At 37.3% G+C, this 60,480-nt stretch overlaps 1 protein-coding gene across 1 annotated transcript; it reads left to right on the top strand.

Moving 5' to 3' along the window:
* The first annotated feature begins 30,758 nt into the window (after positions 1–30,758).
* LOC110480082 (testis-specific serine/threonine-protein kinase 2) lies at positions 30,759–58,388 on the top strand. Its single transcript, XM_085570656.1, has one exon. The coding sequence runs from the start codon at positions 51,924–51,926 to the stop codon at positions 52,896–52,898; it is 975 nt and encodes a 324-aa protein (XP_085426782.1). The 5' UTR covers positions 30,759–51,923; the 3' UTR covers positions 52,899–58,388.
* The last annotated feature ends 2,092 nt before the right edge of the window (positions 58,389–60,480 follow it).

Raw genomic sequence — 60,480 nt, 5'->3', positions numbered from 1 at the left:
ATCAGGGGAAATGATGATGTTTCCAAGAAATCATGTTTATTCATGAGGATCTTTTTGATTCTTGTATTTGGTTTTATGTTACCAACACTGAAAATCTTTATCTCCTGACAGAATGTTCATGCTACGAGTGCTATTCTCACTTCTACTATTAATGTTTAATTAATTATTTCTGCATTCCTGCATATCTAAAAAGGAGGGATGAATGTCAATAAACAGTACCTTCCATTCAATCATTAGAAACTGATGAACTATAAATGAAAATTTGTGTAAAAGCATAGAAAAAAAAGAGTGAGGGTAAATGATTTTCAGATTAACTGCTGTCACTCATGTGGCTTCTAACAGGAAGATGTCAACAAGGTTATAGCACATTGTATCCACTTTTGTTTTTCTTAAACCAAAAAGGTAGGTTAGAGGCCTAAAGATACTTTAAATGTTGAAACAAAGGTATTTGTCTTTTCCTTTGTCTAGCACAAAAACATCTCTCATGGCAGTTCTTTGCTAGGGATTTCTACACCATACTGGAGCACTGTTATCTATTCACTTCAGGCTCTTCTGTGAGGAGAAGGCTGTAAAGCAGGCCATAATCATATGAACACACACATGAAATCCTAAGCACAACACAGTGGTATCTACCCCATGTGAAAAATATTTCCCAAAAGTTACCCACAACTATAAAATGTCTAAATATTAAAGGTTCTCTGTAGAGTTCTCATAATTGCATTTCCTGTTCCCAAAATTCTCTTGATTATAATCAATTAATATAGCAAATACAGAAAGTCAATTAACATTGAAGTGCCTTGGACAGAATCCCACAGTGCTTTGCAAGCTGGCAATAAACAGATTCTGTGTGATAAAAATTGTCTAGCAAAAATATCTTCATACAAACCTAATCTGGGGACAGCTTTATTTAGCTCACTACTTAGCTCATTCTTCCTTTCTACCACAAATGGCATCTATAGTGCAAGTACAAATTAACACTTTTTTGTACTGGTCTGTTAGAAATCCTACCTAAGGTCACCTTTCCAGTTCTCCACACAATGCATAAAGTGTTGGGTTGGGGTGTCTTTATTTGGTTGGGTTTGGGATCCTTTGTTGGTTTTGTTCTGTTTGCAATATAAAGGAAGAGCTTCTCCCAAGAGATGCCAGCTGGCAGAAGAGGTGGCACCATTCAGTCCCTAGCTGAGATCACACAGTTCAAATTATGAACTGTTGTAATTCATCACAAGTTCATTTATGTTACAGATTTTTGTCAGGCACATATCAAACCTTGTACGTGAACCAAAGGAATAGCAAAAGCTTTTAAGAAGAGGCAAAAAATGTATGTGAGCAAATGCAAGCAGATTATCTCTGATTACAAGAATAAAGCATTAATCTTATTATAGATAAGTTAAAAAAAATTCTCCTGTCATATCTCAATAAGCTTCATTTACATCCTATCTAATTAAGAGAGATCAGCATGAAAGCAATGGACTGAGTTCCTTGTTTTTGCAATTTCCCTATCCATCAAAGCTTAGCACGATTGTCCTTTCTCCTGTTTTGATAGGATGGGCACTCCATTAGTCTTTTACCCCCTTTAAAGTGAAAGCAAGTAGGGGTAACATTCAGGTAATTTCCTCTAATTAAATCATGTCACGAGAGTTAAATGGTGTGAATGCTCACTAGGAAGTCTTATTCTGATACACCAGCTACCAGCAAATTATGAGTTGCCAAACATAATCAAGAGAATGAATTACAAGAGCTATCAGCAGTGCCAAGCTGGATAAGGAAGTGTATGATTATTGCTCAGCCACAGCTGAGAGATTCACAGTAAAGTGCAGAAGGCTCTAATTAATAAAAACTGTGGAAATATCAAATTTTTACCCCAACATGATTATGAATTTCAAGTAAAAACAAATATTTCAACCATTCATCCTGACTGCATTTTCCAGTTTCTTAAGTACTCATACGCCATTCACTACTGCAGTATGTGGAGTACTGAAGATATAAATACAGGTTGTATAACAGGTCTATTATGAATGCCTTTCTACTAGAAGAGCAATACTTCTAGTTTTTGATAACAAGTACTTTCATCAAGCACATTGGAAAATACCTCAAGAAAAAGGGCTACTTAAGATATCTGTAGGATGTTAAGGCCTTTCACCCTCCAGTCAGACACTTTCTATTGGGAGCATTTTCACTTCACTTTTATCTCATGGAAACAGCATCAGAAGATAATTAGCTACAAGTTTGTTCAATTTAAATGCCCAGTGCAGAACAACCAAAAGAGAATTAAATCCAAGCTTCAGGAAAGAATTCTCTTTACCCAGAAAAAAATTGTAGGCACCGGCCACAAAATAGCACTAACTTGGGTGCAAATATTCAATTTCCATAGGTATTGGCATTCACAAAGGTCAATTTATTGATGAAATAATTATCTCTATCATCCAGCTAGGAATACCAGTAGGAATCTGTTGATCCCTCTTCCTGAAGTGATTATCTGTGGGACACATGCTAGTTATTATACCAGTGAGAATTACTGAATGCCCTGGTGGTTAGAGTCCTTACCAGAGAGACATCAGTTCCAGGCTCTAGTCACATATTTGTAGAAATGCTTAAATATTTTGAAAATAACTGAGGTCTTCCCTCTCTCCAGAGGAATCTCTAACCAATAAACTAAAGGCAGACTCTCCCACTCAATATCAGCAATTTCTTAATTACCCCAAGAAAGGCAAAGGCTTTATTAGGGAGGATTTGAAGACTCCAAATGAAGAATATTTCCAGCTAAGTGATTAGGGCATCTTCCTCTAAACTCATCTCTATATTTACCCATGGTTCCATCACCAAAGGGTCTTTAATCCAAATAAAACTGAATGGGAGCTCTTCTGTCACACTGTTGAGTGTGATATGGTCAGTGGCTCTGTACCAAGGGATCTGTGAGTTACCTGATGCGCAGACTGCACCTATGCCAAAAAAAAAAACAAAACCTGTACTCAGCTAGCAAGTCCACCTGGAATCTAGGAGATTAGCTGGCATTCAGCTGATAAACACCATCAAAAGGTTGGTACATCTATGAATACCCAGTACTTGCTTCATGCTGGCTTGGATTAATAGATGGCTGCTAAGTAAAGACTTCTGGAGGTTTACCTTTTGAATTTAAAATGCTGGAGTATTCACTCCCTCTTCCTGGGTCAGACCCCAAGCAAGAAGAGCACCAAAGGACAGAAAAGGTGACAAGATTTGAGGAACGGAAGCAGGTAGATGACAGAAAAACTAGAGAGACCTGGTTTTACATGGGTGCTCCTAATTCATCAGCTCACTAGTCATCATTGCCTGGGTGTGAGACAAACCCAGCCAGACCAGGAGTAGCAAGGTATGAGCCAAGACAAGAAGCACTGCTAACAACAGGGCTCAGGCAGGGACCTGCTCTGAAACACAACCCCAAATGCAAGGGAGGGATGCTCCAGGCTTCCCCCATGTCAGGGTCAGCTTGGGACACCAGCAGTGTGAAAGTCCTTTTCCCAGCCCGTGCAGCCAAAGCAGGAGCCTGGAGTGTGTCTGATTGCATTTTCAAGGTTGTTTATTTCTTCTTATCTCTAACATTCTTTCTCTGACCTGCCGAGGTCTGTCCAGAAAGGAAATCATGGTAATCTGCCTCGAGCCTCGGGTGGCTCCCACATTGTAAACTCAAAACTACATGTCTATGTATACAACTTCTTCGCCAGTTCCCATCATCTATGTTAGACTGTGAATCTCTACCGTAAACCAATAGAAAAGTGCCACCATCACACCAAAACATGGAGTGCAAGAAGAAGGAGAAGGCTAGGACATGCCCATATTCCTCTATTTGACTCCCTGAATTATATTCTAAAAACCCCAGATTTCTTCTTCTCCACTCTATGTTAATTCAAATATCACACTACTCAAACCCTTGTGGCTTGTAATTCCTCATACAAAACTGACAGCCTTTTTCATGGGCTAAAATTGAAGCCACTGATGTTTTTAACTTCTTGCCAAGGTCTCTGAACCCCCTGCCAGGGTCTGGAGACAGCCAGGGCAGCCAGAGGGGTGTCCTGGACACTGACACCCCCAGCCCTTTGAAAAGAGGCTAAGCTGTGCCCACCATGACAAGATTAAGCTATTTCTATCCCTCTGCAGATACCACTACACCCCTCAGTTTAATTCATAGTTATTTGACCATTATGGACTGGGAAATATTCCAGTGAGCCAGAAGATTCCTTATTATCAGCTGTGATACCTTTAACACCCACCTATTCGTATGACACACTTGTAGAATTCTGTAATTTATATTTCTCCATACATCATTTTTCAGTAGTGTTTTAATACACAGACTCTCCAATTAACAGGAGAAACAAAATTACTGCCACAGTTCAGTGACACTGATGTTCTCTGGGTTCCTTTCCTAAGGAAATCTTGGAAATAAGTCATGTGAAAAGTAGCAGCATTAGGAAGAAAAATAGTTTGTATACATATTACTCATATAATGATACCCATTATACATATAATATTAAATAATATTTTATATTCTTCTTTATTCTTCCATAAAGAACTAGAAGAAAAATTATGAAAAGTGAAGTGTTGTGGAGAAAGAGAATATTATCCAGAACAGAAAATGTAAGAAAATCTTAAAAAAAAAAATCTGAGATGTTTTTGGGTTTTTGTGTTAGGTTCCATCCCTTACCAAAAACTCAAAAACTTCAAACCATTTACATTTTACATGTTTGCAAAACACCTTCTGAGCTACCAGCATAGGCATATTCATAGTTAGTAAACTGACAGAAAATTCTAAGTATGATTCAAAGTGGTATGAAATAAAACAGGCTAAAAGAATTGAAAGTCAAAATTTCCAACCTTTGCTGGAAATGAAGGAAGTTCAAAGAACTATCTGAGATTTATCTGCAATTACAGCTACATTTATCTCAAGTCAGTCATGGTGAATCCCATGAGTGCTGTCCCTGTCTTACATTCACCTGGGAGAAAGAATCACAGTTAAATGACAGTTCAAATATATATACTTAATGAAATTTTGATGACTGTTTTCATTCCCCAGTCATTAGGTTACATTTTTTAGTAAGAAAGCTTAGTTACAAAAGTATGCTGAATGAAGAAATGGAATAACTACTGCAAAAGCACTTGAATCTGGATTTAAATCAGATTGCATTAGCATCTTTACAATTCCAAGAGAGTAAATAATGTTCATTATTGCAATCACACCCTTGAATTTCACTTCTGTGATAAGTATAAATAATCAGCAGTGGCATTTCACCATTAAAAATTTTTTGTCATAATAAAAAGTACACAAAAGATCAATGCTTTAATTTACAGGTAAGAAACTAATTCAAATCAGTTTGTTTCACCTGAGAAGTTCAACTGCAGATGAACATTCTCTGAAAATTATTAATTCAAAACACGGTCTTGTTTTTTAAACTGAGTCACTGCTTTCCATGTTCAAACCAAAAACCAAAGGCCTGAAACAATTTCCTCACCGCCCTCTAATTCTTTATTTATTTTTATAGCACAGAGATGAAATCTCATCTTCAGTAAAGAAGAGCAAAGCCTGTGAATTTCCTGTGTATAAACCCCATGGTCACAGACTCACCTCACCAGGGACTGCTGATATCCTATTACTGTGGTCTTTTGAACAGAGAAAAAGATAATAATTTCAGGAAACCATCTGTTTGCCTATGATAAACCTTGTTTTCTCCATAAAGCTGGAATTGGAAATTTAACTCTGGTAAATTATTTTATAAATACTGCAGTAATAAGGGACGTGAGGGTTGCAGTTCCTTTAGGCTACATTATATATCACCACTGCTTCATTTTAGCTGTTTTGCAGCTAAGCAAAAGGAAGTGGGAAATTAAGTATATTTCCTAGTGTGAATATCACCCAGAACTTCCAGAAGTAGAATTGTTAACACACCTGTGTATCACTGAGCACCATAAACAGAATACAAACCAGTTACTTTTCTAAAATTGTGGGTGCAGGTTTTTCTGCACTTCAAAGGACTATGTTTTAAAGGAGATTATGCACTCAGAGGAGAAATTCACTCAAAACCTTCATAACCCCCTCACCACCATAACAGCAATTGTGACATTATTCTAAACCCAGTCTAACAACTGACTTGCTATGGAGATTCTGTTTCCAAACTGAAGGGGCAGTTCCATACATTCATTTTCTGCAGAGAAACCTGAAACATTTCACTTACTAAGAAAATAAATCTCCTGGAGAAGAGGTAATCACACAATACCATGTAATAACTGAACACCAAGGGCACCTTAGGTAGGAAAGGCAGAATGGAATTACCTAAATTGAAAAATTAGTGTGAGACTGAGATTTCCTGCTATAGTTGAAGGTAAATGTATTGAATTATCTCACAGTATCTAAGTTATCCCTGGTTTACTGTTCAATCTGAAGTAAATTATTATTCCTCATAACCCTTTTGTTATTTGCCATCCCCAGAGAGATGATGGGAGAAGAAACCTTAGTTTTCTTTACATATTTTACAGCTTTTGTCCATGCCATAGTCTCTCTTCTATTTCATTCTTATCACCAAGGAATAAATTTTCCAGAGGATGCAGAATCAGGGTGAATACAATCAGCAAATAAAAGTAGTAATCTGTCATTGCATAAAGGTATTTGAAAAAAATGCAAGTATTTTAAGTAAAATGTACAAAAAAAAGTAAAATATTGGGAAACTGATAATTAACACCTTCCTTAGAAAGAAATTTGTTCTTGGAATACCACTTAAACACATATGAATGGCAACAGTTGTGCTTGTTGCACTGGTGATTTGTCCATGAATCTCCATTTTTAGCTGTACCTGCTTTGGGGATACAAAAGAGAAGAAGACATTGCCTTAACAGCCCCTTGAACTGGACATCTGCTGAACTTGGACTTCCAGGGGTCCAAGCAGCTGTGGTTTGGGGCCAAGTGTGATGGGTCAAAACTGTTCCCAGCTATGCTGAAGATACCAAAGTGTCACACAAAACTGTTTGGAGCTCCCTGTCTGCACACCACCACCTTCCTGGCCACAATCCTCCAGACTGCAGCTATCCAAAGCAACACCAATAAATGCCAGCTGACCAGACTAGGCTCCCAGCAGCAGGTAAGTCAGAGCTCAGGAGGGATCCTGAACATCCTGAAAAAATGTGAGAGGAGTTCCTGTCCCTTGCCAGCTTTTCAGCCCAGGAAAAGGATGTCTCGCTCCACGAGGGCTGGCAAAGCCCCAGAGTTAGCACCTGTCAGCAAAACACAAAGATGCAACTCATAATCCCCAACTGCCTGCATCTGTGTCATGGCTAAGAGCATCCTGAAGAAAAATGCACAACTGAAATGTATGCTTCTGTGTCCTTGGGTGAACTTGATGACCTTAGGCTTTTTCCAACCTAAACAATTCTGTGATTCTTGTCTAAAAGTGAAGTGAGAAACTTCTGTGTCCTGAGTCTGTGCAGTACAGGCCAAGTGTTCAGGCAAATTACTTCAAACCATAAATAAGTATTTTTGAGAGGATTCCTCCAGGAAAATAAAAGTTCTTTTCCCCATTTTTAAACTCCTCTATTATTTTAAACCTCTGATCTTGAGTTACCAGGGGTTTGGTTTGGAGGTTTTTCATTGGGTTGGTTTGTCTTGTTTTAAAAAGCATCCAAAACCATACAACAGAGCTTCCTATTTTCTAAATTCCTCTCTCTGGAAATCCACAAACTTTCACATACATTCCTAAAACAGCAGTTCAACTAATCACCAAAAGGGCAACACAACTGAAACCAACAGATTGTGCTGGGAAACTTCAGAAAATTGTAACAGAAAAGCTGCTGCAAAGTTCAACCTGTAAATTGGCCTGCTCTGAGGCAAGGGGCTGCTCTGTGCTGCTCCATACTGTGCTGAATGAGACTCCTTCGGTGAGAAGCTGGGATCTGCAGGAAGATTTCGGAGAGATCAGGACAGAACAGCAAACGCTCAAATGCCTTCCCACTCCTTGAGCTTCTGGGAACAAGAAGCTCTACAAGGTAATTGCTGAAGTAGTTTCAGTACACTTGGGAAAACACAAAATCTTTACAAAACATATCTTGTCAAAAATCCTGCATTCTGGCCAAGTAAGAAGTACCAGAAGAAACCAACATTGCCAGAACACGGACTGATACCCGTAGGGCTTTGTAGATCCTGTCAGATTTTGGAACCAGCAAGGTTCCACTCCCCACTGCACGATCACGGTGCTTTACACATCTCCTACCTAATCTAATTTCACGGAAGCAGGCAGCATCCCCTGCCTCAAAAAGAGGCATCCCATGAGGACTGAACATTGATACTGAAAGCTTAAATTAATGCACAAACAAAAAAGGCTTTGGGAAGAGAGCAATGTGGAACTATGCACTGAGTTTTTCTGACAAGCCCCAAATAATTGCCACTACGTCACCCCACTCCCCAGGCTACACAAGTGCCAATTTATTAGCATTTTTCACCAATCTTGGGAAAAATAAGACAGCATCAGGTAAGTTTTTCTAAAGGAATCAAAGTCTCTATTCCTACCAAAAGGACTCATGCTAAAGAGTCATCCATGCTATCTTTAGGTTATCCAAGCTCCTTTTACACGGCATAAATATTCAAAAAATCGCGCAGTGGTTACCACAGCAACAAAGTGAGCTGTGCTGCATGAGCCAGCTCCATGGCTGCCGGCAGGATCTGCACCACAATGGGTCTCATTACTTGCTATTTTTCATCCCATTCACCTAATTGAGCCATACCAGCTCACACAGCCCTGTGTCTTCCAAACTTGTTCAGGTCCTCCCTCTCAGCCAGCCTTGCACACCCCCACCGACAGCCCACCCCAGCTCGGGGCACAGGCTCTGCATGATGCCCACCTTACCACAGAGAACTGCTGCTCCCCCATTCTAATTATCTGAAAGCCTTAGCTCTTTGAGAAGAGGTAGGACATGGCAGGACCTTTAGCACATCTTTAATCAGATCAGCACCTTTAATTTATCAACAAACATGTCAGCAGTACCAATACCAAGCAAATATCAAAGCAGATGACAGAGGCTCTGGAGCAAGCCCAGCATTCTGCTCAAGAACAGGGCATCTCTTACTCTGGCACCATGGTTACAACCCCAAATGGGTCTGGCAGCACCAAAAGCAGGAGTTTCTCCGATTATCAGAAGGAATGAAACGTGAGATGGACCATCAGGGTGAGCTCCTGGAGCTGCAGGGGACAGACTGGAGAGCTTACTGCAAATAAATCAGGGCAAATGGCCCAGCCTCAAAGAACAGAGTGTCACCAGAAGCCTTTCACATACAGACTTGCTTTGGCAAATTGCCCTTTGAATACCTTCCACCCCTACATACTCCCAAGAGTCATGCTGCTGCCTCACTCGAAGCTGGCTCCCTGCATAAATAAAACTGCCAGATTTCAGCAGATTATTTTGTCTAAGCTAGATCTTCACAACTGAACTCAATGGCAATTGCAGAGTTTTGGAATAGGCCAATAGCACATCTTTTATCACATGGCTTTAGCTCCCTTATTACAGATCTATTTTTTTTTGTGGTTTAAGATATTAAGAATAACAAGCCTGAAACCCCAGTATCTGGGCAGCCTGTTAACAGGTTTCAAGCCTTACTGTGAGTAGATGCTACTTGTTCAGCAGACTCTCAAAACACTTCATTATGTAAAGGGATCTAGTTAAAAATGCTGCTTACATTTACACAGCTGGGAGAAGTGGTAGCAAAATCAAAGTCCCACAAAGTTCACTTCCAGCATTAGATATACAATTTCAGCTTCCTGTAAGATAAGGACATTTTCTGTACAGTGGATTCAGAATTGTAAAAACAAGCCTGGCCTCTACTCTGTGCAAGCAATGCAGTGGAGACCTGACATTCAGGGTTCACAGCAAGGGACAATTTGCTGATGTAGTAAAAGAGACAAAAGATATTGCAAACACCAGAAGGAAAGATATGGTCTGTGTGTCATTCAATCAGAAAATAATTTTCAGAAGTATCTGGAATATATGAATCATAAAATGTTTGATCTGCAGCTCTTCTTTAAGAATACAAATTAAGCTATGAGCAAGACCAAAACTCTACACCAGAGATTCATGAAGAGTTTATGAGGAAGTTCCCTAAATGGTCAAAAGCATATTTTTCTGTAATTGTGCTCTGAAAGGAGACCAACTTTTGAGTTCCTACCAGAATGCACTTCCTCCCACACACAGGTCCTGTTTCTAAGAAACCTGCAGTGAAACCACCCGTAGGAATACAAGAGTCAGTTAAATATTACATCCAGACTCACTGTGCCCTGAGGAGCAGTACCTGTGTGTCTGATTTGGTCCAGCAGAGCACAGGCTAGCAAGGACACTGCAGTTAGGAAGCTGCAGCTCAAGGAGACCACAAGATTAACAGGCTCTCCACTGTAAAAGGGAACAGAGACTCCACTCTATTACCAGGACCTCCACTCCAAAATTTAGGCTCTCACTGTGTGCTCCAGCCTCAACCCTGTAAAAGTGTTTTATCATCTACCTCACACTGAAACAATCAGTTTTCTCTCTTGTCTGCAGGATATACTTTTTGGTTGGTTTTCCAGTAAAGTGAGATAATACATCCTGTCTCCTATGATCTAAAGCCACTGTTATTCTGTAATGTCTCATTCTTTTGCTTAATAATTCAGAAACTGCAGTTTAAGATCCCTAAATTAGAAGAGATCTTCAATGAGCAACCTGTGGTCCACATACAACCTACAAAGCACCATCAAGAGCCTCACTGATTGTCTCAGTTCCTCTTCCTTCACCTGGCCCAAGCCCAATACCTTTCTCCTGTCCAGCCCACTATGCACAGAGCAGGGATGCTGAACACACAAGATTTGTGCTGACAGACCATCTTATCCCATCAGAATCACAGTGTCCTTGTCAGGCTGCACAAGGGTGGAAGCCAAATGCAGGGCTAAGTCTCCTCCTGCAATCACAGGAGCAACAAATGGCAGAAAGGGGCCTCCAGAGACAACCTACTTCATTCTCGTGATTATCTGTCAAACAGAGCTTTGTCCTGGGTCATGGACAGCCAGCACCTCCTTCCCTGCTGGGAGGACATGAGGGCTCAGGAACAGCAGAACACCTGAAGTGACAATGCTAGGAAGGCACAGCTTAAGGTAAACTCCTTCCCACTGGAAGGAGACAATTCATTTTCTTGAGTTCCCACCATTATTTTTGTGACACATCTGGAGAATATCTCTTTGTTTTCTCTCCATGTTCTATGTACCTGGACACAGACAAGGAGATACTTACCTTGTACATCATAAAGCATCAAGGCATTGCTGCTGTTTCTCCCCCGCTACAGGCTTTTGCCTATTTTGCTTGCTCAGAAAAGGCACCTGCTTTCAATTAAGACACATGGGCCTAAATATACCTCACTGGAAAAAGTGCCTATAAAGGTATGTACATATTTATAGCTACAAGAAGGATGCACTCAGAAAACTGTTTGCTCTGCACTATGGGGATTTTTGAAGGAATTTCAAATGAGTTAGACATGGGACCTCTGAGTTTTTAGATGATGTGGCTTCTTTTTGTTATCTTCTGCATAGGCAGGAAGGGTGAGTTCAGCTCACATCTTTACTGCGTGGTTCAGAAGATCACAAGACCCTTAGTTACAAGACCCTTAAGAATTTATTGACCAATAAAATACTGCCAATAAGTATATTTATGTTTTTGACCCAATCCTTAAATATTTACTCTTATGGACTCATGCTACACTGTAAGCTTTCTTAGTCAATCATGTACAGACCTACAGTACTGCATTCTAAACTCCTTTTTTACCTTTGTAACTATTTTTATTTTTTCTATGTCTTAAACTTTAAAACTTTCCTCAACTTAGTGAGTCCCTGCTTTAAACTATAAATCCTCATTCTCACTTCTATCACCTAAGTTTGGAAGCCTTTTCCAAGGTCTCAAATCAAACCTTTGTTTAATTCTAAGCTTTGGCTTACAGGCCCAAAGTTCTGAGAATTCCCTGCATTTCGTATTCCAACACTGCTCATAGTGCAAGGAATGTGCAAGGAATCTCAGTTGTCTGCACACTTTCCATAGGCAAGGAAATGAGCTGCTGGCAGATGTTTGGCTGCAGACCTGCTTCAAGAAGAACCAGATACAACAAAGGAAATGTGGATAAACCCCAAGGCTGTTTGCAAGCTGAAATACAGCACAACACAGAGCTGCAGAAAAGGGGGACAAATTCAAGAAAAAAATTAAAAATTCAAAAGCAGTTGGACAGAGGAAGCACACGAGCTTACTGGCTTTCCTTGGCCAGATGTTATTGGCATGTCACTAGCAGAGGTAATCACCTAAAAAAAGACAAGATGTAAATTTTAGGCTGATTCTGGCTCTGTGTTATTTTGGTCGGTGTTTTTTGGGGGGGTTTGTTTTGTTTTTGTTTTTTGTTTTGTTTTTTTGTTTCATGGTTTTGTGGGTATTTTTGATGATTTTATTTTTGTGGGTTTTTTTCCTAATATAAGGTTATAAATACATTACCAAATAGAAATAACTGCAACAAACCTAGCCAAAATTGCATTGGCATTATTAAAATGAGCATTCTGCAAATGGAACAGTCATGCAGAGATTTTTTTTTTTTTTACATAACACAGAGGCATCATTTGCATAAAATGGTAACATGCTCTTTTTAAAATTGATATGTACATGAAATTCATATAACTGAAATTAAATATTCTGAACAGCTCTAAACCTGTGCTGTATCAGTGCTGATCTGTCCAGATTTCTTAAAAAGTCTTTGACAAAAAAAAATGAGGTTAAATTATTTTCAACTGAGAAATCATGATTGTTGCAGTAATTTCATCTATTCTAGCTAGGAAAACTGGAGAGCTTGGAAAAGTCAGACACTTTCCAATTCATAATTTTCTCCCTATATTTTAGTTCAAGAACATGGACTTCATTGACTGGTGATTAAGAAAAGAAAAATTAAGCAACCTGAGATCTTAAAGTACTGATACTCATTAGCAGAAAGCAATGATATAACTCTGGCAACCTTGCCATATTTACTTCTTAGATACTTTTAACACCTTTTATTCCATGGAAAACTACAGCTATTCCAATTTTTCTAGAGGAACAGATCAGACACAATATTAAGGGAGGGGAAAATTCTCAAGATTAATTTTAAAACCTCCTAGAAACTTCATCTTAAGGCATTCTCCAACAGAGATGCCATTGAAGATGGTAATGATACCACTGTTGTAAAACTCAATAAATCCATAATAAGCTCACTACCTGAAGAGTGTGGGTGGTTTTATCCCTCTTCCTTCCTTTAGTGAAGGACAATGTCATAACAAAATTAAAAAAAAAAAACCTAAAAACCAAACAAAAACAACCAACCAAACAAAAAACTACAAAGAACAGGAAAGAATTATCAAAGTTATGGAAGAGCTCCCTCACAGAAAGAAACTAAATAGGTCAGACCCAGGTCAGGAAAATGGTACAGCCATGATTATTTCAGTTTCTAGATTATTATCTAGTATAATGAAAAAAATATACTGACATATCCTGGGCAGTGAGATGCAGCTACTGGCAGAAGTCCCCTGAAACTTTCAAAATATATTGAACTTTAGATATATTTGGCAACAGAAAATGAGACAAGCCTTGGGTCAAATCTAAATTTGACATTTGTAGATTTATAAATATCTCATTTCTATAATAATGTGGATTTAAGAAGTAAAAACCTCTGTGTTGGTAAGAACTATGCAACAACAATAAATTAAATAAAAGGAGCTATATTATACTATATTTAATATATTGTTTAATGTATTCAGATACTTTTCCTGGCAGAAAAGCAGACTATCCATCAAAGTACAGTAGCTGGCAACTGTATTCACCAATATCTAATTTCTCTAAGGAAAAAAAATGTTGCATCTAGCAAAAGTCTGTCTTTCTATGTTTCCTTTCAAACTATTCAAAGTTTTTAATAGAATAGGAGTAGCAATGCAAGGAAATAACAGTGATGAACAAAACAGATGTTATGAGTCAGATGCTCAGTTTGAATAAATCAACACATTGGATAAAGCCAATAAATAATTTGTACCATTTAATAATCACATCTCCATATCAAAGATGGTTCTCCATGAAGCTCCTGGAGGACAGAATTGGTACAGAGAGCTGAGCAAAGGGGAACCCAAGCAAGTGTCAATGCAGGACTTGCAGGGTCTAAATATACCTCACTGGAAAAAGTGCCCATAAATGTACATATTTATAGCTACAAGAAGGATGCACTCAGAAAACTGCTCTACACTATGGGGATTTTTAAAGAATTTTAAATGAGTTAGACACGGGACCTCTGAGTTTTTAGATGATGTGGCTTCTTTCCTTATCTTCTGCATCAGGAGCAGCCTGGGCTCCCCAGCCCTCCCTCGCTGCTGCTCCAGCTCTGCTGGGATAGGCGGCGCTCCCAGCACCCCAGGGCTTCATGAAAACACTTGAGTGTCAGGGTGGTTTGCCCTTTATGAGACACTTTTCAAGACTTTTCAGTATAAAATTAACTTATTTTGAAGGTTTGAGTGCTTTCAGGCCTCCTGCTTTGCCAGCAACCAAAGGAACAGAAAAGAAAGGACGAAATAAATTTGTTTGTTCTTGGACGCAGAAGAACTTCCTGTGGTTCCTCTGTTTAGTCATTTTTGATAACCTTCATGATTCATCTCTGAGTAATACTCACATTGGTAAATTCCCACTGTGCAGTGCTGCTGTATTGTTTCTGGAAATGAAAACCAAAAAATGCAATGCTATAATGTGAGATGTAATGCCATTGGTTCTCACTTAAAGAGTTCACAGGTGTTCCAGATTACCAACATCATAAAAGCTTCCGTATTATTCAATAAAGAAACTATAGGAAAAGTACTCAGCACATAGTTTTCATCAACCATCCCATTTTGGTTTGACTGTGTATTTATTTTAACTGTCAAATTACGATACTTGTCAAAACATATCGCCTTCTTTCTATCACCATATGCCAAGTTAAATCTTCACATTCTCACTTGAATATCATGACTGCTTCAGCATTTTGCACTGAATATTTCTCAAGTGTAGAACAATCTTTGAAGAAATACATTCCTTTACTAATAAAGTAACAAGAAACTAAGTATCTCTCATTATCATTAATTTCCACATCAACTGTTCTGTGATATTATGACTATGGCAGGAAATGGTCTCTTTGCCTATAATTAAACACCATAAATTTGTCTGTACCTGTCATAAGTATAAAGGACAAGATTTAAAGAGTGTAAGGGGGCAAAGTACCATCTAATTAAATGGGCCGTTTAAGTCCTACTTTCAAAATTGAGCAGAACATGGAAGCCTCTGTCTCATTTCTTCTAATGAATATTTTAAAAATGTGATATAAGTGAGAATTGTTTGTCTTTTTTTCATTGGCTATAAATGCAAAGTGGGCGTCCAACCACACTGTTCAACACTAAAAACCAATCTGTCCCATTAGTAGGTTTGCCACAGCTCTTGGAGGACTTTCTTTTCATATTGAAAAGAACCCAAATAAATACAGTTTATCACCAAAATAGCTGGTCTGGGAAAAGTATCCCCTTGCCAAAATCTATTTTAAAAACCCCCAAACTTCCTCAAGTTTGGAGACAGACAGGAGCTGTGTGAAAAGATAAAACTTGCTGGAAGGTTTGGGCTTTTTTAGTTAGTGAAACCTAAAGTAACTGGACAAAAATTAAAACTTAGCCAACAGTTTACTGATAAACTGTTAGCTTGATCTGTGCTCTGGAGTCCACAGTGGTGCTTAAGAAATGAAAAATACAAAACTGTTAAAGCTCCTATAACTCTTTTTTGGTGCCTTATTCTTTACCAAAACAGAAAACATGCGTATGGTATTAAGATTATTTATGTATAGTTATATAAATATGATTAAGTAGTGAATTTTTTAAATTAAATGGCAAATTTGCAGCCTTTCACTTTACTCTTCATTGTGAAAGCAAACACTATTTTAGAAAAAAATACAGTAAAAGTGGAATTCCCTCTGCCTTCAGCTTGATTCTCAAATGATGCCAGAAGTGTTGAAAAGTTCCAGTCTTGCAGGCAATCCTCCATTCCCCAGCCCATCCAGAGACCATGTCTGCTGTTTCTCACTCAGAACACTTTTATATAGAACATTCTGCTTTTAAGACAACTCTCAAAACTGTAAACTAGGCATGACCACAATCCATAAAAATTCTCAAAGTAAGGAAGGTAATAGATTGAGGTGTCAAAAAAAAATACCTAATTACTTTAAATATAGCTGGAGCAAAGCAACAATCAATAGATAAAGTTGATCTGAGCCAGTAAAAGAGCTCGGCAAAAAAAAGATGCTGAATAAACCCACAGAAGCGAAATAATTTTATATCAAATCCATAGTCGCACAGAATGCTTTTAACCAGGAGGACTACAACTTCTTTATGACAGCTGGGAGCTGAATAATAAGTTCATGCAACATTTTATCATATTTTCTTTACACTTGTTTCAAGTTTAGTTCCATTCTATATTCACAATAAAACCTTCCCTCTCAATTCATTACCTGCAGTCTTAATTTGATAATACTTCTGAAAGCTAAGATTATGTATTTTATCTATTTCTGGGCTGGGTTATGAGAACAGCATAAAAAAAGAATTTTGGAATTAAAAAAAAAAAAAACACAACAAAAAAATATATAATTTTAAATTAGGACTTTTTTCACTTTTTTTTCCTTATTTTTAATAACAAGAAGAAAACATCGATTTCCAACAGCTCACATGTATATTCACCCTGTAACTCCAGATTTAAAGAATCAGATAAAGAAGACAAATTCAGCACAACACCATAACAAGACATACCAACTTTGCAAAATGTTCTAATTTGGTCTTAAAACACTATCTAACTATTTAAAATTCTAAAAGATTGTCATCTCATATGTCTGAATCACATGAAAAACTAAATAAGCACAAGACTGATGCTCCCTTTACAGCTTGTAACTACACACCCTCCCACTAGTCACTGATCGAATGCTTTATTTCACATATCCAAGGAATGTAATGCCAATCACCCACTCCAAGTCTTAAGTGTCACTTTCTGGACATAGAGCAGCAGCTCAAAGAATCCTCAATGTCTCTACACAACAAATCCTTGACCCTACAAGACAAACTTGGAGGTAAAACCTGAAATCATATCTCATCACAGAAATCTTCTGAATTTTCCACAGCCCTGAGCAGTCCACTTATTCTGTAAATGGAGAACTAATGACCCCTTTCACCCAGAAATATGAGATATTTGAAAATGTTCAATCACAGTTCAGGGTATTTTAGAAATTTACCCTGGCAATGCTCTCACAGAATTATTAATAATTAACTGCCATTATAATACAAAGCCTCTCCATCTAGGAGCACAATGGCCCACCACTGAAGGGTAATTTTCAGCCCAATGACCCTGTAATAGGTGAGGTACCAGTGATTATCCCACCTTCCTTCACTTTTAAGATCCATTACAAAACAAGACAAAGAACTAGAAAACATACAGAGATTTGGAGAATGAGGCTGCAGTGGCAAAACCTGGATGAGGTGGTTGCTGTTTTTCTCTTCATGAAGCTGCTACACTGAAACCCTAAACAGAGCAATGCAATTCCAAAACTGCTTCCTTAAAATCTCCATGAGCTGTTACAAGAGAAGAGTTTCCAGCTGGTTTTACAATCCAGATGTGGAGAATAAGTTAAGGCAACACAAAAGTAGAAAGCTTTGGGAAGGAATAAAAGGAAAAGGCCACCAAATAATGATTCAGAACTGCTTTTCAGTATTCTGCCTCCCATAATTAAAAAGAATGAAAGCTGCACTTTATCATGGTCTTTTAAAAGGCCTGTTAATAAACCTAATATTACATTAATGCATGGGTGATTTGCTGAATGAGCATGGCAGCTCATTTATTTTAAAAGGCCATACATAGAGTAAGTTCCCATTTAGGAATAGTTGAGAACCTTGTTTAGCAGGGAATAACATTCAAAAAACAAGAATAAACCCATTCTATACTTCATTTTCTTCTAGAAATTATTTGAATGGTTCCAAGTGAGTTAATTTAACAATATTTGAAGATTGAAAATCTGGTTGCCAAAGTTATTCAATTAAAACACAAAATGGCTCATATCACTTTTCATATACAACTGTGTAAAGTATTACATCAAAAAGAATGCCTTACAATTACTGTGATAGTCAGAAATAAACAAGTATGAAAACAATTATTTGCCTCCGGAGTGGAAAACACTTCCAGTTTAACAGTCATGAGCAAAGTAATTTGTGAAGTTTATTAAGATTATGGTTTTACAGGCTTTAATTTATTGAGACAAAGCCACATTTATGCAGAAACATTAGGACTCATTTGATACCAAATATTCTTCCTGGAATAAAATTTTCACATAATTACTTCAAATAAATGAGGTGTTTACAGTCAATGAGCTGATTCCCTTTAATCTGTTTCTGAAATAATACATACTTCTGGAAAAATAGCATAAGTTTTTTTCAAATTAGAATTAACTTTATAGTGAAACAGATGAAGTGCCTTCCTAAAGAAATCCTTTTACGTGACTAAATGTATTCCTATATAATGTAAACTATTCCTGTTCTGACTATGCACTGACTAGGTCTAAAATTGCTAGATCATTTCTCAGGTTCTCGTACAGAGAACAGATATTATCAGATCAAATTGCCAAACTGTTGAGAAGCTGGTTTTTTTTAATACATTTTCAGTGTCTTGGACCAGACCTACTGTGAACAGCAGCAGAGTGTTCATATCCAAATCTAAATTAAAGCTACACTTCTGAATCCAGTGAATGTTGTTGCAAGCTGCAACACCTATGTGTCTGCTCCCCAGTATTTAAATTAGGGAAATTTTATAAAAATCTTGCAGAGCAGATACATGAACAAAGCTCTCCCCACAGTCTAGTCATCCCTGCCAAGAGATCAATTTGTCAGTAACAGATGAAGCTGCAGACCCCCTGTGATTTACTGACTACATGGTTCCTGACTCAGGCTGGGTAATCTCATCATGTCTATGCACTGAATAATTCACAGCATCAAAATAGAATTCCCTGAATAATGGAACACAGGAGTATCAGAAAGTTTGCTAGTGGATCACTGCCCCAGTGCTTTAATGATAAGGTGCTTTACCTTCACCGTTTTAAACATATTGCTCAAAGTAGTCTTCAGCATCCAGTCTCCTCCAGTAAAAAACAAAAACAACAACAACAACAACAAAAAAAAAAAAGAAAGGAATTCTTTATATTCCTGTCTTTCATTTTGTGCACATTGCCTCTTGCCCTGTCACTACACACCACTGAAAAGGTTCTACTCCATTTCCTGCATATCCTCCTTTCAAGACATTTTCATCTATTCAAGAAATCCTGCCGAGTGGTTTCTGCACCAGGATAAACAGTCCCAGCTCTCTCAGCCTTTCTGCACATGTGAAGTGCTTCCATCATTTAATCACCTTAGCAGCCCTTAGCTAGCATCCTAGAAAAGAAGAATTCCTCCTAGCTGGTAATAGATTGAGCCCCTGCCTGAGCTGAAGTTTTGCAAATGTAACCTCCCTTAGCAGGCAGCTCAGTCCAGAACAGGCTGGTCTCTCATGGCTGTGAGAAATTCCTATTGTCTGAAGATTTCTAAAGGCAAAAGGAGTGAAAAATTGAGTCCCATTGAGTTCAACTGCTAGGACTGTGCTAAACTTCAGTAACTCCATAAGCCAAACCCTTTTCTGTGCCTAATGTTTGTCTCTGATGGCAGATGTGTTCATAATACATTTTACCCTGGAGGACTTTGTGCATTTTTATGTTAATCCAGTAATGGTAACCTGATTTACCAATGCAATTCTAAAGCTCTGCAAAACCATTCCCCAGGGTTTGGTTCTTTTGCATTCCAGTTGCTGTTCCTTTTTTTTTTTCTTTTTTTTTTTCCTTTAAGAAGACTCAAATGCATTTTATTAGGGATGAGAACATGGGAAAGAAAGAAGGGAAACAAGTATCTCAAACTCTCTGGGAATACAGTAAATTCAGTGCTTGGAAGATTAATGCAAATAATTGCAATTAAAATACTATCTGGCTGCTGTTCTGCTACTACAGACTCACATTGTGACTTTTCAACAGAATATTGACTTACTCTTCTCAAGCTAACAAATACTGTAAATATATATGCTAATCACTTTGGAAGTCAGTATTCAAGAATTTAGTCTAAGCTTACTTTTCCTCAACAGGACAAATCTCTTCTTATGGCAAAAACCAGTAAGAAGAACATTCTGTAAGAGTTGATTAGAAAAACCTTACAATTTATTCCAAAGAGATAAAACTACTTTATTTTCCTTAATAAGCAATGACATAAACTAATAAAATCTTCAGATCATTAGGATGACTTTGTGTATTTCCTCTTATTTATTACTAGGGAATCCATATAAATTTCTTCCCACTCTAAAATATTATTGGATACAATGAACTGAACTAATACAATACTTCATTAAAGAAATACAAGTATGAATATGATAGATATTCAAAATGTGTATATTCAGACTCAATCTTCAGCAAGCTCAAAACATATAATAACTTTTAAAATCTGTTTTTAAACCTAGAAAACAATAACATTTCAAATTTTTTATGCAATTTAAGTACAGCACAGGGAAATTTGCAGCACAGGCAGCATATCACATAATTAATTGCAATATTTAAAAGACAGGAATGTAGGAATTTGTTTTAGCTAAAAATGTAGCCTTGATCTCTTTATCCTGTGTGAGACTTGATTTTCCTGAGTAGATGATCAGTTATTATTCATGTCCTTTCTTATTGAGCCCAAATAATGATCATGTAAAGATAATGAGGGATTGTTAATATATTTTTGTTGGTATATTGGTTAATTTAAAAAAAAACCTCAGCCAGGGTGAACAAAGCTGTGCTGGTCCAGCAGGTGGTAAAGATCAAAAATGAAATAAATCAAAGAGGATGTGCAATAGTTGCAGGCACTATTATAGGAACTCGCTTATGATGTGATAGCTGAGGGTTTAACTATCAGTTTCATTAGAAGTTACTATTCCTTGGTGTAGACAGCTTTGAAGTGAAAACTCCCTTGATGTACAGACTTGGAAATAGGAGTTCTCAGCTAAAAGCAAACACCTCCTCCCCTATGACAATCCTGTGCTTTTAGTTATATTTCTTCCTTTAAAATATGTAGTTCCAAAAAAAGAAAATGTCATCGTTTGTTAGTGTGCGTGCTTCTAACAAGATGGAAAAAAATCTTCTTTTCTTCCCCTGTTTACCATCATGAACAGAAGGCCCTTCACAGACCACTGTTTTTGGTAGGGTGCATCCCTTATTACACACAAAAAGTAGAGGTTTTTCCCACCAAACTTGCTGAGCCTTTGTATTCCTTGCATTCCTTAAAATTCACTACCAATTAAACCACTGCCGTGGACATGATAGGACTGTGCCTCTTAGAGCAAGAAATTATATTTGGTGATTCCCACATCCTGTTCCTTGGGAGGAAATATGCAACTTTTAATTTCCTACCATGCAAGTTTAAGGAACTGAATCCCAGAGTCCAGTCCTGCAGACACCTGAGAGACAGCACAAATTAAGATTCTGTTCTGAATCATCCCCTAGAGAAGCTCCTCTGTACTCAGCAATGGTAGAGTGCACTTTGATCAAGCAGGTAATACAGTAATTATTTGTTCACAAAGGTATGGAAATAACTTCCATTGTCAGAAACGGGGAAGAGGAGGCATTTACAGTGCTCACCATGGTTCTGGTCTTTGGGACAAACCACCCATGGGGGCATGGCATATCAGGAACACATCAGGGGCCAGAGAAGACATCCCAGAGCATGTCAACCTCTTTTCTGGCTTAGCACAGAAATGTTCACCCCTAGGGTGCCCCTTGAAGGAGGGAAAATAAATAAAATAAATCCTGCTGCTCTGTGCCCTGCCACTAAGAGCAGGCAGGAGGGGAGAGAGGCAGCAGAGCTCTTTGCAGGAGCCAGCTCAAGTGCATGGCTGGGATTTGGCTGCTCAAAGACAGGAAACAACTTATTCCTCACTGATATGAGATGTTAAAGCAGAAAAGTGCCAGGATCTCTTTGTTCTTCCTGGGATACTCAGAGCACTTTCTAAAATTACATTTCAGTCCTGTGTAATCTTAAGATTAATTAACTTCTGTGTTCCTTCATTCTTCCTCTGTGTGTAATACTGGTTTATTGACATGTAAATTTGGGGGTTGTGGGGGGGAGAAATCCTCAGAAGTTCAATATCTTTTGCAGCAGAGCAGGAAAAGTAAAGGCGAGGTCATGCAGAAATTCAAAGCAAGGGAGTCACAAACTAATATATTTTCTATACACGTTCCCAGAATTCTGCTTAAATGACTGCTGCACATATAAGAAAAGCAAACACAAATGAATGTCAGTCAGATATTGCCTTTTCCTTCACCTCATCTTGGTAAACACAGGGAGATAATTTCTAATGAAACTTGCCCTTTCTCAATTGAAAAATTAATCTGCAAGCACAATTAAGACATCTTTTCCCAAATCCCTCCCCCACAGAAAATGTTAGTAATTTTGGTTCTAATGCAAAAGACTCAGTTTAAGCTCAAAACATTTTTCCTTTCCCAGTATGTGCATTTACAGTTCTCCATCAATACCACTACTTAGATGTTTGATGTGTTACTATAGTTAATTTCAATGTGTAGAACTTTTTTGAACTGTTCATTCTTCTATGCTACAGTTTCCATTGCTCAACAGATGTTTATTTTTCTTATTAGAGTATTTCCAACTTATTGTTTTCCACCAGCTAATTTCTATCATCTGTGAGGAAGAAATCAAGAAACAATGAAAGTACATTAAAAATACCACCAACAGCAATGGAAACTATAAATCACATTTTTGTTTGATTTCTCTGGTCACTTTATTTTGTGACTACATGGAATTAAGTTCCATGCATGTAAACTGAGGTTTTATTTAATCACAAAATTCATGTGTCTAAGATGGGTAAACTTGCAATGTTTAAACAACTTTTATCAGATCAAGGTAAGTGGCCTTTTTCTTTCCTGTTTCCTATATTAGTTTTATTAACTTAGGATATTTCCACCAGCAACCAAAGAGGTTTTGCTAAAATTACTAAAACAATGACAACAACAAAAAGCTCCAAACAAACCCCAAAACAACACCAACAACAAAGAAACCATAAATATAGTTACCATGTGGTGGAGAATACTCAGAATGGATTGAAATATCTTCAAGCATTTCTGCACTTCACTTTTGAACAGGAACAGAAAACAAACAGATTCCACCTTGGAAGACCAAAGTGTAGCAAATCTGCAGCCAGCAGAGTGCTGTGACCTGCACAGTGGCCAATGTCCAACCCCACTGCCTTTGCAAACTTCATGAGCCATCAGTGTGACCCAAAATTTCACAGCAAGCAGTGCTCAGACACAAATCATGATTCATGTTCCAGGCAGATGCTAAGGTGGCCCCATGCCCTGCAAGTCTCATGGAAAGGAAAGGCTGTATGTTCTTGTAGAGTTGAGAAGATCAGAGTACATTATCTAAACACACAAAGCCTAGAGGAGATGAGTTATTTGACTACAAAGGACAAAGTAATAATGAAATACTTTTTTCTGGGCATACCAAACTCTTTCATTAAAAAAAACCTAAAAGTTAAAAAAATAATAAATCCAAAAATGTGCTTTTACACAAACTTGTATTAGAAAATTGTCTGCTGGCAAAGATGCCCACAGACTGCAAACATGTTGGCACCTCTGTCAACTCCAGTCCTTACAGTGTCTTTCAGCCACAACCTCTTTGATTTAAATGTAAGTGCTTCTGACCTTCAGGATTGTGTAAAACCATATTCTTTACCTTCTCTGCATGCCAGGATATCTCCATTGTTAGAGGGTATTATTTTTTCACTGCTTAATCAGTGAAGTAACTCTCCAAAATAGTACAGAGCTCTATTTATTTACAATTATGTAGCTGGGGAAAGGGGATGTGGAAATACATCCTTTGAGAGCTACAGAGGGTTAAAAGTAGGGAAGTATTGAACAACCATATGTGTCACGGAAAATTAACACCCTCCACTAATCCAAGGCTCTAGCTATATCCTAGATGTGCTTCTATCTTACTCCTAGCAGATAATTTCCAACTGATCATACTTGTCATCTTGTACACTTGTATTGGCAGCAATCCCCTTAATGCACAGTTAACCACAGATGGCAGGACTCCAGCTTCAGATGCAAGATCTTGAGATGTAACATATAAATAAACCTTGAAGTACCCTAAAGCAGAGCTGTGAAAACTTGTTAGTGGTACTTTATGTATTTAGCTTGAAAGGCAGTGCCATTCTAAATAAGGATGCAGGGAAGGACAACATGATCGTACATTGAAGCAACAAGTCTTTCTGCACATGATTTAACTCTGTGTTTAATCTCAATTTTCTCATCATCCATCAGTAAAAAGATTAAGATTTATATATATAAAAATAAAGCTTTCAGATAAACTACTTGCAGATTTTCTTTTTAAGTATATTTCTTATCAAAAATAATCATTCAATGAGTCCAAAGGCAATAGAAAAATAAAATAAAAATCTGACTACATTATCTAAGTTTACAAAACCTAGATGAGATTAGCTATTTTAACAGCAAAGGGAAAAGCAATAGGGAAATGTTTTCTTCTGGGAAGATCAAACCCTTCCATTTAAATAAAAGAACCAAAACATCACTCTTTTACATGAAATTGAATTAGGCTCCTCCATAGGGCTCCCTTTAGAACTCTGAAGATAAGATTTCCATCTGCTCCTACTGTTATGTTACTTAGAAATCTCCATTTCATTTTTCATTGGAAAACAGCATCGCAAATTAGAATAAAATGTGCTTATGTTAAGGATTTTGTATTTATGATTCCCAGTAATGAAAAGAATCAACCAGCTCACTGCTTATGAAGCACATTAGTTACGAGCACAGAAAGAGCAATGGAAAATGAACTCAGTTTGCAAACTATTACAGGAAACGTTTGACACTGATTCAAACTAAAGGCAAAGAAGCAATTCCACAGGCAGGGAAACAAGGACCAGCCAAGTCATGGCAGTACAGAGAAGTCCCAGCAGAGTATGCAAGGGCAAACATTGCTCTCATTTTTAAGGAGAAAGGAAAACCCTGGGAACCACTGACCTGTCACAGCCTCACCTGTGAGGGTGCTGAGTCCCTGGCACAAGTGCCCAGAGCAGCTGTGGCTGCCCCATCCCTGGAGATGTCCAAGGCCAGGCTGGACTCTGGGGTTCAGGGCAGCCTGGGACAGTGGGAGAGTCCCTGCCCATGGCAGGGCTGGGGAGAGGCTGGTCTTTAAGGTTGCTTCCATCTCAAGCCTGTCCATGATTCTATGATTATGTATTACGACCCTTTATCAATTAAAAAAAATGTGTCAGAACAAACAAATTTAAATAAAACTGCAAACAACAAAAACAAGTTTTGTGAGTATATAGAAGTGAAAGTTCTATACAACACAAATTCACTGAATCACTCAAGGTGTTCTCAGTCTCCCTTTTATTCTCTCACACCAGCACCAGCTTGGCTCAAGCAGAGGTTGAGCTCCTGGGAGATTTATTTACAATTTACCCAAAAATTACCTACAATTTACCTACAATTTACCTACAATTTACTTACAATTTACTTACAATTCACTTACAATTAAGAGGGAAGAAATTAAAGTTTGGTTTTGTTTTGTTGTTTGATTTTTTTTATTTTTTGGGATTTTTTAAAGAGGGTTGAGCATTAACATCAGCAAATCTGAGAGCTGCTAGAAATTGATACCCCAGTATAGAGGCTTACCGAAGAACCACCAAGAGTTGTCAAGCACATATCCAGGTTACAAGAACACTACCTCAGCTGCAAAAAAGTATGTGATATTTGTACTCCAAACAGTTTTCCAAGTTTGGATATATATGGCTTTGCATGCTCAACAATAAATGGCAGTAATGTGTAAAAATTCAGCATAAATAGGGAATTTGGTCAGAGACCTTGCTTTCTGATTTGGAAAACTCAAGGTGTTCAATTAGTAGCATGAATAAAATGCAGAATTTATACCTTTTTAAAATATTTTCTTAAAATACGAGAGGCAATTACTTCAGTCTCATTGTCATGACCCTTTCCACATTCTCATTCAGTAAAGAGTATCTTAAACATGGTCTACCCTACAGGCAGTCATTATCTTATGACTGTCTCTTTTGCACTTGTTAATTCTGGTGGATTGAGAATGTACCAGTTACACTGCTGTTAATTTATTCTTCCTGTTTGGTTGGATCATAGATCAGCATCATTGGTGCCCTGCCAGACAGCAGAAAAGCAACAATATCTGGCAACTAAAGAGATTTAAAATAATTGCTGGCAATATACCAGCTCCAAAATGACTGAAGGTCTGGCTCCTGTTCAGTTGTCAAATGAAATGTTATCTTAATTATAGGGTCTAGGCTTTTCTCTGAGCATAGTAGGATGTGGTTTTTTCTCCTCTTTCTCTACAGCTACTGAATCCCAACTGTTACAGGATTCCCTTTCATATCTTAATACTCCAGTCAACACAGTCATAGAGAAGCTGCCACTTGAGAAAAAGAAATACAGAAAGGATAATTTCCACAGGTAAACAACATAATGAGCTCCAACTCTGCAAGTAATACAGAGAATGCTTCCATGAACTGAGAATATTGGTGTTCTCTCCTTTCTGTGCATCAATTCAGTTTATATAATTGCCAAATTTGTCAATTAAATTTAGACCATTAAAACAAAAAAAGTAAAAATTGCACATTGTAGTGTTTCATGAATAAAATAGGACACTGGACTGGGCCAGGTATTTAATTCCAATTTCTCCCATCACCAGTCTTGCATTACTGCCACCTTCCTAGTGTCTACAGACACACTTAAGATTCCCACCATGTGCACATCAGAATCAGAGAAGATGGAAGGGAGGAATTTTCCAAGTGGGAAGGATTTCAATCACAGACCTTCTGTGCTGACTTTCACATATTTTTGTACAGCTTAAACTGTAAAGAATTAGTAAAGGAAACGTATGTGATTCACTCAGCTTTGTTTCCTCTATGAAAAATCTGATTTCCCATTACCAGGACTAGCAGAGCTGTGGGGTTTCAGATACTTCCAGTCTTTCTCTTTAGTCAGTCTGAATATTTGGCATATCCCTCAGGCTTGAATATCTCCTACAGCAGTAATTCAAAACCATTATTACCAGGGTAAAAACATTGCTACCTGCAAATTATTTCAGTCTAACTTGTGTTAACATCATAAAAACACTTATATAATTAAGCTCTTCTGTGTTTCATAATGCAATATTGTTTGTGATAGAATGAGAGAATGTGAGAAAGATGGATTAAAATTAGCAAATCAGACTTCTCAATACAGAAGGGTTAAAGGGAGTTCTAGTCACAACAGGTTAGCCAAAATCATTAATCAAAGTAGTTATAAATAATACATTGTGTTCTTTTTGTCCATAAATCATGGATTCTCACCAGAACTACAAATCCCAAAGCATTACCAAACCAACTTTGTGTAGATTAAGACCCAAACAACTTTAGTTTCCACTAAAAAATGGAAAAATTACAAGAAAAAAGGATTCTCTGAGACCAAATAGATCCTCTGTAATTGTACTATTGAATCAACAGCATAATACAACAAAAGAGATTTGTAGATGAACTGTAAAGTCTGCTTTAGAAATATCACCTTGATGTAAAGATTTCAGGTGATGCAGAACTTTGGTAAATTGCTCACACAGTTGCTGTAAAAATTTCATCCCTATTTCCTACTTGAATTTGTCCAGACATGGATATTTTTATTGCTTATATCTGCTACATGAAATCAGACATAAAAAAGAAAAGATTCTTAATTTGAGAAATTTAGGAATAGCTGAAAGATGATGATGAGATTATGTCAACTTGGCTTTCTTTTTGAGCAGAACACATAGTGTGGAACTGCAAAAAAAAAATATCCTTCCTTTGGAATGACAATTAATTTCATCAGCACGAGACAAATTGCCAGTAATTTCCTATATGCTATACAGCAACACTAATTTTTTAAGTGTTAATGAATCACCTATTCAATCTAAACCTGTATCCCACAGAAAATCTGAGTAATAACATTTCCACCAATACCTGCTTTGCACATTTTGGCAATCCACATCTCTTGAGGATCCACTTCTTGCTAGCAGACTTTGTGAAATTATTGTTTCTTGGCTCTGTACCCATGAAAGGCATAGTACTCCTGCTATTCAGGGTTACAGCAAATACATCTGTGATAAACATCAAGTTCAGTCTGGGGCACTTCGTAGAAACTGGAACACAAGCCACAGAAAAAGAAAATTAACAGTGAGGAAAAGAAGAAGCAGTAATAAAATATATTGTACAGTGTTTGTCCTCCCATGTACTTCATCTAAATACCATTTCTCTTGGCCTTCCCACATCTCAGAAAAGAACACCTAAGGCTTGATTTTTATAGAAATCATGGTGTTTTGATTAAAATAGCTGCAACTTCAATGGAGGATGACTGCTCTCTCATCTTAAAGCCACTGACATAATATTGTTCATATATACATGTATAATGGTTATACTCCATTAAGCTCTGTAAAGTTATGTCATACAACACCAAGTGATTTCTATGGCATTTTCTATCACCAAATGATCATCTATTGTGTGTTGCACTGCCTTCTTGCAAAATGCTGCATTTTTAGTATGTCCAAAGGCAATAGGAAAGCAAATTACATTACCTGAGGGAGAGTAGGCTCTGTGCTCCACTGCCAAAATTGTAAGCAGTCATGCACACTTATGAAATACATTTTTCCCGTTTCTCCCTTCTTGGGGGTAAAAACAATAAATTAACAAAAAATGCCAGCTTCTGCAGCCTGCAAAAATTCCTTTTTTAAACTTCAATTCATGTTATCTTTTCAGTTCTTGGAATAAGAATCCCCTCTCATGCAGGGTAAGCACTGTCCAAGTACATCACATCGCACAGTAGCACATAACCCCGAGAAATGAAAAGTAAATGTCATGTCACACCCCTACAAAATATGTAGGATTGTTTCCGGTGGTAAATCCAGATAAGGAATTTAACAGCCTAATTCATCAACACAGAGAAATGCTTAATAGCTTTAGCACCTGAAAATCCCATAAGAGTACAATCCCTCTAAGAAAATAGTTTTCACTATGTTACACGACAAGCCCTATGCAGTGGCATTTATTTGCAGACTTCCTCCTGCCTCCACACATCTGCCCCAGCTCTTGTGGAAGCATTAGACCTGGTGAATAAGTCATGTCACCCTCAGGGACACAGAGCATCCTCAGGCCCTGCACAGGTTCAGCAGCAGCCAGGTGTGTGCAGCTGGCCTGGGGGAATCCATCCTCACCACAGGCATTCCTTGTCTCCAGGCAGAACACTGCAGAGCAGGTTACTGTCCAACCCTTTAATCTTTACTAGTACAAATCTCACACTGAACACAGAGAAATGGAAGAAAAAAACACACACACATGTTAGCAGCCTCTGTTATTTTATCAACCTTCTACAAGGCTCCCTCTCAGAAGCACCCACTCTACTGTGGTTCCTTCCTCTTCTTCTTATGCAATATTTTCCATAACCTAATACATGAGAAAAGGACCACTAAACTTCGAAAAGGGAACTGTTTCCATCTTTGTCTTAACATCCTACTCTCACAGCTTATTAGTCATTAAAAAAATACTAGATTATTCTCACCACAGTGCAGAATTTTACCATGTGGAAATAACTCTGCTGGGTCCTGCACTTTATTTGGACTGAAACAACTTTGAGACAACTGCACTACAGCTCATTAAAGTTCACCTTGTGCCAAAGAATCAGGCTTCATTCTTAAACTCTAGACTCAAATTAGAATTTGCATTTTCTTTGCTTAATGCTAAAATCAATTAAATAATCCATCTCCAGAATGAGATTTGTTGAAATGGAAAATAAGAGTCTTTCTATTGAAACTCTTTTACATGTTAACTCTAATAAACTAAAAAGATATCCAATCTAAATTACACCTGTAGGACTTGGGCAGACTATGGTTAAACTATAGCAAAATAAAATCTAAAAGCCTGAAAATTAAAGGACTGAGGAAACACTGTTAAGTACTTGTCTGCAGTGAAATGTGGCCAGAATTCATTCATAGGTTATGTACATATTCTGAACTCCACAGAGGAAAATCTGATACATATGAGGTCAGTAAAGGACTTCACTCAAGTAAAACTTAATTTTGCAGATCAGAAATGGCAAGGAGAAAGAATGACTTGCTGGAGAAAACATTATACATTCTTTTAGATGAAGAAGAAATTAATCATTTGGGACATTTTGTTTTAAAAAAAAAATGTACGTTTTATCCTCAGCTTCAGTTGGAATGCATTGTGTGTCCTCCCTTCATACTTGGAAGGAACCCCAATTGCTTTGAAGTTCATCAGCCTAATGAGGAAGTCCATATAGCTCAGGCAAGTGCTGCATATTTAGCAGCCCTTAAAAGGAAGAACCATTTAAAAACTTAAAGGGATAGTTATTCAGACACAAATATAAATTCACTTATAGCCCTGCTGCTGACATGACTCATTGGACTCTGAGTGCTAGATTTGGATATAACATGGGAAGACATTACTGAAGTTTTTTGTTTTAATTCACTGCAGCAGAGAACATGATCTATCTACAGCAAAAACAAAGACACAGCTTTCATCAAAGTTTTGCAGTCTTGGCATCAGATGTGTGCAATTACTGCACCATCTGAATGTTTTAAGGATTTCAACACCACTCTAGCAGTCTGAATAAAGGACTGAACTTTAAATTATCTTCCAATGATTTAATAACAAATAAGAAATATTTACTGTATTTTATTTCTAGCCTTATACAGGATTTAATATTCTTTTGGATGCCATAAGCTTGGACAAAGCCTCATGCTTGAAAAACTAGTAAAAGTGGCATTTTCTATCACACTGTATTTAATATCTACATCTGGGAAGATTTAGCTATTAAATGCAGTTTAATAGAAACCTGTCATCCAGGTACGCCTTTATACTCTAAATTTCAGCTTCTATTCACATATTACAAGAAACATTTATACCACTAGTAAAGTCATGAATTTGGATCACATGAAGGGAAGGAGAAATATAATGTCTGCATGCTGCACACTTCATGAAGTATTTTTGTTGCCTGCATATTCACACATTTTCATTGCTTGGTTTTTCTGTGTTCCTAATTACACTGTAGATAAATCTCTTAAGAGAAAAAGAATTTGGAAGGAACAGATCTCTCAGAGACAAGGGCAACAATTAAGCTGGAAATGCCTGCTTCTTTCTTCAGCATAAACTGATGCTTAATTATGCAAGTGATGTTGCTGCCATACCATTTCATTATCTGTGTGCCAACATAGAGGATTTCTGTTCCTTTTGGATGGAGGTACCCAAGTCAATCTAGGCTGTGCCAGCATGGAAAAATCTGAAGTTGCCCAGTAATTGTGAATGCAAATATAAAAACCAGAAAATCAGAAATGGAGTATTTATAGATATGCATGCTTCCTCAATACCCACTATTATCTGGAGATAAAGACTAGCAGAGCTATCCCAAAATGCATTTACAGGGTGCAATTTCTTTCTGGTAACTTCAGAGGCTGTTGTCTTTTTGCTTCCTACAGTGCACATAAAACTAAACTCTGAAGTTTGCAGACCATGAAAAAGGAAGATAAAATAAGGTACTCCAGAGTAAGGCAAATCCAGAGTGCAAAAGAGCAAAGAAGGGTATGTGATAAAATGTCACCCCAACTGCAAAATAAGATTATCAATAAAAATTAAAAATAAGTATTAAATATTTTCAAAATAACTTCAGCTTCACTCCTTTTATCTGGAATCACTAGTTTCAATATTACAATATAAAGCTTCTAGTATAGAATTATATACTTCACAAACGAATGATGGGTGAATACTAAATGCCTTCTATTTTTCTATGTATTCAAACAGCTTTCTTATTTTTATGTGTAAGCATAGGTGCTTGCAATGATGCTAAAGATATTAATGGATGTTGACAAGCTCCAAAGTAAACTGTAGGAGCTTTTAACAAATCTGTAGAAATTTTAAATTTGCCTTGTCCTCAATTTGCATGTTAAACATGTAATGAAGTTACAGCATTCCACAGATGCCACCATGTGAAACAACCAGAGGAAATAAAAGGGGAGGAGAAAACAAGGAAATTTCATTTTACATACACGGATAAATAGGTGGCAAACATGGCCATGAAAGCACATTAGCAGAGAGCAAAAGCACAGGGAATTAAAAGTAAAGATCACCATCTGGGAATCCTGGATGGTGTGATGGTTCCCTGCCCTTAGTCCAGCTGGCAGGGGGCTGGGACATAGCAGCTAACACTGCTAATGGATCTGGGAAGCTCAGCCAGCTCTGGGCTGCCCAGAGATCTCAGGGTCTGGCTGCAGCAGGAATGAGGGCACTGGCACTTTATGTGGCCAAAATGCAGTTCCTGTGATTCAGGATCACTTTCCTATCACTTCCATCAGCATCAGATCAAGCCCTGAAGTTAACTGGCTCAACACCACCCATCATTTTGAATTAACTTCTCTTTGGATTGGTCACTTTTTTAAAAGACTAAATTCATAAAGGAGTAGATTGAAGGAAAAAATGAATGATTTTTTCATATTTGCTACTGCAAAGAGAAAGTCTCTAAGCTCTTCTCTGTGCCCATTACATTCAGAGTAGTCATAAGGAAATAAAAGTACAGCTAGGAGAATTTATATTGGATTTTTCAACATTTTCTAATTTGGGCAGTGAACATTGATAGAAGTCACTAGTGACACTGTTTATGTTTTCAATAACACATTGGAGAACTTTAGAGAGAAAGCTTTAGATACAGTCCATTCTGATTCAGGAAAAGGTGGTGGAATGGTTGGAATAGCACCACTCCTGACTCAGATTCTCATGCCTGTGACCTCCTGGGGTAAAAGCAAATGGTGGATATTTAGTGAGCTGACTACATTTTCCACATCAAACACACAAAAATACCACCCCTCTATGGCTGTGAGTTTCAGCAATTTTGCTTTAAGTTACAATGCAGCTGTCTTAGTTCTTCAGTAATATTTTTCTGTTCTGCTTCCTAATTATCTCTTAGAATAATTACCATGTCATGCCTTGCAGTCTTTCCTCAGTTGTAATCTCTGGTAATTTGTCTGAGAAAAAGACAGCAAGTTCAAATTTTGCAAGACTCTGAGGACTAGGACTACCCCTCCAGAGAAAATGGCATCATAGGATGGTGTTTTATCTGAAGTGATTCTTAAACTTTCCAAGTGGTCACAGTTAAACTTTTAGCCTTCCAGACATGAAAACAGACTCCAGAGAGTCCATGGCTCTGCCTGAGTATTTTGCCAAGGCAGGATGGTGCTGTTGCTGACAGCTGCCAGGGCTGAAGTAGGTGATGCTGTGCTCATGGAAAACTCCCTTCTGTATTTATTTTCCTGTTCTGTCCTTGCACCCAGGAAGTGAGACATGACCACACACCTGGGATTAAATAGATGGAGCAGTACCTTTGTGGCCTTTGTACCCAACCTGTGCTGACCAAGACCAAAGCAGCTCACAAACAAAAGGAGATTTTTCTCTCCTGTGTAGCACATGACAGTTCACAGCAGACAGGCATTAGCCAGGAGTTGTTTCTCACACTGAAATATACACTGTAGAAATGGTACCATTCTGTCCATCACATTTCATAGTGTTCAGCTACAGCCTAATAAAATGTATATGCAACCTGAATATGCCAGAGAATTCCTCCTGAGAAATAAGTAATTTCATTAACTATTCCTGAAATAGAATGTGCAGTTATAACTGAACCAGCAGCTTCTTCCAGAGAGAAATCAAGAACCATTGCTAAATGATATGTCAATTGATATGATCAGGAACTAGATATCCAATGATAATAGCATACAGTTGTCACCATTTAAAAGTTATTTGGTGCCAAATGCTATTAAAATTCTTTTTAAAACCTCACTTTAATATAGATGTTAATATACAAGATATGTTGGCACCCTTTAACAAACTTCCAATTTGAGGTTGTCAAGAGTGTCAAGGATCAAACAGAGGTTAGTGCAAATTCCAGGCTGTCAAGAAATACCTGACAGAGAATAAATAATAAAATTCTGCAATCCATTTTAATTTGACACTGATGGCTTTTACCTTGGAAAGAACAAAAGTGTGCAAGATTTGCTCTGGGAGATTCAACAGTAAGGTATTTAAGATTTAAAGCTAGATATAGAAAATGCAGAAGGTATTCAGGTATTGTGAGATATTTACAAACTGTTATAAATGCATGAATTATGACCAAAATAAAACAAAAATAAGTGGATGGTATGGGGGAAAAAAAGACGAATGGAAACTTTCTAAACTAGGATGTGCTGAGATAAGGGAAAGTACTTAAAGTTTCAAGGGGATGTAATGCTCTTTTTGAGATTCAGAATGCATAGTTCCAATGCATGTTTCATGATGCCATTGAATTTACTTTAAAGAAGAATCTAGCAATGATAATTCTACAGAAAGACATGGAGAACTCTTGCCATCTGAAGAGTAACCTTATTTTGGCTTTACAGGGAATAAACAAATAGAGGATTTTTTTGATTAAACTAGCCAATGCCCCTTCACTTCCCTCAGTTCGTTTTGATTCTTTTCATGTGATCTCAAATCAAAAATCTAACAGTGTAGGGCCAGAAGTATCTGTATTTTCATATTTGATGGTCATTTCTTTCCTCAAAGTCATGAAGTTGTTTCCATTATTTTGCTATCCAGAGAATGTACAAGGAATCATTCTAAGCACTGAATAAATAATCTGCTGAGAACTATTTAACATGCTTCTTTTTCATCTTTCTTTTTCATGTAAATCTCCCTTGTTAATTATACTACAGAATATAATCCCTTTGTTTCTGTACTCCACCAAAAGAAAACTGAAGTTTGCCATTCTCCAAGAAAAAAGTCATAGTCTTAGTCCTATTTTATGACTCACACTGTGAGTTGGAGTGGGTATTAAATCTGTTCCTGTGATATTAAAAAATCCACATGCTTATGACAGTTTAGTTGTCTGTGTCACACTAGAATTTCTTTTAGTTGTCTGGTGCTGACTGACCATGCTACTTTACCATAAGGAGTTTAGTTATTCCCTTCACATTAGAAAATGCTGGTAGCTAGAATGAAGTTATGTCCTTTGGTTTTAAGCTTTGATTAAGAAAAATTTCCCATCCCTACACTTAAAGTAGAGGGAAAAGCTTGAAAGACACCAAGCACCCAAAATCAAGGATAAATTTCTACCAATGTAATGTTTTTAATTTCATTAGTTTGTTGGGTTTTTTACACCTGATCCCTTCTGAATGCCTCAATTTCACATGGCAAAACAAAAGTGTGCTTTGCATTTACCATCAGCAGCACTGTCCTTCATAGAGACTCTGCTCTTCTTCTTGCAGTGCCTCAACAGGGCAGCTTGGTTTTAGCATGTGCATATTTGCCTTTAGATAAATCATGGAGCTCCCTAAAGAGGGATTTTCTCTCTCTGAAATGCAACAAGAGGCCAGTGTGTGCCCCTGTACGGGTGCCAATGGCAGACACCTGGGAAATGGCTCTCAGAGCTGCATCCATCAGCCAGGAGCAGCTTTGGCTGGGATCAATAGCAATCCTGGTAATTAGCAATCCAGGTAATCAGCACCTAACCTGGATCTGCCACACCCTCTGCCTCTGTCACTGAGTGGACACTCTGCCCTGCATGCAGGGTGACATTTCCATGAGGATAAGCCACTGCTAACAAAGCCCATGGAACTCCAAACTTGAAAAGCAAAGCTAAGCTGTACCTCCCTCTTGGGGACTGTTCCACAGCTTTAGAATTAAAACAAAAACACCTTAGAATACACAAGACAAGGTTTGAATTTGGATGAGAAAAATGCCTTAGAAACTCTTCTTTGATTTTTGCATCATCACTGGTTGATTTACTGGAGAGAAATCAGTAGAAATTATTTACAAAGTTTTGTGCTGTCCATAATTTTGCACTTGAAGTCTAAATGCTCCAAGTTTAAAAACTTTGTCTTCCTTTGCTTGGAAATGTTAATCCTGCACTCATAACTTTCAGTATTTACTCATTACCAGTGCCACTGAGCCTAATTGATACCTTATGAACAAACAGTGCTTGCAAATGAACATAGTTACAATGGTACCAACCTTACCTTCAGTAAATAAATCATGTTTATAACTCTCAGCTACATAATACCCCATAAGCAACAATCCCCATGTGCTTTCCCTACTGGGGAAGCCTATTAATCCTGTTTCAAAACAAAGTCACCTAGGGAAGATGAAGCTAACCCCAGAGAAGGCACGTTCTAAGTGCATGCAATTGGATCTTTGTCAAACCATTTCATCCTTTCACTGTTAGCTCAGAAAAGTTAAACAGGCAATCCCATCATCTCATACCTATCAGCCTACTGAACTCAAATTTCTTCCCTTTATTCTGCTTCTAAATAGTAAGAACTTGAAACAGTAGAGATTTTCATTTTTTAAGCTTAAAACTGATTCTAGATTTTTTTCTTTAAGACAGCACAGTCTGCTCAAGATGTCATTGGCACCAAGCCACTCAGAGATATTCAAACCTCCTATGGTTGCTTTGGCACATGTACAGTACACAGTGTTTTTGTTCAATAAGTTCCAAGCACAAAAATGTAAAACTTAGGTGCTTCCGAGTATTACAATTTACAAAAAGGTTCTAAGCAGCTAATTCAAATAACTTCAGGATTAGAAAATTTATCTCTCCCAATGTTGAAGTGGTGAAATGAGCAATAGCTCATAAAGTAAAAGTAGTGTTGGAAGCCATTCATTCCCCTGTGACCTTGTATTGGCATTGAACTTCAGCTGGCACTGAAGTGCAGAAGAGAACCAACAGAGCTTACTGATGAAAAGCATAATGAATGCAACCTGCTTTCTGGAATCTTTTGTACCTTGTGCAAATGTTCTGATTTTCTGAGATCTCATTAGTTCTGTTGCTTCTCTGTAAGTGCAAAGAGACTAATTTTTTATAATTTGAGCAGCTTTTTGTATTGCCTATATAGCATGCTTAAAGTCTGAAAAATTATCATGATCCTGATATAAATTCTACAGCCATTAAGATTTTAATATCCAAAAAACTAATTTAAAACTACAGAACTCATTTTGACCTGCAACACTGTGAAAACTTATTAAAATAGATAAAAAATCATGCCTTGAAAACTTCATCTGTTTTGTAGCCTATTGTAGCTGAAATAGACTTATACTAAAATATTAATGCATTCAAACTAAAATTTAAGTGGCCCATTCTCATTTACTGCCTGGGGTAATTAGATTTTTTTTTTTAGAGTTCAATTACATTTTAAAAATACTGTTTGTTTTCTTTCACTGATAAAATGAAGTGGGGATAAAGATCATCTAACGTTCCAGCCAAAAGGCTCTTTTAATGCTTATAAGATGAAGAGCACACAGATGACAGCAAGAAAGAAAAGATGACTTTTTGTACTGCCATGAAATATGCCAAATATATGACTAAGAAGTTGTTAAAAGGCAAAGAAAATTTGTTGTAACAAATTGGGTTTTAGACTATATGAGTATGCTTCACTAGGAACATCCTTATTATTTTTAGAAAGAGAAAAAATATCCTGAGCTTTGAAAACTAAGAGAACAAATGTATTGAACAGAGAGATATTCGTAATCTCTAAAGATTTTAATTGGTGTCCATTAATTCCATAGGGTCTCTCAGGCTCTGTTTCCATACCCTCAGCCAAATCTGTTTCACAATACAGTTCATTTTATCCAGGAGAATAACAGAAAGGACTAATTTTATTGGTTTTTACCAAATTTGGGTTAACATACTTGGACTGAATCAATTTACTGATTTGAAATATTACATCACTAAGACTGCACATAACAGCAGAGATCTCAACTGTCTTTGAGTTATGCAAAGGTAAGAAACACATCAGATTGGTTATTGGTTACTTAGGATCTCAATGAACAGCAAAATACAATAGTCCTGCTCATGGTGGTTTTGTTACCTGTTTTCTATTTTTATTGGAATAGAGCAAAGCTTTGTGAGCTCAAAATAGATATAAACACCTGAAACTTCCAGTATTGTGCTAATTTTATCTTAATATCTGTTTAAAATATAGTTGCTGGTCATGGTCTGTCATATAATCAGCTAAGGAAACTAAAATTTAAAACTAGGTGCTCTTTTTTAGCCTGGAACAGAGTTTTCAACTGTAATAGAGTCAAATGAAAATGTCCAGAATGATAGAAAGGGAAAATGTCTTTAAAAAGACACTAATGTAACTCCTACAATTTGAATAATTATCTGTAAAGTTAAATACATTTGCATAAAATATTTTTATTTTAATGATACCACTGAGAAATTAATAGCTTTATAACTATGGTAATGTTCAGAGCCAGCTGCATCTGTGATCTTGCCCGTTTATGAACACTATTAATCAGCATAATTCCTGATACACACACACACAAAAAAAAAAAATCCAGGAGGCAATTAAAATGTTTTGGGCCTTTCTATAATATATTTACAGAATAATCCACTCCACATGTATCTAAGAAAATCAGTGAGTGTTGTATGACTAGACAGCACTCTGGGGTTTATGAAAAGGATATGAGTGGCTAGGGCAGGGAGATAGTCCCTCCATCAGTGCCTTCCCCAGCTCAGGCTGAGCTGCATCTGGGATTATTCACCTTTTGGCCTTCTGTTCCTACCTGTCCCTTGTACCTGTAGGAGCAGCTCCCACCCAGCCTCACAGCCCCAGCAGTTTGTGACACACTCTCTCATAGTCCAAGCTCTTATCATCTGCTCTTGCTCATCAGGAAACACCTATTGGTATAATAACTCATATTATTATAGTAATAAATTAGTAATTAATCTGGGCTGACAAGACTTTTCAAGTAACAACATCTGGCTTTAATTGCATTTACTGACTCTCTTCTATATTACTTTGTTGACCTGCCTCAGAAGTGTTTTGAGTAGAAACTGCAAAGAAAATGAAATGCCTCCTTGGATACTTATGGAGATGTTCTGAATGTGTAATTAGGATCCTGATATAAACTTTTTAGGGTTCTTCAGGAAGCTGGATCCAGGGAAATTTTTTATAGGCTTAGTCCTCTCACTCAAAAACACGCTGCCATAATCACACTCAATCACCTCACCTACTTTGCTGGAAATCGAGAAAAATGAAGAAATGAACCAGTTCTCCAATTAAAAACTCAAGAGTTAAGAAAGAGTTAAAAAGTTAAGACAATCATAATCATATCTCAGACACGATTTTTCTCCCTCTAGAAATCTGCTTCAAAAACTAGACAAAATTCTTCACTGTTCCTAGCTTTTAATCTGCTTTGTCTGTGCTTGGGTTTTCTGGATCTCTCTGTGGCCAAGGGTTCAGCCTTTGAAAATTGTCCATCTGCTCCTGTGTTAATTGTTAATATGTTTATGCTAACTCCTAATGGTTAGATTTCCTTATGTGCACTTTTTCCCACAGAAACTTTTAATGAGAGCTGACTTAAGACAGCCCAGTGATTACAGGGTGTTAGACACGCAGGTGGGTGCAGAAGCGAGTTGTAAGGCAAAATAAAGTAAAAATACAAGTCAGAAAAAAAAGATTATATTAATGAACGTGGCTTACAGTATGGAATCCATAGCTCACCTTCAGAACCCTGTAATAATTTGTAAAACTAAGTTTGTTCATTTACTCATTTCCAAAATTCAGGAGGTATAAACAATGTGAAGCAAATCACTTGCCAAAAAAAAAAAAAAAAAAAAAAAAGCAAGGCCATCCTCATATACAACAGGAGAATAGCCAACTGAAAAGGTTCTTTTTCTTCCAGGCAACAATATTCCTGTAATCTAAAACAGTCCTCCCTAAAATAGAGGAGTTTTCTTATTTTATTCAATTCTCTTTCATGGGTTACAACAACCTAGCTCCAGCTTCTGATAAAAGTGAATTTTGCAGATATGCTGAGGATAAGCAAGTTGTCAAAACTTTGCATCTGACCTTGTAACTGCAGTTAATTTTACACAGCTGCAAGATTAAAAGCCAAACTGACAAACTTCTACCTACTGAAATTACTCATTGTTGGTTAAGGTTTGACATATCTGGCCAAAATATCCCCAGAACTCTGCATTTCAAATCTGTTATAAATGACAGATGCTATAAGCAGTTATGCAGGTTAAGCCAATCTGATGACTGAACAAGGTCAAGACTCTACTGCTATCAAGGAACTCTCTCTGCTGCCAGAAAACAGATTTCCTTTCTAATAGACAATCCTGCTAATTTACTTGTGGAAAGAAAGACTCCAGTAACTTGAGTCACAATACATACTGTTTAGTTCAAATAAGGGGGGAAAAAAGCTGTAATACAACCACTACTGCAGCAATACAACCACTACTGCAGCATGCATTCCCATTGTCTTAAAGATGAGTAAAGGAAACTAAAAACAACCTGCGATACTCTCTGGGAGTAAGTGCAAATTATTATTTGTTGCACAACCTGAACATCCACTTAAATTATTAATAAATTACATCAGTGTCATTTCTGAGCACCAGAATCCCTTTCCTGTATGCACAGCACTCCTAAGGTAGACTGTTTATTCTAATTTCTAATCTTAATAAATATTTTTCATCTCTATGCAATTTCATGTGAAGTAGAATGAAACTCAAATCCTTTTGTTATTACTGTCATAAAAAATTCAAGATGCCCTCTGGTCTCTGTCCCTCTCCCAACAGGATCAAAGTTGTCAATTCATTTATACAAGACGTTTTAGTTTTTGAGTCATGTGGGTCAAGTGGGCTTCTCACTTTTCAAAGGTTGAACATAACAAAATCCACACTGCAAAGTCTAATAGTGGGATAGTATTTCTGAAAGAACACAGTAAAACTTCTGTTTTACTTGTAAGAGTTAATGCTTCATTTAAACACTTAGTCCATTAGAAGATGTAGAAAGAGCATGATACTAAGATGTTTATGTTAATGCCTGATAACCCTGTTTATATTTGTTTACGGTTCAGCAGCACATTAGCAGTAAAGTAGAATAAACATCATAAAGTGATGGTAGGACTTGCCTGTCTTAGCACAAATAAGGAAAAGATTTCACACCACACTGAATTTAGATTAAAATCTCTCAATGTAGTGATTTTGAGAAGAGCATAAATGCAGACACAATTAGAAAAGGAAGAATAGATCCTAAATTAGCTCTGTGAATTCTGCATGTCTTACTCTTCCTAATGCATTACACCAATAAACTATTAGAATAACCATGCTGGTGCCAAGGCTCCCATTGCCCTTAATAAGCTTTTCCATTTACAAAGCAAGTGCAGTCTCATGCAGACAGGTAGAGGGTAAAAGCTGAATACTAAATGGAAAGTGTCAGTTCTGAAGGAACAGAGCTATTTCTGGGTCCACCAGGAAAACCAGTCCTGCAATGGCCAAGCAGAATAATTAATATCATCATCATCATCCAAAAGCCAACTGGCAGGAGAATTTCAATAAGCTTTACCTCTTAATAAAAACCTCATTAGCTTGGCTTGGCTTCTATTATGTTATTTTCACAATTCCTGTCTTAAGTCATTGTTCTTCCCTTGTATTCTCTGGGTTATTCAAAATTACACTTCCACTGTGAGACTTCAACAGAAATGAGGAATCCCTTGCATTTCAGGGACAACACAGAGGCTTTTTCACTAATTCAGTCTTTGACAAAATGGTTATATCATTTATATGCAACACTATGACTATCTCCAAGGACCCACAGTATCACTTATTCACAAACTAGACTGATCATTAGGAAATGCCAAAGTGAGTTTGGGGTACTTACACTGCTGTGTCAAAAGCCTGGTACCAAATTTCATCATAAACTCTGGTTCAGTCTTGCAAAGAAAAAGTCAGAACAAGGTCACTGTCACACCAGACCCAGCCTCAGCTCCCTGCCACACTTTTCATACCATCACACAGCTCTGTAGTGCAAAATAAAAGAACTGCATTAGTAGCTGTCTCCTGGAAAGGAACTGTGCTCTTTCTAAAGCTAAAAACCAATTAGCAAACACCTACCACAAAGATGAGTTTGAAGAAAAATCAATCAACACATTAAAATATAAAACAAAATTTGGGAACTTGATGACCAGGAATATGCCATTGATCAGAAAGAAATTACCAGTGACAAAATAGAAAAGATACTTTTACTACACACTGTCCAACAATCTTTTTGGCCCTTTTTGTCCCTCATTTCTTAGATTCTTTCTGTGTTTCTGATTTAGGAAGAAAAAATGCAACTACAAATGCACACCAAAAATTTATCTACAGACTGCTTTAAGCATTTGCTATGATTAAAAGGGAATTAAGAGTACTTTAAAAGACTATTTTGATTTCTTTATTACTATAATGCTGCACAAGACTGCACAAGGGATGGTTTCATTAGAATAATAATCCTGCAATGGTGAGTTAAGTGAAAGAAAATGTGTATTAGAGAAAGAATGTTGATATTAGGCAATAATTACTGTAGCAAAATCACTTCAACAACAGTTATGACAAATTAGGTATAAATAATTCTGTGTTCTCCCCTGATTTTAGATATATTGAGACACAGCTGAATCCTGCCCAAAGAGATGTCAGTTGCCTTCCTAACAGCCAGTGAGGTAACATGATCTTCCCCAAAGTCACCCAACATTCACAGGGACATCTCCCCCATATCATAGGAAAGCTGATGGATACCTTAGAAGAGAGACTTTTGCCTTGGTGCGGATTTTATTTTCCATTTAGCAAATTTAATTTGGGGGTTTTGCTTTTTGGGTATTTTTTATTTAATCTTCAAAACATGGCAAAGAACTTAAGAATGTACAAGCTATGAGCTACATTGGAAACATTATTGGATTTTACAAACACCTTGTTTTTCCCTCTCCTGAAAGACAGAAGATATAGAAAAATACAGGTAATAAACTACTGTTGAAATGGAAGTTCATTATTTTTTGCATCACTTTCTTAAGGGACATTCAGAGTCATCCTTCCTTCCTTCTGGGTATCTGGAAACTTATGATTTAATGTTAAAAATGGCAGTTCTGGCAACTAAAATCAAAACAGATCTAAGTTGTGAATGGTAGCATGCTCAGGAATCATTTGATTACAACATAGGAAAAGACACTGAGAAAATCTAGTTGATAATACTAGCAATTATATAAAATTATAACACTGACTTTCTAGAAATAAACTAGCAGCTACAGGCCTTTATTCCATAGAAGAATAACTCATCAATGAACTAAACTGCACAGAAGTCCAAGAAGCAATTAGAGAAAGGACAAAATAAAATCAGAAATAAGAAAATGTCTACTATCCACATTACTTTAATGTTATCTAGAAGTTTAATATCCCCTAAACACCACTTTGCAATAAAATCCTAATGTGGTTTTTGGAACATTGAGTTATTTATATCACTGAGGGACAATTAGCAGTTTGTTCTCCCCTTAATGCAGTCAACAAGAATTTGAACAAAGAAAACGTGTCATACACCAAACTGCTCAGGAATTGCACCATTATTGACCTTAAATCACTGAAGTCAAACAGTCAAATCAGATCTACAAACAGATAAAAGGGTTCTTATAAAATAATATAAAAAGAGTTATTTATAAAATTCCGACTTCTGACAGAAGCTGACATATGTGGTCAATGCATTGAAAGGATTATGCTCAATATTCTCTGCTGATGCAGTGATTGCAGGAATTCAGACTGAAGAAGGTAGAGCCAAAATTATTTAATTATTGATTTTCTACGCATGGCTTAAATTTTGTGTATTATCAGCTAATTTGAGGAAAAGAGAACCTCAAACAGTTGGCATGAAAGCATGAAATTACACAATAGTAAAGTAAAAAGTTTCAGGATCTGATCTGTTTGAAAAGCAACTTGCTGCATAACAGCCTAGTCTAGAATTTCAGTCATGATTTCACGCTCGAGAAATGTTAAGGCTCTCTGAAGAAAGGGAGAATCTTAGAAACATGCTATGAGGAGTACACAAAGCTCAAAAAATAAGGATTACAGAGACATTAAGAATAGTCTGCATTATCAAAGCCTTTGTAAAACAAAAATTTAAGAAAACAAATAATTCTGAATAGCTAAAGGACCACCTATTTCCAAAATTAAGCCTGTTTCATTATGAGGGTAAAGTACTGAAAAAAATCAAAGAATAAAAATTTCATGATTAACAGAACAGAGCTCTGAAAAAAAATACCCTGCTGCTTGTGAAATGTAGCAGCTTTTATTTTTAATTCAGTGCTGTTCAGATCAGATCTTGCGGCCTTAAGCAGCAAAGAGAGACAGGAAAAAATAAATGGGTAAAAAAGTTTTCACATAGCCACCTCAATATTTCAACCATCAGAAAACTGACTCAGATGGGCACAAACTCAGGCCCTAAAATCAATTTGGCAGAGATTTCATGCATCTATGCTTAATTATCTATTAAGATGATCAACACTGTGACAGTCCTTATAAACCACATGCAATTTTCCACACATCACGTTCATGCTCTGTGCTTACAGTTTCATTTCTCTGCATTTAATTTGTGGCCTTTGTCCACAGGAGCTGTTTACAGAAATGCAAAGACCTGAGGAGAAGTGAGGAATGCCTGTGCAACCCAGACTCCAAGGAGCAATCACCAGGGCAACAGCAGCTCTTGCATCCTTCAGGGTAGCAGCTTCCCTGGAATGAAGGGACCCAGCATAATTGATCTGACTCATAGGTATTTATATCTGCTCATTACCCACCAGAATCTACATCCTGTTTTTACTGTGGAAAATAATGGAGGGTAAAACACATCCACTGGTAAAAAAAAAATCCAAAATTGCGACTTTAGGGGTTTGAGCTAAGATATCAGACGAAGTGGGATACATGATAAAAGTATTTTCAAGTCCTTAGAAACAATATTTCCTATTGTACATTATGACTCTATCCTGAATGATTTAATGTGGTTTGATCTGCACCCATGAACTCCTAAGACAAACAAAAATACTGACTTGCAAATTACTTGTAGAAACCATTAATGATTTCCAAAAATTCATGGTATTGAGCTTACCAACTTCAGACTATTAAGTACACATTCAAGTAAATTTTTTCTTTAAACTATAATCTAATGTTTTTCTATTGCTCTACATCATCATTTTGGACGGTTCTAAACACAGCTCAGAGCCTAATCCTTCATTTCCCTTCATTAGTTACTCACCCTCTGCTGTCACTATTTTTGCTCATGTAAACATCTTGTTTGAAAATTATTTTCATAATAGTTATTTTATTGGAAATGTCTTTTTTTTCCCCCACAATCTCCTGTTTTCTTTTGCAAAAGATTCTCAAAAAAAAAATTGCACTGGTATCAAGGAAATAATTGTGGATTTTTGGAAACATTTAACTTGTTGGTTAGTATGAGTATTCCTTTACATTATTCCTTCTGATTCAGGTCATCACACTGCTGCTCTCTGCTGTTCATAAGAAGAATCCACATGAAATTATTACAGATAAGGCATTCATTTTAGGCTCTATAACAAATGTATGTACATTGCAAATTTTTCATTTTTAATTTTGCTTTCTTACAAAAATTGAATCTAATTGTAACTGGCAAGAAAATTAATGTAATTGCAAATAACATGAGTTAAACATGAGAAGAATCAGAGGGTTTTGCAAATCAGTTGCACTCACACTTGAATTTTGTACAAACTATGCTCACCTTGTACAAACATGCTCACCTTTAGTCCTTAATTCTTTATTTCTGTTTTACCACAGCCTGATGAAAAATTCATCCAATGAATACTTTTCAGTATTTAATGAATGGATAATTAGATCCAAATTTCCACACTGCAAGTGATCTCTGCATGGGCTGACTTCAAAATAGTACAGAGAATATAGTTGTCACTTTACAGTAGCTTGCATATTTTCCATCATGACAAGGAAGAAAATGAAACTTTTAAGAACAAGAAATCCCAAAACAGCTCAAAGATTTAACAATGGAAGATGAAAAACATTACCACTCCTGCATGTTTTTTAAATTGGGTGATTTGAAGGCATTAGAATGAATACACTTCTAGGGCAGGAATTCTTCTAAAGGGAAAAATCTTTCACAGTAATAGTTTATATAGACCTGGGTTCTCCTACCTACAGTTTAAGAAGAAATGCTATGCATGAAACAGAAACAAAATTCTTGTCAACCGAGGGCACAATCCATGACAGATGTAATTGTGTGAATACCTATATCAGGTCAAAAACTTGTACCTGATGCATGTACAGCAACATTTGTGAGCACATAGGTTTAGCCTACAATAACAAAAAAGGATGCAACTGTAACATGAAATTTTGCACCAAGTAGGCTTAGATATTCCCCATTCTTATAGCATTATTCTCCTGAGATTCAGTTTATCCTGCCCCTTTTCCTCTGTCCACCACTTATCATTTCACTTTAATGGCACCACCCATGGCCTCCAGAATAAAAACCTTCAGAATCCTGAAAATCTGACAGTTATGCCTAATTATATATGCAACACCAAACAGAAACACAGCTACAACAGAAACCGTGAATCTATTTTTGCATGGGTATATCAGAGATATTCTGATTTCAATTTTGGCTGGAAACACAGTGAGCCTATTTAGATTTAGGCCTCTTGCTCCAAAAATCCCTTCATCCATTTTATTTAGGATGCTTCTGCTGTTCCAGTTCCTGATATGATGGGGAAAGGGCCTGTATAAATGCCTGACAAAACACCAACGAAAACAACTCACAAATACAAAATTTTCTACATTCTGAGTTAACAATAGCAGCTGGATTGTCCCCAACACATGGATGGGATTAGTCAGTCTTCCAGGTGCTCATGGCTACAAGCAATAAACAAAACTGTCTTAATTACGATTTAACATAAATTAGGATTAGCATACCCAGGAAGGCTTAGTGGGTTATCAGCAGTGTGCATTTTACCTAAGCTAGCATTCTGTGTGCTCTCAGTTATACCATCTGTTTATCTCCTCATGTAGGTTGACTCTGACACAAAAGGATTTCATGACAGGTAAGGTGGGATTTCTCTATAGAATATAAACCCAAAGCACTGCCACACAAACAACCATGTACTTCATCCAGCATGTGGGATTTATTTTTAATTAAACTGTTTATTTTCAATTTAAATGCCAAAAAATGCCCTTACATACTTTGAAGGAAATATTCCCCAAGTAGTGGTCAATACCTGTGACTATTTCCAGAAACAGCCTGTTCTCATTTTGTTTTTATGCAACATTCTTGTGAAACCTGGACTATTTTCACATTTGATATTCACAGCATGTGCTTATTCAAATAACTGTATTCATAATCAAAATATTAAGGAAATTTAAAGAAGGACTTTTCTAGTGTTCATACACCCATAAACTACAAACCTGAAACACAATTATGTTTAATAATTGCTTGAAATTTTTCTTTTTTTTTTCTTTTTGCTCATTTTTGAAGTCTTAATTCACTGAACTTTTATTGTGGAAAATCCTTTTGGTAGGTCTTAGAATATAAACTCTTGTCAATCCAGAGAAAAAACATCCACAACATCCAAGTCTGCACAGTGGAGAAGGACATGAAATATAAGGATTTCAACTCACTCCTAATTCTGACCTGAGATTCACCAAAAAAACTCATTCCCCTACTAAGATTAGCAATTTGCTTTTCAGTTTCCCCATTCTTGCCAGATTTAGGCAAAATATGATAAATGGCTTCGGCAGAGTTGTCATCATCAGGGTGATAACATTTCCACACAAATATCAGCAACTCCAGCTCTCCTACAACACAGAACCACAGAGGGGAACAGAAAGCCATGGAGCAGTCAGACCACACATTGCAATTCCACACGAGACTTGAACACGAGATCTTGCACTTTAGGAACAAAAACCACACTTTCAAGGTTGGAATTAAAAGTCATTATGAAGTTTTTATCTCTAGAGATATTTTCTACAAATAAATCATATTTTAAAGTTTCTTCAGACATAGAAAAATATTCCAGGAAATTGCCAAGAAAGAACTTGATGCCAGCAGAGTACTTCCCATGGCAATACTCTAAAAAATCCATTAAATTTATTGTGTGATAATTCTTCCATATTAGAAAACCAGGACAAATGTGTTGTGAAATCTCTGTGAAAAGAAATCATAAATACTAAAAAATCAATACCTAATTCTGGTAAGGCTGGAAAATGCTTTCAACACTCTCATGGTTAAACCTCAGATGGTAACTGAGCCCCACACAGCCTCTCAGTCACTTTACTCTGGTGGGCTGGGGAGTGAATAAAAGTGAAAAAACACATGGGTTGGATGAAGGCAGTTTAACAGGTGAAGCAAACCAAGGGAACTTCCCATGGCAGGCAGTGCTCAGCCATCCCCAGGGCAGCAGGGCTCCAGCACCTGTAACAGTGACTTGGGAAGACAAACACCATCACTCCAAACATCCCCCTTCCTCCTTCTCCCCACATTTACGTGCTGAGCATGGTGCCATATTCTGGGATATCCCCTGGGTCAGCTGGGGTCAGCTGTCCTGGCTGTGTCCCCTCCCAGCCCCTTGTGGAGCCTCTTGCTGGTGGGTGAGGAGCAGGAAAGGCCTTGGCTCTGTCTTAGTGCTGCTCATGATAACAAAAAACAGCCCTGAATTATCAAAATATATGCCCATACCAGCTACTATGAAGAAAATTTGCTCTATCCCAGCTAAAACCAACACAAATATTATTTTAAAAATGTATTATCAGCATAATCAATAAAATTCAAAGGCACTTTTCTGATGAAAAAAAAAAAAAAAAAAGGAAAAGAAAATAGAATCTTTTTTTAAAGAGGGGGCTTAAGGTTCTGTGGAGGTGAGCTCCCAGCAGTTTGGACCCTTACCTTTAATCAAGAATTCTATTTCAGAAAAAAATGTGCTCCAAGTACACCATTTTTATAAAATGGTGCTGTACAACTATTAAAAAAAATCGTTTGTCAGGAGATTTAGCATGCAAGGAAATTCTCATCCAGGGCTTAAAATGTTTCTATCTTCCATCTGTGCTCCCCACTGTCAGTGTGCCACACAGCTCCTGTTGTACTGACCCCTGATCCAGGGTTAAGCACCTGACTTTTGAGACACTGCTGGTGCACTTGGGGCTACACTGATGCAGAGGGGATTTCACCTGACCTTAGAGGTTTGTGAAAGGGGATGACAGCAGAGCAAGAAAAATTAAGAAACCAACAGACAACCAGGTCTGTCTGAGACATGAGGAGTCCAGCAACTCCACGTGCACATCATGGACAGGAAGGGTTGGTCTCCTTTGTTTTTTCAGAACAAATATAACTAAGGTAAGTAGAGAGGAAACTACTGAATTGCTTCTGCCAGATGTAATGAATTAATCGTTTGCTTTTCCCCCTCTGGATTCAGAATTAATTCTCAGCCTATATGGGCATTTCTCTCACTGGAAAATTTAATTTGCATCATTAAAGCCCTGAGTCTATTACAACTGACACAGATGGGCACCAGAAAAAAAAATATCTGTATAAATTTGGTAAATTTGTTAATATTGATGATTCTAAGTATTATTCAAAATTCTATATAAACACCAATAAGCTGCTTTAGCTAAAGAAAACCTTACATTAACATCAACAGAGACAAAAAATTTATTTCACTGATAATAGATCTAATTTTTCACTTAGATTTTGATTAAGTTTAACCACATTAACATTGAAGAAATTGACTGCTTTGCTGAATACAGATTCTCTTTCTTAATCCATTGGTTCCATGGTGACATGACTGGTCTTGCAGAGCAAGGAACAAATACCTACCATACCACTCTCCAGATCCACTACCTGTGACAAGACCAGCTGTCAATTACTCAAAAAATTATGCATAAGTCAATACACTCAGATTTGACACTCAATTTTATGTTAATTTATATGAATAGTAAAAATATGAGCATTCCCACAAAAACATGATCATTTCCTTAAATTACTGTGAGAAGGAAAAGATTGTACTGCTTTGGTAATACTGCCACACAGCCCTAGTGGAAATCACTGCTTAACAATTTCATCATAACTAATACTTTTCTGTATCCCTTTATAAAAATTTCATAAGAGAGACTATAAAAAGATACACAAAAAACAGGCAGAGCATGCATGATACATTTTGGGTACCTTGCACCAAATATAAAAATGTCTAGATGCAAAACAAATTTCCTAAATTAACAGGCTGACATGAAGATAAGCCAAGCACACTAAAAGTTGGAGTGGTTTTAAGCATGAGTAGGTGATATGAGGCTAGCCAACATTTAATACAAGGCCACATTTTTATTTACACCTTAAAAGAACCAATTAAATTAATGTCCTGGAAACCACCACATGTAATAGTCCACTGTAAATCTTTATGCATCCTTGAATGTATTTTAAGGACTTTTCCTCTCCTTTGTTCTTTCCAATGTCAGCACAATGGTTATTGCCTTTCCTCTCACAGTTCAGGTATTGGCTGCACCTTCAGGACAGACAAAGACCTGATGCTGAACAGCTACACCTGAAATTGGAAATTGTCCATGCCCTTAAGAACATTTGCTCCGGAATAACATCAGGGATTTCCTCTTTTCCCCTTCCCCAAATATTGTCCCTTCCATGTGACTGTTGAAAGACTAAAACAAAAATATGCAGAGTAGCATGTGCTAAATATTCACTACAAATCCTCCTTAAACTCAAACCAAAAGACTTGATACAATAAGAACATGCACCACTTAACATGGGAAAATCCCAGGTTTAATCCCTTGAGAACTAGTATCATTCCAGACTTACAGTTCAACTTTCTGGTTTGTTCATATTTATAGTAACCATAGAGACTAGAATAAAATCTTCAGTTTAAAAGTATTGCATCAGTTTGAAAGCAACTCAGAGTGTTTTACTAATATCAAAGAACACAACTACAAAATAATATTTATCATTATTATTACTATTACCATTATTACTATTATTTATTGAGAGTGATTGCAGTTTTCTGTGATTTTCAATTCTTTAATCTGGTTATGTGGCTGCAATGTTATCATGTCTAATATAAATTAACTTTTCTCTACAATTTCTTAGGAATTTGCTAGCACTGAGTGCTAAGAGCAAGGAAAGAAAGGTACATAAGCAGGGAGATTATCTGCAGTGGAAATTTTGAATTTCCATTAAATTATTTCCTTCTGAAATAAGGAACAGACTTCTGGAAGTCTCATAACAATATTGACATAAAACACTGAACTTGTGGTACTCCCCAGTACTTCCTGAAAGTTTCAGGCTGGTCAGCTGTTACTGCAATCAAACTCAACAAACAGCACTTATTAACAAATCAGGATCTATCATACCACCAGTGGACGAGAAGGGGGGAAGAAAGGTTTTTGAATGCACTGTGCACTGCTCCACAAAGCTCCAGTCCTCAGGTGGTTCTTGTTATTTTCCTAAAATCCACCAAAAATGCAGAGTAAATTGTATTAATTATGTACAGCAGCGGCACAACTGAAAAACAGCGTTACAAAACCAAAGATATAAAAATGGTCCTCCTACTTTGACCATCTTAAAAAGAGAAACATCTTTGAGAAATTGTCTCTGTTTTCTGATTGCAATGTGCAGGGGTGATGGTCAGTGACAGCACAGAGCAGCCAGTGACTCCATGCTGGGTTTTGGCCTCTGCGATGTCACAGAGTGGTTCCATGAAATGACAGAAGGATCCTTCCAGGATGTGTTCATGAGATCACCCTGTAACCACCCACAGAAAGAGCCCAGCACTGTCCCTGCAGCACCATCAGGCGTGGAGTGCAGCCCACCAGCACAGGATGCAAAGCAGCTCCCGCTGGGGCAGGTCCCTGCAGGTCTCCCACGATGGACGCTGTGGTGCTTAAAAAGAAGGGCTACAGCCTTGGTGACACTCTTGGAGAAGGCTCCTATGGAAAAGTGAAAGCTGCCTACAGCCACCGCCTGAAATGCAAAGTGGCCATCAAGATCATCGACAAGAAGAAAATTTCTCAGAACGTCCTGGAAAAATTTCTCCCCAGGGAAATGGAGGCTTTGATGCGACTGCACCACCCCTCAATCATCGAAACCTATGAGATTTTTGAGACGTCCTCTGGGAAAGTGTACATTGTGATGGAGCTGGGGGAAAGGGGGAGCCTCCTGAGCTACCTGACCAGCCAGGGTGCCATGGAAGAGAGCGTTGCTCGCTGCAAGTTCCAGCAGTTGGCTTCTGCCATCAAGCATTGCCATGACTTGGACTTTGCCCACAGGGACCTGAAATGTGACAACATCCTGCTCGACAATGAGCTTAACTTCAAGCTGTCAGACTTTGGCTTTTCAAAACCCCTGGTTCGGGACGGAAATGGAAAAACCATCCTCAGCAGCACCTTCTGTGGGTCTCTTGCGTACTCAGCCCCCGAACTGCTCGAGCACATTCCTTGTGACCCCAGGACTTCAGACATGTGGAGCCTGGGCATTATCCTGTATGCAATGCTTTTTGCTTCACAGCCATTTGACAGTTCCAACATCAAGGAAATGCTCCAGGTTCAGAAACAACAGAAGATTCACTTCATGAAGTCAAAAAATCTCTCTGCAGACTGCAAGAACCTCATTGTCCACTTGCTCCACCCTGATGCATCCCAGAGGCTGTGCATAGATGAAGTTTTGAGACATCCCTGGCTGCAGACCCCAAAACTCGGGCGCAGTCTGAGATCCGCAGGACGGGGTGACCCCAAAGCCTCTGGCAAGAAAAGCCCCAGAAACAACAGGATGACAATTCCCATTGTGAGTAAGTGTAAGGAGTGGAGGAGGAAAACAGATTCTCTTATGGATACTTTCCTTTAACATGGTCACAGCATTGGCCTAACCTGCATTAGTTTAAATGCACATTAAAGAGAACCTGTCTAAAATTCCATGCGGCAGTTGTGTCCTCACTCCTGCACAGTGCTCTTGAAGGAGGAGCTTTAGCACTGCCAAAGTCAGGACTGTGAAACATGGGGGAATAATGAGGGAGGGAAGTTTGGAAGTTTTAGAACATGCAAACAAACTGCAGAGGAGCACTTGGTACGTAATACTTGAAGGAGGGATGTATTTCAAGCAAGACAATGCCTTTTTTTTTTTAATATATCTGAATATCACACCTGGTGCACTTTATAACAATTTATAACTATTTCAATATTAGACTCTAGGATCTGCCTAGACATACTGCTTATGAATCAAAATTTAGCTGAATTTTTCTTTCAAACTTGAGGTTTTCAACAAAAAAATGTGCAATGAAAACAGTTTCCCTACACTTAAAAATTAACAAGGATTACAAATCAGTTGTACCATAAGATAGGTTTTAAGTCAAAAGGAATGAGGGAAGAGTTTTCATTAATTAGAGAGGGAGATTTAAAAAAACACACCTCCAAACAACAGCTGCCTTTTAACTGAAACTTATTGGCTGAGCAAAACATGCAGGAATTCTTTTTTCTATAACAAGAAATATTATGTTAGGCATTAAAAAATAAAACATATACCTTCAATGCTATGGTTGTTTAGCCTAAAACTTAAAAAATAAAGTTAATTATTTTATTTACATTACAGTCCTGCAAGGGAGTCCCAATCAAGGGTCATTCTAAAAGCCTACAAAATGAGAAGTCTCCTGTCCCACTGGTGTAATGCATTTACCTCTAGGTCCCATAGGATTGATTCAGCTGGATAAGTTATGCAAGCACACATTTACAGTCCAGCTACTTCCTGCAGAAAAACATCAAAAAATGTCATGTGGGTAAAATCCAGTCCCAGTGGAGACTTTGAGAGGTTTATTACTCAATTCATTGGTACTCAAATAATTGCCTGTCACTAAAAGTAAAGCAAAACAAATATAATTTCATGGGTCTGCTTGGCCAGAGACATTGGACCAATTATTGATCTATGAGGGTATTTATCCAACACCTGAAAATGTCATGCACACAGATGACCTAGTATTGCTTAGAGAGGGTCAGGCTACTATGTTTAACTCCTTATAAAACCAAGAGAAAATAAAGTTGAAGTGCTACTGAAAAGCAGCAAAGTGTTAAAAATTACTCTAACATACAATTTGACAAGACAAAAATTATGTTTATGCATTATTTCTCCCATTACTCTTTGCAGAAAATCTGCTGTTCCCATCAAGACATTATGCTAAAATATCAAACATAAAATACTGCTATCAACAAAGCCATCAAATAACAAAACACTGACCATAATTAAAACTGTTTTTTCCATTTAGTAAGTGTGGACAACTAAATATATTCTGGGGGAGAAAACCTTTTTACTTAATAATGTAAGAGACTATTTTTTATGCTAAGAAATCAAATGCATTCTGGAATAATTACAAACCTTACTCTGAATAGTCTTCTGCCTCAGAGAGTGGATTAAAAGATGGATTGTACAAACAGCCATTCAGCAGAGCTCTTACTATCCTAAATAATCCAAGGAGAGACAAAGTCAGATCCAGCTCTAATTAACACTCATTGCTCATGGCAGGAGAACATTAACATGGTACATTTCTACTGCCACATATTTAGAAGTCACAGCCATTGAAAAGGGCACTTGGACAAACAAAATGGAGCTTATGAATTCTTTAAGATAGCAGTTCAGTAGACAGATTTAAAATATAGCTTATTATTATTTTGCTTTCACTGATTTACTCTGGGACCAAAACATAGTAGTAAAAAAAGGTGAAGCTATGGAAAAAATCATCATATTCTATTTTAATTTTGCCATTTTTGCATTATCAGACACCCAGTACAAGAAGAAAGAGTGTGATTGGAAATGATCACACGGGATGTGTCACAAAGGAGGTGTGGCACCTCTTCCTGGTGTCCTGGCACTTCCTTAGGCAGGATCATGAGCCTCCAAACTAATGCATATTCATGGAAAGACTACTGCTAAAGTTCAGGCACATTCCTATTTCCAGCTGTGTGTCTGTGGCCAAAATATGTGTAAGTGCACAGCCAAAATCAAAAGGCAGGACAGCTCTCTTACCCAGAGGCATTTCCAGATGATTTTATTACAGATATGAGCTACTCTGTTGTATAAATTGTATAAAAGAGAGCTTGGCATGCATCTAAGGAGGGTGCATTTTGCAATTCTGGCTTACTTGGGAATTCAGCTTTATTCCAATCCTTTTATAAGACAGGACATGCCATTGAAGACAAACATATATAAGTCCTAAAAAGCTTCTAGAGAAAGAGGACCTATGAAGTGTATTGATGAATATCACAACAAAACAAACTAAGCATACGAAACATAATTTCAGCTGAATGCAGTAAATGAGATAAAATCTGTCGTGCTATAACTCTGTCAAAACAACACTGGGTTTACTTTAACTAAAGATCATAGATTCATATATTTACTAAGGCTGGAAAAGACCTCTAAGATCTTGAGCCCAACCATTAAATCAATACTGCCAGGTCCACCACGAACCATGTCCCCAAGCACCTAATTTATGCATTTTTTGAAAACTTCCAGGGATGGTGATTCCATCATGTGCCTGGGTGGCCTGTTCCAATGCTGCAGCACCCTTTCAGTGAAGAACTTTTTCTTGACATCCAGTCTGAACCTTCACTGGCACAACTTTCCTCTTTTTAACATTGTTTGTTACCTGAAGGAAATCACCGACCCTCCCCTGACTGGAGCCTCCTTCCAAGCACTTGTAGAGAGTGGTGGGGTCCCCAGGCCTCCTCCTCTCCAGCCTAAATAACCACAGATAACTCAGCTGCTCCTCAGTTCCCTCAGCTTCTATCTCCTCAGACTTCAAGAGGAATCAATGCCACACACCTAGCACTGGGGAATGAAAATGGAGATTGTTGTAATCACTAATGCTTCAGATCAAAATTCAATTTGCACTTTCCTCTACACATTACAAGTGATTAAGTGAGTTTTAGAATCATCTTTTCCTTAGCCATAAGTGTCCACACTTTCTTATCTTATATCATTGGCATTTAAATTAATGGGTTTTATCTAACAGATACAGCAGTCATAATAAATATTTAAGATAACTACTTAAATTTTGGCTGCATTAACATCATAATGTAAAGAATTGTAATTTTATTTGCCTCAATAAATTAAAGATTAAATTCACCCAGACATTTTATCTTGCTTGCCCTTAGAATAGTTAAAGAAATTCACTTTAAATATTAATTATATGTCTTCATTTTATGAGCTTTGTTCATTTCCATAGATTTAGTTTGAAAATAAAATTATTTCTAGTACTTACTGGAATGCTGATAATGAAACTATTGAATTAATATTTTTTGTCTCTATCTAAAAATCACTTGAACTCATTTGAAGGGATTGGATTCTTAAAGGAGAACCTGCTTCAATTTATGCTCCTTGCTAGGGCACTCCGAGCCGTATGAACTATCATGAATATTCCATTAAAAAATAAGGTTCAGAAAGTTATAATTTGTCAAAAAGTCTCTGTACTATTCCTTGAAATACCATGCATAATATTTATTGAAATATATTTCAAGACTCAACATCACAATGAAATTTTGTAAGATTTTTTCCCAATTCCTGCAAGGGCTTTTAGTTCAATGAGAATTAATTCTTTTGCTCACACAGATACTGTTTCCAAACTAAAACCTCTAAACATGATCACAATGGTCTCTGTACAGCCACTAAAAGTGCTTCAAACCACAAAAACTCCAGTGGATAACTTTGGTGGTGGCACAAAGGCTGGTTTGGTGGAATTGCACAGAACTTGCATGTAGCAAATGCTGCACACACCAATTTGACCGAGAGCATAGTGTCCAGGACAGCACTTCCATCTCCTGGAGTATCACTGCCTTTTCCCCAGAGGCTGTAAGTTTAATTTTCTGCCCCTTCCCTGCCCTGACACCCAGCAGGGCTCTGCTGCCTCCATCCAGCTTCCTGGGGACTCTGGGGACAGGGGGCTTCAGGGCAGCCAGGGGCTGTCTGGAACAGTGACCCAGACGTCTTGCCACTATGCAAATATCACTATCAGTCAATCATTGTATTATAAATACTGTCAGTCATTTTATTATAAATGGACAACCCAGGGTCCACTGAGCTCTCCCACAGGGCAGTGGCTGCAATCCAGGAGCTCCCCTTGAGCAGGGACAACTCTCAAGGTTACCCTCAAGGCTGAAAGGTTCCTTGCCACCCCAGATCCTCAGGGAGTGATCAGTAGTGTCCTAACCTTGGAAACCTTAGCCAAGTGATACAGAGGATTGACTGTGCACATAAACTCCTTTGGACATAAGCCACTGGCCAAGCCTGAGACTAGGACTGCATCCAGCTGCAGTCTGAGAAGGAATCTAGAAAGCAAGGGAGCCCTTCCTGAACCTCATGACTCAGTGGGAGAGTCTCCCTGGCAGCTTCTTCTGTCCCTGTCCTTTAGGCTGTAAATAGTCAGGCTAAGCTTGTTAAAGCACTGTCACTTCACCATTTGATTTCATTAACTCCTGATTTACCTTAACAAGCTTTACTGCTGCTTCTCTCTGGAGTGAAGAGCATCACTCCATTCAGGGCAAGGTGCAGCGGGCAGAGGGAACAGGTGAAAGGGGTTAACAGAGCAGCACTGGAAGGAATAAGCATTGGAGGGAATAAATATTTGCTGATTCTCCTATAACAGAAAAGGCAAGTTATCCTTTATGCCACTTGACAGCTTGTAAATGGATGAATGACTGCCTTTAATAGTGGTGATATTTACTGCCTCAGAAACCTAATTCTTTTGACCTGAACAGAAATGGTCACAGCCATTAGAGCTACATAAATACAACACTCAAATCTTGTTGAGCACATAATAGTCCTATGGAAAAAAAAATATCACAAAATTATTCCTAACACAAGACAAAACCAGAACAAAAATTAATTTTTCAGAACTTGACTGTTGAATATTGTTCATGATGAATTTTAATGGACCAAAACCAAAGTTTATTCCAGTCTCTCTCTCAAGTTCATTCAAGTTTTATTTATTTTAGATTATCTTAAAGCATGGGCAAACCACCAAGGAACTACATTTGGAGTCGTAGGTATTGGTATTTACATCAGCACCTAAACCTTCATCCTATTTACAAAGATAACTCATATTATGCTAAGTTTTACCCAAACAATTTCTGCAAGATTAGACTATCTAGACACATTAGGTACTTAGTTTACAAGACTGTTTTAGGCACTTAAAATTAGCATAAGTCCCAAGCACACTGCAGCATTTAAAGCATTTAGCTCACAATACCCTTGTAAAGGAGAGGAATAACATTATCTCAGCTTTACAAAGTGAAACTGAAACACAGGGTGAATATGGAACTTTTAAAACATATTAAGCACTCAGATCCTATAAGCACTGAGTGCTTGGTTACTGTTAAAAATCAGAACAAATGTGTTATAGAGACTAAGACACTGAGAAACACAATCTGTGACAAAAGTGATCCTAATCAGGAGCACTAAAGTCATGAACTATAGTGAACTATTACTACTGCCTGTCTGGCTTTTTCTGCCTTTGATGAGCTCTAACTAAAAAAAGAAAGGAAAACACCACAAAAATGCTCAAACCAAAGAAACTCCACCAATTTCAAGCGTCCTACTTCCATGTCTAGTTGAAATATGATGACTACAGGACCTTTTTGTTACACACATCAAGCTATTCAAAGTTTGCCAAAGATATACTTCAAGTCACTTCTGCCTAGCATAACATAAAATTGTAAATATTCCAACATAAACAAACTTATAAAAAAGGAGCTGAATTTTCTTCATGCTTTAAGCATTAACTTTCACTGTAACAACACCAAAATGTAAATGCAAATAAAATGGGACTGGTTTACTTGCTCTGTAGGATCAACTTGTTCTGGTAGTTTATCCCTACCAGTCCTGTTCAACATCAGCAATCAGTTTTGAGATGTGATTTTTTTTATATGCAGTTTAACACCAAATCATCAATCCAGCAAAGTACCTGCCAGAATACATTCACCTGCAGTTTAAGAAAATTGTGAGGGTTAATAAGAGAAAAATTTCTGCTTTTCTGATGCAAAGATGTGAGCTTTAGATTATCTTAAAGCATGGGCAACCCACCAAGGAACTACATATCCAGAGTTTTTAATGAATATGTATACATTAGTCTTTTTATGATTTTCCTTAAAGGAAAATATTACATCAAAGCAAATCTAGTTTGGTCTACTACAGAAATTATTTCTTCTATATACTTCAATGCATTTCAGAAATAGGTTTTCTTAGTAATAAATATTTCCTATTAGGAGGAAGAAATATTTAATTCATTATTTTCCAGATTTGTTAAAGTAAAAAGTCCAAAATCATATAGTGATTTTGTTAGACTATTGTGTTTTAAACTAAGAAGTGATACCAAAAAAATAACTTAAAGAAAGCAAAATAATGTTTTCTAGGACTAGCTTCTTCCCTATCTAGCCACAGCACCATGTATACAAAAGAATTAGGAGTGTTTGAATCTTGTGCTAATTTCACATTTCTGCCAGGTCTGACATAGTCACAGATCCAAGACTGTTCTACAGGATTGTCTCCTTTGTCTTCTTATTACTTTACATCCTTCCAAAGGGTACGTTGCATTTCTAGGAAATATTACAGAATTCATGAATAGTTGCTCAATAACAAGTTGAATACACCATATTGTTCACTGTTAAAAGAAAGATTTAAGAACAGTTCACAGTATGTTCTAGTCTTGTGTCTAGTGTTCTTTCTTTTTCATGGCCAGATGGGACTCCCATTATCCTCCTTTTTCTGTTGTATGATGCATCACCAAAGGTTTCCCTTATGCTCTTATTACAGCAGGTGTTCTACCCCTGAAATGTATTCGTATGGAAACCTACAAGGAGAAATATTGAACGAAAAAACTAAATAGAATGGAATGTAAATGGAAACATTTTTAGTCTATTTTTAATGTATTGACAATAGATATTAATATTGTTATACCGAACTGTAGCAGAGGTCTCAAACCTGATATTGTTGAACAATAGCATATTTTTTTTTCATTCACAAGTGAAGATGCCTCAAGCAACCTGAAAAAAAAAATCCAAGCTAAATAAAATTTGGTCATAGTGAAAAGGTTTCCTGTCTTGATAAAATCTACTCTAATTAGGCTGCCTTCTGTGAGACCACTGTTTTATCTTCCTACATACTGTAAACTTTACATCCTGTCATCACTGCCAGTAATTTCTGTAGAAACCACCACTAATGAATGCAAAAACAAAGCCATGTAGAAGTAGGAATCAGGAGGCATGTAGCAGAAAATTTCTGGGTATTCCTGTAGAAATTCAAAACTACTTTTTCCCCATTAAACTTGTTTCCACAGTTCTTAGGATTTTATTTTTTTTTCAGTCAAGGCATACATCTCCCCGTAGATGGAGATGAAAGAAAGAACAAAAACCAACAAAACAAAAATACATTAACATTTCTAATGCTACAG

The sequence above is a fragment of the Lonchura striata genome, chromosome 4A, assembly GCF_050655825.1.
Source record: "Lonchura striata isolate lonStrDom1 chromosome 4A, ASM5065582v1, whole genome shotgun sequence".
NCBI classification, from domain to species: Eukaryota; Metazoa; Chordata; class Aves; order Passeriformes; family Estrildidae; genus Lonchura; species Lonchura striata.
The sequence above is the reverse complement of the archived record's forward strand: the minus strand, read 5'-3'. Positions and strand labels throughout refer to the sequence as shown.

What these genes read in the sequence shown, in the direction of transcription:
- LOC110480082 (XM_085570656.1), top strand. Translation starts at nt 51,924, where the DNA reads ATGGACGCTGTGGTGCTTAAAAAGAAGGGCTACAGCCTTGGTGACACT.